We start from the raw sequence: 54,898 nt of genomic DNA on the forward strand, positions 1-54,898 counted from the left end.
GCTCTGGGTAGATTTCTTCTCCGAAGCTTCTGGAAAGAAAGGCGGCCCTTGACCAATTTCTGTGTGTGTGCACGTGGGCACCTGAGTGGGTGTCCATCTCTGCTCTCAACCACTTCACAGCTAATAGCTGAGAAACCCAGAACTAATCACAATACAAAAATTGCTAAGGTTAACTTTTTAAAACAAGAGGGGGCTAGTGCTGTGGCACAGCAGGTTAACGCCCTGGCCTGAAGTGCCAGCATCCCATATGGACACCGGTTTGAGTCCTGGCTGCTCCACTTCTGATCCAGCTTTCAGCTATGGCCCAGGAAAGCAGTAGAGGGTGGCCCAAGTCCTTGGGCCCCTGCACCTGTGTGGGAGACCTGGAGGAAGCTCCTGGCTCCTGGCTTCGGATCGGCGCAGCTCCAGATGTTGCAGGCAATTGGGAGTGAAGCATCTGATGGAAGATCTCTCTCTCTCTCTCTCTCTCTCTCTCTCTCTCTCCCTCTCTCTCTGCCTCTCCTCTCTCTGTGTAACTCTGACTTTCAAATAAATAATTTTTTTTTTTGACAGGCAGAGTGGACAGTGAGAGAGAGAGACAGAGAGAAAGGTCTTCCTTTGCCGTTGGTTCACCCTCCAATGGCCGCCGTGGCCGGTGTGCTGCGGCCGGCGCACCATGCTGATCCGAAGGCAGGAGCCAGGTGCTTCTCCTGGTCTCCCATGGGGTGCAGGGCCCAAGCACTTGGGCCATCCTCCACTGCACTCCCGGGCCACAGCAGAGAGCTGGCCTGGAATAGGGGCAACTGGGACAGAATCCGGCGCCCCGACTGGGACTAGAACCAGGTGTGCTGGCGCCACAAGGTGGAGGATTAGCCTACTGAGCCGCGGCGCCGGCCATAAATAAATATTTTTTTTAAATTTAAAGAATAAAACAATTTGAGGGGCCAGCGCTGTGGTGTAGTGGGTAAAGCCACTGCCTGCAGTGCCAGCATCCCATATGGGCACCAGTTCGAGTCCCGGCTGCTCCACTTCTGGTCTGGCTCCTTGCTTATGTGTCTGGGAAAGCAGTGGAAGATGGCGCAAGTGCTTGGGCCCCTGCACCCACATGGGAGACTTGGAGGAGGCTCCTGGCTCTTGTCTTCAACCTGGCTCAGCCCTGACCATTGCAGTCTTTTGGGGAGTGAACCAGCAGATGGAAGACTTCTCTCTCTCTCTCTCTCTCTGTAACTTTGCTTTTCAAATGAATAAAAAAAAAAAAAAACTTAAAAAGAGAGAGAGAGAAAAACACACACACACGGATCGAGATTGATCTTTTATCCCCTAGTCCACTCCCCAAACCTGACTGGGCCTGGCTGAAGCCAGGAGCCTGGAACTCAATCCAGGTCTCCCGGGTGGGTGGCAGGGGCCAAGTACGTGGGCCATCACCTGCGGCATTCTGGGATGCACAGCAACAGAAAGCCAGCTTGGAAGTGGAGCCTGGGCTCAGACCAGGGACCCGGGCGTAACTTGAGACCCCTGCTGCTTCTCAGGGTGCACACTTCAGGGAGCAGGAATGGAGAGCAGAGCTGGGAGCTGAACCCCGCCCTCCAGTGTGGGGTGAAGGCACCCCAAGTGGCCGCTTCACTACACTAAATATCTGCCTTGTGTGCCGATCCTCGAAGGCCGGGAGGAGTCCCGAAGCCCCTGCTGCGTGACTGCCTGTGGCACGTGGCTATGGCACCTGGTTCCTGGGCTCCTCTCGCTGCAGGGACAGGGGACCCAGCCCCGCCCTCTATTTTGTCCCCATTTGCCTGAAAGTCTCGATTTTCGCACCCTGCCCTGCCCTCCTGTTCCATCTTTTGTAATTTCTTTGTTTTAGGTGCTCATGTTGCACACAGCATAAAATCAAGTTCAGCATTAAAATCCAATCTGAAAATTCACCTTTAACGGCTAACTCTGAACATTGATCCTGAGTTCTGTGACAACAGGTTTGGTCTTTAAGCTGTCGTTTGGGGTGTGTACGGGGAGGATTAAAGTTCCTTCACAACAATGAAGTCTGCTTCTTCCCCTTTGCTTGGGGGTAGTTCCTTTGCTATTTAGGAAGGGTTCAGGTGTTGTCCTGATGGCTCCCTCCATACTCAGTGTGATCCAACACCCTGGTCCACTGTGTCTTCAGACAGCGACAATGAGTTTCCCCTTGCAAAATTAACATCTTCCCCTTCTTCCACTTCTCAATTTTAGTCAATAGTTCATGTTTACTTTAAAGACAAATTGATCTATTTTTTGAAGATTTATTTATCTGAAAAGCAGAGTGACAGAGAGCCAGAGACAGACAGACACAGAGAGACAGAGAGACAGAGAGAGAGAGAGAAAGAGAGAGAGAGGGAGAGAGAGGGAGGGAGAGGAAGAGAGAGAGAGGGAGGGAGAGGAAGAGAGAGAGAGGGAGGGAGAGGGAGGGAGAGAAAGGGAGGGAGAGGGAGGGAGAGATCTTCAGTCCACTGCTCCATTCCCTAGATGTGCTCAGCGGCTGGGCTGGGCTGGACTGGGCTGAAGCCGGAACCAGGAACGCCATCCTGGTCTCCCACACGGGTGGCAGGGACCCAAGCACGTGGGCCATCTTTCTCTGCCTTCCCAAGCACGTTGGCAGGGAGCCAAATTGGAAGCAGAGCACCTGGGACTCGAACCAGTGCTCCTATGAGATGCCGGCACCGCAGGCAGTGGCCTAACCCCTGCGCCACAACGCCAGCCCCTGTAGTGACCGTGCGGCTCCTAGGGCTGCACGGGGGCGGGAAGGCGAGCTCTGGGAGTCTCCAGGGGCACAGACCTCCTCTCTCCTTGCCCCAGGCCGGGCTGGCCCTCAGGTGCGACAGCCAGCAGGTGAGGAGACCGAGGTTCAGCTGCACCGCTTTTTCCACTCCCCGGTGCCAAAGCAGCTGGCTGGGAGCCATGGGGCCAGGGTACCCCAGTTCGGGAAACCAAAGGATGGGAGACTTGACAGAGCCCCTCTCCTCTAAGCCCAGGCCCCTCCCCGGCAGACGGTCTGAAAAGAGGAGAAAGACCACTCCCAGACACCACCTGCCAGGCTGCCATGAGGGCGGGGTGGAATCAGCCTGGGGAAGCTGAGCTTCAGCCTGTCTGCATCCGGGCAGTCGCCCCAGCCTCCAGGGCCCCAGTCAAGCGTGTTCCCGGCACAATCGCGGCTCTCCTGGGAGGAGGAGGTGGCAGAAACCCTCACTCTGGGCAGCCCTTGGCGTCCGCAGCGTACAACTCTGTCCCCGTCCAGAGACCAGCGGCAGCAAGGCCTGGTGTCAGCCCAGAGCCCACTTCTGTCACCCCTCTGTCTCTGATCCAAACAAGCTTCGTCCCCTCCCGGGTGAAAGCCACCAAGTGAGGAGGCCTCTTCTTCTCTGCTGTAAAAACTTCAACCAAGAGGCCAGCTCGGCGCCGCTACGGGCATAGTTGGCAAGCGTGTGCTGAAAGGGTTGTACTTCATCTCTTATTGAGCACCAACTGCATGCTGTAGGTGCCCGACTTGAATCCTCCGCCTGGCCGAGGGAGGGGGCCCCGTGGTTCTTCCCTCACACGTGAGATGAGAAAAGCAGCAGGGAAAGCAGCCTGTGCCCTCCCTGACCGGTGCGGAGCATCCAACCAAAAGGACTCCCAGCCGGCCGATCCGGCTGCACAGCCAGGCTCCCCACGCCCAGGGCTCCTAACAACGAAGCCCACATTCTCCCTCTTCAGAGGTTGCAGGCCAGCTGGGGGTCATCTGCTTGGGGCCGCAGGCTGAGTTTGGGTTCTGCTGGGTGTCAGGTCACAGCCTGAAGGTCAAGTGGAAGGATGGGTTCCCGATCCATTTGTGCTTAGACCCTCAGGGGCTAACAAATCACAATTGCAAAGTAGGACAGCTTTATGATCCAGGACATTATAACTTAAAGACGGTTTCAGGAGGCACACAGCTATTATATCTTAGGCATGAGGTTAGGCCCCAGATATGCCACTCACTATGGCGGCTGGGGGCTGGTTTCTAAGTCAGTGCTGGTTTGCTTGGACCCCGCTGGCCCTTTGATAGAAAGCGGGAGGGGTTCTGTTACATTCCCTCCTTCTGCAGGGCACTGTTAGAATCCTCTAAAAGCTTCATCCATCTGTGAGGGGCTGCTCCCTAGCGGCCGGTACCCAGCCAGGAGTCGCTGGAGCTCGACTTTGGCAATGTGCGAGTTAATAAAATCGATAATGGCATTGTGTGTGCGGGGGTCAGCCGCAGCTATCAAGAACAGAACCAGTGCCCCCCCGCCCCCCACTGAAACCCGCCAGAGGCCTTCACAACCCAGAACTCAGAAGCCCACCCAGATGTGCAGTATTGGGGGCACTTCTTGGGCTGAGAGCGGGTGGGCGTGCCACAGAGGTGGATGTCGGTGCGGCGGCCCCAGGGGGAGCAGAAGCAGCTATCTTTGGCAAACTTTAGGAGCGCACGCCCATCCAAAGTGAAGTCCACAGGCTGCTGGCCCTGCTCGGACCTGGTGGCTGAGGCGACAGGGTTTTGTCAGATTGTGGGGGAGTAGCTCAGAATCCCATGTGGCCCAGACAGTAACCTGACCGTGCACCCAGGAACTTGGCAAAAACACAGGTTACTGCAAGAAGCAGAACACTCCTCCTCATAGACTTACTCCTCCTCCGTAGAACAGGGTTAGAGCCACTGGCTCTGGCCAGTTCCAGGCCTTTGGGGCAAACTCAGCTAAACCTAAAAACAGCAAAGTCAACACCATCATCAGCTCCAACAGAATAGGGTGACACCGAGGACCCAGCTCCCAGATGTCCTTTGTTCAGTTTTCTAGGCTTTCGCTGTGCACTGACCATTTGGCCTCCAGGTCCACGGCTGGGGCTAACGCTGTAGATTCCTCAAGCTTCCACCGGGTGGGCGTGGGCATAGACTGACTAGCCTCCCGTGTGCTCAGGGCAGGGTATTGGTGCCCGAGTCACGGGAGCTTTCCCGAGTGCGTGGCTCTTGTGGTTGAATGGGCGGGGCTTCAGCAGCTCCCCAGGAAGCAGGCTGGGTGACCAGGTGGCGTGCGGGTGTGATGAATCCAAGCGGTCAAACCTGTAACTCCGAGGGCAGCGGGGTACCGAGCACAGCAGAATGTGGTCCCTGCCGAGGTTCTGGAAGAACCATCGTGAGGGAGGTGTGGGCCTCCTTAGGGAAGGCACCCTGTTGACTTCCGTTACCCAGCTGGCCTGGGAGGAGGGCTGGCCCGCATGGAAGGTAGGTGGCGTCGCTGAGAGGAAACGTGTAGTTCCGTCTGCAACCTGGCCCCAGGCCGCCCCTCAACAGCAGCTGTTCCTTTGGAAGCTGGACACAGGAAAGGGCTTTTCGGCCAGGACCGACAAGGTCTGGGGCTCTGACCTGGGAGTCCTTTGACCCCAGCTCCTGGCTGGCAGAGCTGACAGGGCTCTCCAGGGGCCAAAGCACTCCTGGTTTTCCACATCGAACACCAAGGCCATTTGGGGTGGGCTGGTCTGTTGGGGCTCCTCGATGGCAGATCGCTGTGTAACGCTCATCTGGCCAGCTGCGCATGCTCACTGCAGCTGCCGCCTGGCTGGCTGCCCTTCCTCTCGCTCTAAGGCTGCAAGCCAAGGGGGTCTCCATCCTGTCCGCAACCTCTGGGGGCCTGAGCTAGAAATCTGTAGCTACAGACGTGTTCTGATATGGTTTTTTCTGGAGGTGGACAATGCCCATGAGGAAGGCTATGTCCTCACTTTAACATCAAACATGATGGGCACCGCATCTATGCAATTTGAAGTCTTCAGTAAAGCTTTCTCTCCCTTTGGTTTGAAAAAGGGGGATTTGCTGGTTTACTGTGCCCATGGCAAAGTAAATCTAGCTGTGGAATCATACCTTAAGCTCTTCGCTAGGCTATGCTATTTGGTCTTCTGTATGTGGCCAGGCTATTATAACAGGAAAATGTTAGCCATCCCTTCTATAAGGTATAAAGATCAAACTGGACATTCCTATGGACATGTCTTTCAAATCGAATCCGTTTCCCATCTTGAAGAAACTAGAGGAGAAATGAGGGAACAAGTCCGGCTTCCCAGGTCCCCTACTCTCAATAACTTAATAGCAAGTGAAAAACTTTAGCAAACAATTTTACTTGTTAAATAACAACTTTAAAAACATTTACCAAAAGGTCCAATGCATCCTGTAACTTTTAAGACAAGAGTACATGCATTTGAAAGCATTACTTAAATATCTAACACAGGTCTAATTTGTTTGGAAAACCCATGTCAAACACGTCAATGAAACATTTTAGTTTCTTTCTAGCAACAAATTTTAAGCATCTAATACAGATTTATCTAGGTCCCATGAACCAGAAATATATTTTGGGTTAATTTAGCAGTTTAAATGTATATGATCAATCTTTTATCTATAAACCAATTAAAACAGAGTTCTTGAGGCTGGCACTGTAGTGCAATGAGTTAAAGCCCTGGTCTGCAGCGCCGGCATCCCATATGGGTGCTGGTTCTAGTCCCGGCTGCTCCGCTTCTGATCCAGCTCTCTGCTGTGGCCTGGGAAAGCAGTAGAAGATGGCCCAAGTCCTTGGGCCCCTGCACCCATGTGGGAGACCCGGAAGAAGCTCCTGGCTCCTGGCTTCGGATCGGTGCAGCTCTGGCTGTTGTAGTCATTTGGGGAGTGAACCACTGGATTGGATTGAAGACCTCTCTCTCTCTCTCCCTTTGGTTCTACCTCTCTCGGTAACTCTATCTTTCAAACAAATAAAATAAATCTTTAAAATAAAGAAAAAAAGCCTGCTGTGCAAACAGAAAAGCAGCAAGAAGAGACGGAGCAGTGCTGTTGAGTTCCTGCCCAGAGCCAGCACTGGGAGAGACGCTTCCGACCTGCACTAGCGCCTGCAGGGACTGGAGGGGCATCGTTCTTAGGAATGTGCTTGGCTGCAAGTAAGAGGAACGCTGACTCACGGGGTCTCCAGACAGATGTGGGATTATCTCGCGGGCAAGAAGCCCGGAGGTAGAGGGTTCCAAGGAACAGCCACTGTCCAGCCCTCTCTGATGTCCCTGGCCTTCCTTCACTCCACTAACCCTCACGTCACCCCTCATTGGCCCCCAAAGCAGAAGAGGCGGTAGATGGGGAGGAAAGACATTTTCCAGAAGCCCCAGTGGACATCTGGAGGCGCTCACCTCTGGACAAACCTCCAGCAAAGCGGGCTTCCCTGGCCAGCCCAGACCAGGGCAGGTCATTGGCAGAGCAGGGGGTGGGGCCTCCATCAGACTCCACCCCCACCCCTAGGTTCTGAGCGCATCAGGCCCCGGGAGCCAGGCAGAAGCCCGCATCAGCACACTCTCCGCCTCTGGGTCTGAGCCGCTGCGTCTCCACTCAGTGGAGGCGGGAAGAGGGATGTGAAGTGATCTGGACTCAGGTGACACCAGGCTGCACCGAAGCCAGGGATAAGGACAGAAGAGCTAACGTGTATTGAGCACCTACTGTATGCCCAGGCTCAGTGCAGGGTGATGTCATTCTCCCACTTAGCTCAGTCTCTATAGCAACCCAGGGAGGAAGGAAGGGGTGGGGATAGAAGAGTTAACATTTATTGAGCACCTACTGTGTGCCAGGCCCAGGACAGGGTGATGTCATTCTCCCACTTGGCTCAGTCTCTATAGCAACCCAGGGAGGAAGGAATCACTCTTCCCAATTCTCAGATGAGAACACTGAGACCAGCTGCCTCCCCCCGGCCTGGTGAGCAGCGGAACTGGAGCAGATCAGCAGCTCCCGGCGCGTTTCAGGCACTGGGGTCTGCCAGCCGCCGAGGTGCGGTCTTGTGCCCCCACCTCAGCCCCACGAGGCTCTTCTCCCCGCCACCAGCTGGAGCCCCAGGTTGCCGAGTGCACGGCTGTGCGCTGGCCGGGCTGGACCATGGACCCCACTGCCAGAAGCCAGCTCCGTGGAGCTCCCCAAATTTGGAGAAAACCCTCCGGGCCCGTTCTGCGGCCTTTTTGGGATTGTTGGCGCGGCGGATAAGCTGGATAAATAAACAAGGACTTCAGGAAACCCCTTTGCCTCTTGTTCTGAATCCGCGGAGGCCACGCAAGGGTCACTGGGCTGCCTTGACAGCCGAGATTAAGCAGGCAAATAAATGGTCTCTAACGTGATAGCGGGACGTGTGAAGTGCTGCCAAACCAAAACCCCAGACAACCGAGGGAAGGCAACAAAGCCATTGGCCAGACGGCCAGGGAGGCAGGGATGTGGAAGCTAGGGACAGAGCAGGCTGTGCACATCTCCCAGTGGAGGCACAGCCAGTGCAAAGGCCCTGAGGCGGGGGGGGGGGGCAGGCGGGCACGTCTGGGGCGACGTGGGGAGCCCAGTGTGTCTGCAGTAGAGTGGGCAAGGCGGGGAGGTGAGGTCAGCAAAACAAAGGGTGGGGGGCTCCGTGGGTCCCTGTGAGGAATCTGGTGCTGCTCAGAGTGAGATGCAGCCGGGGCTCAACCAGAGCATCTTTCCTTCAGTCTCTGGTGGAGGCTGGGGTGGACGGGGGGGGGGGGGGGGCACCAGCAGGAAGCTGGGCTCCGCCAGGATGGCTCAGGCCTCGACGTCCCAGCTCCAAGTCCAGCGCTGTTTCACACCCCGCCCCCGCCCCCCAGCACTCAGCAGTTTGCAGCAGCCACCCGGCCGCTCCCAGGGAAGGCAGTGGTCCAGAGGCTGCACCTGCCCAGGGCTAGCCGGGTGGAAAGGCGGCGCCACCCCGGAGCCTGGCCCGGGCCTCCCAGCTGCCAGCCCGGCCGGCCGTCGGCAGCGCCTGGGGGTGCCCCTTTGCGGAGTCTCGGGCACCGGCCCCGGCCCTCCGGGCGCAAGGGTGGCGAAGCTGTGGAGCTGAGGATGCGGGGCCGCGACGCGTCCCGAGCGGCCAAGGCAGCCCAGAAACGGTGCCCTCCCAACCAGGCCACCCCGCCCAGCCCAGCCCGACGTCTCCAACGAGCCTGGGGTGGGGGCTGGGAGCGGGAGCGTGGAGTCCGTCCAGGTGGACGTGGGGGGAAAAGCCCCTCCCTCCTTGCTCCTCCCCCTCCCCTCCCCGCCCCCGCATTTCCTCTCTGCCCCGCCAGCTGCCCCCTCCGTCTCCCCTCCGCCCCAGCGCCCCCTGCCCTGCCACATCCCTCGCTTTCCCCTCCGACTCCCCGCCCGCCCTCCGGCCCACATTTTCCGTTTCGGCAGGAGCTGCGGGGCCCGGGGTCTGCAGGGGTGCGGCCGGCCGAGCCCTGGGAACCTCGGAGGGGCGGGGCGGAGGGGCGGGCGGGGGCGGGGCGCGGGCGGGGCGCAGGGGGTTACCTGGGGGCGCGCAGCCCCGCCGCGCAGCCCCGCGCCGCCGCCGGGGCCGAAGCTGCCATGACCTGGGCGGTGTTCCTCGGCCTGCTGGCCGCGCTGTCGCTGCTGCTGCTGCTGCTTCTGGGCCGCCGGCGCGCGCGGTGAGTGCCCCTGCCCGGGCCCCCCATCCAGCGGAGGGGGCTGTGCCGGGCTGCCCTGCCTGCGAGGCCCAGGAGGGGAAGGGGCGGCGCGGGGAGGTGTGGGTCGGTGCCCTTGGATGGGGAGCTGGTGCAGGGACGGCGCGCGCGACCGTCAGTCTTCAGGTGGGGCGGCCCCTACCCAGTCGGGGTCGAGCCCTCTGCGGAGGCCTTGCCGCCCACCCCATTTCACAGGCTGGAGAGTTGAGGCCGGAGTCGGTGGAGGCCCTGGGTGCGCTTCTGCGGGATTTCTGCGCGAGGCAGAGCCACGTGGCTCAGCCTCCGGCCGGGAGGCAGGGAGCAGCAGGTCTTTGGTAAACAGGTTTTTAAAAATAACTTGGAATTGTGCGAGGAGTAACTGACTTCCTTCGAATTCAAACAAATACGAGTCCTGTTGGGGTTAAGAGGAAGGCTCTCCAGATGGGTCCTAGCCCTCCCCTCTTCCCTGGATGGAACTTTCCATATTACGTATATATATGTGTAAGTATGTATATGTATACTTTATTTTAGATTACTTTGGGACTTACGGAAAAGTTGCAGAGTTGGTATAAAGAGTTCCTGAATTCCTCTCGCCCCTTTCCTGGGTTGTTAACGTCCTGGAGCGCTGTGCCGTGTTTGTCACGCTTGGGAACAGCCTGTCCGTTATGGTAGTGGGACCTCAAACTTTTTTGGGATTTCATCAGTTTCCCATCGATATCTTCTTTCTGCTCCAGGAGCCGATCCAGGCTTCCCACACTCTGTTCTGTCCCCCCAGCTGTTTTTAAAATTACTCTTCGATCCTAGACATGGGCCTGTGGATAACGGAGGGAGGGAGGGAGGGAGGGAGAAAGGGAGAGGGAGAGAGAGAGAGAGAGAGAGGGAAAGGGAGAGGGAGAGAACATTCGAGTGTCTGAAATTTCTGGACACATTGGGAACTTTTCATTTCTAAACACCGTGTCAGTTGAGTTTTGACAGTAAGCTCGCTGTGCGTTTCTGCAACCGACACACGGCTTTTCGGTGAAATTTAAAGCCGTGCGTTCCATCACTGACTCCAAGAGAAGGCAGGCGGCCAGGAGTGTGTCCCGCGAGGGAGCGAGGGAGCGGGCGATCTCTCTGAGGTTGTCAGCCGTCCTGGATGCTCCGCAGGGGGCCGCGTGCCAGGTCTCGGTTCTGAGGGCCGTGCCCGGGTCTGCATGGGGCACTCCGGGGTGACAGCCCGCAATCCGGGGAAATCGCAGGCTCCTCTGTCCTCCTTTTGCTGTTGTCCCTGTGGATGCCTTTCCGGTTGTCTCCAGTGTTCCTGCTGTTTCCCGCCGGGTGTGGTGGGCTGCACCTTTGTTGGGTGAGTGGGGGCAGCCGAGAGCTGGGTACACGTAGTCCAGGAGGCAGGGTCCTGGGACCCGGAATTGGTGGCATGTGGAGACCCCAGCCTGCAGAAACACGGACAGGTTGAGAAACCACTTCTGCCTCCGTCTCCTCGTGTTTAAATGGGGTCATGTTGACAGTGGTACTGCGGACAGACTTCGGGCTTAGCAGGAGGGCTGGGTTAATGTCATTTTGGCTACTTGGCGCTGTCGGTCTGGGGACTCAAGTGAGTGCCTTGGGAGGGTCAGCAGGTGGCTGTTGGGGACAACTGTGGCCTGGGAGGGGCTTCTGCCGGCTCGGGGGACTCCATGGGGACCCCACTGTAGGCCCCTAACCTCAGCTTCTTTTCCCAGCTCAGCTGGGGCCTCTGTTGCTGCGTTTCACGGAGGAGGAAGCGAAGGCTTAGGAAAGCCAAGCGGCTCGCTCAGCGTCTGCTGGACTAAAACTCTGAGCTTCAAGAGTTGTTTGTTTGTTTGTTTGTTTGTTTTAAGATTTATTTATTCAAAAGATGGATGGGGGCGTAGGAGGAGAGAGAGAGAAATCTTTCATCTGCTGGTTCACGCCCCCAAATGGCCACAACAGCCAGAGCTAGGCCAAAGCTAAGGAGCCTGGAGCTCCATCCGGGTCTCCCACGTGGATGGCAGGGACCCAAGCACGTGGGCCATCCTCCGTTGCTTTCCCAGCTGCATTAGTAGGGAGCTGGATCGAAGTGGAGTAGCCGGGACTTGAACCTGCGCTCCTGTATGGGACGCCGGCATCACAGGTGGTGGCCTAACTCATTTCACCACCTCTACGGCCCCAGTAAGAATTTTTAATTCACAGACAAAGTGAATCCTCACTCTTCACACGCGTTGCACTGATGATTGAACACTCAAAAGTCATAGAAGCATTTGGTGTTAGACAGGAAGAGATTCCGGGGCAAGCTGAAGATTGTCAGGGAAAGAGGAACAATCGTGTTGGAGAGAGGCGGGTGGCGCCTGTGCCGTGTGCACTCGGATCCAGGGTTTGGGTGGAGGCAAGCAAGGATTCCCACTCCGGGACTCAGTCCTTTTCCCTGACCACGCCTGCGGTGAGGTCGTGGCTTCCAGCGCGTGGCCGGGGCTTGAAAAGGTTAAGTGACTTTCCCAAGGTCACGCAGGAATTATCCCACACATAGCCAGCTCCGCAGCTCCGGCTGTCCCAGCAGAACACACTGTTTCCCTCTGGGCAGTTCTGTTGCTACCTCCAACATTAAAAACGTAAATGTTGTTAAGCTAAGAAAAATGTCGCCTGTACAGGAAAGGAGAGGGGACACTCGTCTGAGAACCTCCGTGTTCCCAAATGCTGACCTGACAGTCGTTACCACTGCGTTCAAAGTCAAGAGGTCTTCTTTCACTTCTGGGTATGACAGAGTGCTTGTCGAAGAACCCCTGGTTCTTCCTGTATCCGTTCCTAGTCCAAACTCAAGATTCTACAGTTACGGCAACTTTCCCAGGCCAGTTCTGCAACCGAGTGTTTTCCCTGGGGCGAGGGTGGTGGGCTGACCTCGGCGCCGTGGAAGTAATATTGGCTGAATGTGAGCTAGAAGCATGCTTCTCTCTTCCTGGGCCTCCGTTTCCCTATCTGTGCTCAGACGTGGCCCGCGGAGCTGGTCACCTGGCTGAGTGCCTCTCTCTTCCTCACTGGGCGTGAGTGGCAGGTGCAGGGGCACTGACAGAGGTATCCTGGGTGGAGACCCCTTTCCTGGGGGCCAGAGTCCAAAGTGGCAGTGAGTAAGCGTTCCTGGGGCTCCAGGACTGGGGTGGACCCCTGCCTGGCACTGCGAATCCGTCTCACTGGGACAGGCCCTAAGCAGAGGTTGCTGACAGCTGGCCACAGCAGGCTTCAGCCCCGGCTGGGCTTGGTCTGTGCCACACAGGACAAGGGCAGAAAGCTGGGGGATCCCGCATCAGGAATTTCCGGCTTCTTCTAGCCCTCTCTAAACCTTGCCACAGCCCCCTCTGTCACAGGAAGGGAGAGACCCAGGCTGGCGCCGCGGGCGGTGAAGGCATTCGCCAGCAGTCAGAAACAGGGAGCGGAGTGAGAGTCATTAAAATCCCCTGCCAGGGAGCAGCAGGTGGGCAGGCCGGCGGGACGCTGATGATGCTGCTGTGAGGAGTCTAATCCAGGAGGCAGATGTCGGAGGCGTGGGAAAGCCTGCAGCCCCTAGTCCATGGAGGGCGGAGCCCCGGAGGCCCTGGGGAAGGATGGGGAGAGTGGGCTGGGCTGGGCTCAGGAGGCCCCAGCACAGACCCCGTGCGCCGGCAGCGCTGATGATGCCCGCCTCTGCTCCTCGCCGGGCTGCAGGTGCTTAGCCTGCGTTGGCTCCCTTAGCCCTCTCAGCAACTCTGGGAGGTCCCTACTGCTCACTGAGCACCGGCTGTATACAGGGTTCCTTTATCTACGGGTCAGGCCCTGCATCCCGGCAGGGACATGGGCTGATACCCCGTCTCTGCCTCCCGCCCTGGGTCTGCACAGTGGATGGTGGGAGGGAGACAGGGCAGGTGGCAGGGCTGGCCGTGCTGTCTGTGAGTGAGGAAAGGGTGCTTGTGAGAGGAACCCATGCCCTGGGACTAAACTCCAGGGGAGACGCCGAGCCCTCATGGGCAGGTGACAGCAGGAGCTGGGGATGGGAGGGTCAGGCCCTCGGCTGGCAGAGCCCCAGGTCAGTGAGAGTGTCGGGCTAGAAATAGAGCCTCCCTCTCCCGCTGGCCCCAGCTCAGTCTCCTTGGAATGTGTGTTGGGGGGGAAGCTGTGAGCCACATCAGGGGCAGGCGCCCGGCTCCCAGCTTCCTGCCTTTGTTGGCGCCTCCTCAGGACTCTCGTGGGGAAAGAGGAAAGCTGCCAGAAATAACACCCACTCCTGGGGATAAAGGGCAGGGAAAGGAAGCCCCTCCCTGCCCAGGCCGGTGGCAGGCCCCGCTGAAGCCCCGTCAAAGTCCCCTGGCTCTGTTCCCCCACCTGCCAAGCGCGGATGGAACGCGTCCACTTGGGGAGACTTAGGGCCGGGGCAGCGTCCGGAGCTGCCTGGATTAAAAACCCCGAAAGGCAAAGGACTTCGCCCCCACCCCCCACAAAGCCCCAGTTTCAGCCATTGTGCAGTGGGCCTGGCAGTAACAGCTCCTTCCTCGGAAGGTTCAGGGAGGTCACTGCTTAGTGCGGTGCCTCCGCACAGTCAGGGCTCCCTGGGTGTCAGCCATCACTGCCGACAAGGGGACATTTGGAAAACGCCAGCAGAGTGCCAGATGTGTAGTTGGCACTCGATCAGTGGCACCCAGGAGCTCATGGGTGCAGCCTCCCAGCTGCTCGGGGCCAGGTACTCTGCGAAGTGCTTGGCCACCCCCTCCGTCCCTGCTGCAGCCCGGTGCAGACAGGAAACTGAAGCATGGAGAGACGAGTCACACAGCCATAACCACCAGGCCCTCCTGCCTCTTAGTAAGAAATCGCTGCTCCCTGCCCAGCCTCCGGGGCTCTGGTCGGGGCTGGCCGGAGCCTGGCGCCCCCAGGCACGCAGGCTGTCCCCTCCGCACGCCGCCACCGCCATGCTCTGCCGTTAGGACAGGTGGTGCCTCCAGGAGACGCCGCCTTCACCTGGAGCTCCAGGATATGAAGCCAAGGAGGAGCCCTGGCAGGCAGCTCTCCTCCTCCAGACCTCCTCTTCGAGCCCGGGGCTCCGCGGCAGCCTGGGCACTGGCGGCTGCAGGAGGCTCGCCTTCAGCCTGGCCCTGCAGCCTGGCCATCCTCTCTCAGCCTGGCCTCGCCACCTGCCCTGGCTCATGCTGGGTGGGACCAGACCAAGGGAGCGGGAGGCGGTGAGGGGAGGGGGAGAGAAGGAGGAAGAGAAGTTAGTGCTGGGTGGGGAACGGAAGCCCCTGGTTGTTGTAGAAGCCCGGCCTGGCTCACTGGGGGCGTGGCCTGTGATCCCCCTCCAAGTAACTGCTCTGCTGATGTTCCCAGCGCCCCCCCCCTCCCCGCCCAACTCCCTTCTCCAAACTCGCCCCTCCCTGTCTCACATCACCCTTCTGTTTTCTGCGGTGAGCTAGAGTTCACATACCAAAAAGTTCACCCTTCTGGGGCCGGCGTTAAGCTACTGCCTGCAATGCTGGCATCCCATAGGGACGCTGGTTTGTGTCCCGGCTGCCCCACTGCCAACCCAGCTCCCTGCTAATGCACCTGGGAAGGCAGTGGAAGACGGCCCAAGTGCCTGGGCCCCTGCACCCACGTGGGAGACCCGGATGGAATTCCAGGCTCCTGATTTCAACCTTGCCTAGCCTCAGTCATGGCAGGCATGTGGGGAGTGAACCAGTGGGTGGAAGACCTCTCTCTGTCTCTCCCTCTCTCTCCATAACTTTGCCTTTCAAATCAATTTTTTTTTAATTCACTGTTTTAGAGCGTGCAGTGCAGTAGTTTTTTTAATATATTCACAGGGTTGTGTAACCATCGCCACTCTCATTCCAGAATATTTTCATCATCTAAAAAGGAGTTCTGTACCAGGGGCACTCCCTGTCCATCACCCCCCGCCCCCGCCCTGCATCCGCTCACCCCCTCCCTCCTGGCTGTTCTGTACGAAAGAAACACACGCCCTCTGCGTCTGGCTTCCATCACTTGGCTTCCTGTTCTGAGGGTTCGGGCATGTGGGACTCAGTGTTCATTCATTTTTATGAGCAAGTGGTGCTCCGTGGCGTGGAGGTACCGCACCCTGCGTCCCCCTCCCTCGGGGGCGGGCCCGGGGTTAGTCCTCCTTCCAGCTCCCGCCGCGGCTGCTGGCTGCTGCGTGTTTGCGATTCTTTGGCATGGGTGCCGGCTCGGATCATAACCCCAGGCTGCTCTTAGAGCTGCGGCCACCCTGCTGCCGTGCAAGCCGCCGGCGGTGCCCGGGCTCCCGCTGCTCCACCTCCTTGCCAACACGCTTTGCTTTTCTCTGTTCAGAATTGTCGCCATTGCTGTGGCCACCCTGGTGGGTGCCTCGGCGCCTCATTGTGGTTTTCATTTGCATTTTCCCAGGGACTGATGGCTGGAGCAGCTCCCTGTGGGCTTCCTGGCCATTCTTGTCTCTGCTTTGGAGAATCGGCTGTTCAGATTCTTCCTTTCTTTTCTTTTCTTTTTTTTTTTTTGACAGAGTGGACAGTGAGAGAGAGAGACAGAGAGAAAGGTCTTCCTTTGCGGTTGGTCCACCCTCCAATGGTCACCGCGGCCGGCATGCTGCGACCGGCACACCGTGCTGATCTGAAGGCAGGAGCCAGGTGCTTCTCCTGGTCTCCCATGGGGTGCAGGGCCCAAGCACTTGGGCCATCCTCCACTGCACTCCCGGGCCACAGCAGAGAGCTGGCCTGGAAGAGGGGCAACCGGGACAGAATCCAGCACCCCGACCGGGACTAGAACCCGGTGTGCCGGCGCCACAGGCGGAGGATTAGCCTAGTGAGCCGCGGCGCCAGCAGCTGTTCAGATCCTTTGTGTGTCTTTAACTTGGGATGTTCGCTCAGTGTTGAGCTGGGTCTCCTCTGTGGTTCCTCATCGTGGTTCTCACTCCGACAGGGTTTATGCTTTGTTTGCTCTTTTTGAATTCAAAATTTATTTAATTTATTTGAAAGGCAGAGTTACAGAGAGCTAGGGGGAGAGAGAGAGAGAGCGAGCTTCCATCTGCTGGTTCATCTAGAAGCTGAAGCCAGGAGCCAGGAGCTTCATCCAGGTCTCCCACGGGGGTGCAGGGGCCCAGGCCTGGGGCCATCCTCTGTTGCTTTCCAAGGCGCATCATCAGGGAGCTGAATCAGAAGTGGAGCAGCCGCAACTTAAGCTAGTGCCCGTAAGGGATGCCGGAGCTGCGGGCGGCTTAACCTGCTGTGTCACAGCGCCGGCCCCTTTTTGCTTTTCTGTCTGTCTTCTCTCCCACGTGGGCAGTTGTTCCCTGCTGTGTTTCCAGCACCTGGAGCAGGTCTGCTTCATTGCTCATGTTTAGTGAGTGAGTGAATTCAGAGTGAGAAGACACGTGACGATCCACTCATTCATTCATTCGGCAGACGGATGCCCGTGGCTCTGACAACTCTAAGGCTACAATATGGGTCTCAGGGTGGGTACTTGGGGCTTAAGTCGCTACTTGGAACCCCCAGAATGACTGGTCCGAATCCCATCCTGGCCACCCCACTTCTGATCCAGCTTCCTGCCAGTGTACACACAGGGAAGTAGCCGGTGATGGCTCAGATACTTGGGCCCCGTCACCCACGTGGGAGACCCGGATGGAGTTGCTGGCCCAGCCCTGGCTGTTGGGGGGTATTTGGCAATGAACCAGCAGATGAAAGACTTTGTCTTTCTGCATTCCAAATAAAATGAAAATAAGGTGTTTTTTTTTAAAGATTTATTTATTTATTTGAAAGACAGAGTTACAGAGGGCCAGAGAGAGAGAGAGAGAGAGAGAGAGAGAGGTCTTCCATCCTCTGGTTCACTCCCCAAATGGCCACAACAGCTGGAGCTGGGCTGATCCAAAGTCAGGAGTCAGGAGGTTCTTCTGGGTCTTCCATGTGGGTGCAGAGGCCCAAGCACTTGGGCCACCTTTCACTGCTTTCCCAGGCCATAGCAGAGAGCTGGATCGGAAGTGGAGCAACCAGGACTCAAACCGGTGCCGATATGGGATGCTGGACTGCAGACGGCAGCTTTACCCACTAGGCCACAGCACCAGCCCCCAAAATAAAGTTTTTAAGACCTTGGATTTAGGGACCTCCAGGGGGTCCACCATGGGCACCAGCCCTGCAAAATTATGAGGCCCGTTTATGGTCCCTGCCGCAGCTCTCGTCAGCACACAGCCCCTCCCTCATTGGCACCCTTGTTGGGTGCTTGCTGCTCTGTAACAAGCCAGCACCCAGCAGGACTCTCTCCCTCCCGACCCGCGGCTCTCTGCCCACGGGGGGGCTGCGTCCGTGGCCTCCCCCCCCCGCCGCCGCCCCGCCCAATGGAATGGTGACGGGGCCGTGGCTTCTGCAGGCGACCCGGAGAGCCGCCTCTGGACCTGGGCAGCATTCCCTGGTTGGGCCACGCCCTGGAGTTCGGGAAGGATGCGGCCGGCTTCCTGGCGAGGATGAAGCAGAAACACGGGGACATCTTCACGGTACGTGCGCCTGGGCCCCGGCGGGAGGGGCGGGAGCAGCTGGGTGCGCCCTGGGAAAGCCACGCCTTCCCGGCCGCCCTCCGCCCGCGCGCCAGCCCGCGCCCTCTGCACCCCTCGTCCGCTGGACCTCCCGCGCTTGTCTGGCGTCCCCTCCCTCCCACGTCCACCGTCTCTTCCTGGCTCAAGCGGTGCGTGCAGTGCCTGTCCAGCACTGGGACCTCCGTTCTGTGCCTCCCCATCCCTCCCACCTGCCCAGCACCCATCTACCCCTCCAACAGCCACTCCGCTGCCTCTGTGTGCAGTGTCTACCCAGCATCCTCAGCGTTCCTTCCTGTCTTCCGTGTCTGTCACCCCTGCATCCACCTGACCCAACATCCGCCTGTTCACCCGTGATCCATCTCCTATCCCTCTGTCCACCCAGATCCAATGAGTCTTTCCCCACTCCTGCGCCCTGTGTCCGCCCAACCTTTATCCGTATTTTCACTCTCTACCAACTTCCATTCTTCCTTCTGTACATCTGTCCGTCTGTTCCTCAGATGGACACTCGACTGTTGATACACTCAAAGCTGATGTCTGCCCACCCCACTGACATTTATATCTCTGTGCATCCCTTCAACATCCAAACACCATCACCCACCTGCCCATGAATCTGCCGCCTCCCGTGCACCCAGACGCATCCTGCAGTTGACTTGCCCTGTACCACTCGGTTCTCTGCCATCCACGTGCTCCACGCCCGTTCACACGCCGGTTTCCAGACAACTCCCAGTCCCCCAGTCATCTCTCTTTGCATCCAACGTAGATTCACTGGTCTATCTTTCCACTTCTCCATGCATCTAACCTTCTACCCACAAGCGTTTACCGGTAGCCAATTTTCTCCCTCTCCCCTCCCTCCCCCCTTCCCCTCCCTCTTTCCTTCCCTCCCTCCCCCTTCCTCCCCTTCCCTCTTATCCTCCTCCCCCCTCCCTCCCCCTCCTTCCCCCCTTCGTCCCCTTCTTCTCCCTCCCTCCCTCTTCCTCTCATCCATCCACCCATCAGTCCGTCCACTGACACTCACCTTCCCAACACTGTGCTCCCATCTGTCCGTCCATCCATCTGCTGCCTCCTGCAGCCAGGTTCTGTCCTGGATGCTGGATGACCCTAGTGGGGCCTGTGGTTTTGTAAAGCAGGGAGCTCCAGGCCCGGCTTTGCCACTCCTCAGCGTGGGGTCGCCCTCGAGGCTCCCTGTCTTAGCTCTGATGGGTGAGTGGTGTGGTCCCTGCTTTCCCACGGTGAGCCTGGCCGCCGGCAGCGCTGTCGTCTGTGGTGAAGTTGCTCTCTCCGTCCCGCAGGTGCTGCTGGGGGGCAGGTACGTCACGGTCCTCCTAGACCCGCACTCCTACGACGCCGTGGTGTGGGAGTCGCGCGCCAAGCTGGACTTCCACGCCTACGCCCTCTTCCTCATGGAGCGGATTTTCGATGTGCAGCTGCCTCACTACAGCCCCAGCGATGAGAAGGCCAGGATGAGGCCGTGAGTGCGGGGATGGCCCCGGGGGAGGGGCTCCGGCCCTGGGCGCTCCTGCTCGCCTCCACAGCAAACCACACGGAAGCCCCAACACCCAAGAACACATCCCTGGTTTCAGCACGGGCAGATGGATGAGAGTTTCAGTGTGAGCAGACACAGGTTCAGATCCCGGCTCCGCCACTTCCGCTTTGTGGCTCTGGGCCTGTTTCCCTGCCTGTGGGATGAAGGAGGACGACTGGAGATGGCTCTTCTGAGTCCGTCCTCGGGGCCGGGCGCCACGTGTTCTCTGTCAGCCTTCCCGGCTCTGGCGGTGCCTATCAGCTGGCCCCATCCCGCCGCCAGGGCTGCCCTCGGCCAGCGGCCCCTGAATTGTCAGCCGGGAGCAGTGAGGGCTGGTGCTGGGCGCAGCCGTGAGGCCCTACCTGGGACACCGCCCCTGCATCAGGAGCCTGGGTTCCAGCCTGCACTCGGCTTCCCACCCAGCTTCCTGCTGCTGTGCTGGGGCGGGGGCAGCGGGAGACCACCCACCTGGGAGACCTGGGAGTTCTGGGGCTCAGCCTGGCTCAGCCCCGCTGCTGCAGGCGTTTGGGGAGTGAATGGAGTGAATGGAAGATCTCCCTCCTTCTCTGTCTCTCCCTTTCTCTCTCCGTAACTCCGCCTTTCAAATAAATATTTTTCCTAAAAGTGACTTAAAAAGGCGGAGACGTGTGAGCACATTTGCTGCATTCAGCAGAGGCCGTCCTGGGGGCCGGGACTGCAGCGCTGTCCTGGCCAGGTGTCTGACAGCGCACTTGCTTTGCTTTTCAAAGATTTATTTCCTTATTTGAAAGGCAGAGTGAGAGAGGGAGAGAGAGAGAGAGAGAGATCTTCCGTCAGCTGGCTCATTCCCCAAATGCCCACAATGGCCAGGTCTGGGCCAGGCAGAAGCCAGGAGCCCGGGACTCCATCCTGGTCTCCCACATGGGTGGCAGGGACCAAGCACTCGGGCCATCCTCCCCTGCGTTCCCAGGTGCGTTGCAGGGAGCTGGATTGGAAGTGGAACCTTCCAGTAACTGGAACCTGTGCTCCAATGTGGGCTGCTGGCATCACGAGGCGACAGCTTAACCCACTGTGCCGCCGCGCCGGGCCCGACAGGCACTTTCAGACCCGAGGATGGGCCTCAAGAGATGAGCATTTGTTTCCTTAGACTGCAGAAGCGGAAGCTGAGGCCCACTGCTGTGAATGACAGGGGTGGGAACGGACCCCATGGCCCCTTCCCCTCTGCCTGAGACCCTGGGACCCGGGGCCAGGAGGAACAGCCTCCAGGAGCCAGGATCGAGATGTCCATGCTGGTCCCGTGGCCGGAACCTCTCTTGCAGAATGGTGAAAGCCAAGGCCAGCACTGTGGGGCGGACACCGAAGGGTGCTGATGGCCCGGCTGCCCTGGCCGGTGGGTCAGTGGCCAGCAGTGTTTCTGAGCCTGAATGTCCTGGCGCCCCCACCCCAGGGGAACCCTGGGGTCCCTGTAACAACAGGAGTCCCCGGTTCACTGCCTCCCCCTCCCCCGCCCCCGGGATGATCTGCGTGTCCTCACGAGCCAGTGTGGGGGGTTCTGGACATTTTGAGCTCTGTTGTCTCCAGTGAGGACTGGTGCGTGGGGTGGGGTAAGCAGAGTGGTGGGCCAGGGTCAGTCCCAATGCCTGCCCCTGTTTTTGGAGCGCTTACAATGTGCGAAGCCCGTCACGCGCATGATTTCACGTGGACCATGGCTCTTATTTTTCCAACAACATTTGGCTTGAACATCCCAAAGCCCGTATTACCTGGAAGCTCAAGCACCCGTCTGCGGGATTTCCTCAGGGAGTATCCAAGCCTCCAGGGATTTATGGTCTACAGGGACCCATCCTACTCCCAAACAGCAGGTGGCGACAGAGAGCTGGAGCGCCTGGCTGGTGCACTCCGCTGTTCTTGCTGCCGCCACCAGATGGCGCTGTTGACCACTGGCTGTGCACCACCCTGTGATCTGTTCCCCTGCCCAGGAGGGGGAGGCTTTAGATGCCCCCCTTTCCCCCTTTCTTTCTTTTTTTTAAGAGCTATTTGTTTGAATGGCAGAGTTACAGAGAGGCAGAGGCAGAAAGAGGGAGAGAGGAAGGGGGGAGTCTTTCATCTGCTGGTTCATGCCCCAGATGGCCACAACGGCTGGAGCTGAGCTGATTCGAAGCCAGGAGCCAAGAGCTTCTTCCAGGTCTCCCGCGTGGGTGCAGGGGCCCAAGGACTTGGGCCATCTTCTACTGCTTCCCCAGGCCATAGCAGAGAGCTGGATGGGAAGTGGAGCAGCCAGGACTCAAACCGGCGCCCATATGGGATGCTGGCACTGCACGTGGTGGCTTTACCTGCGACGCCACAGCACCAGCCCATACCCCCTTCCCTGTCTTGTTTTCTCGTCACATCCTCAGTCCTGGCCCGTAGCACGGAGGCTCAGCACAGGCAGGCAGCCAGCTCCCGCCACGTCCTCTCCCAGCCTGGTTCTCTCCCGGCTGCGGTCCATGTGATGATGAGGTCACAGCCGCTTGGTCTCTCTTCCTCCTGTTGCTTCACCCAGGGTCTGTCTGCTTAGCCCCTCCCCACTATGCTCCAGGGGGAGGGCGGGCTCCCTCCTTCCTTGCCTGCCCAGGGAGGCGCGGCCAACCCTGGCGCCAAGTCCCAGTCTGCCTGTGGGCAGCTCCCTCTCGCCCCTGAGCAAGTCCCTTCCCTCTCGGATGCTGGGTTGTCCGTTTGTGAAATGAGCGTCGTAAGGGCAACAGTTGTCCCTTGGGCCTCTCAGAGGAGGGAAGGAGATCATACACGGAGCACAGCCACCAGTACCCGCGCGCCTGGTCGGGCCAGGCCCCCTGGGCCCCGCGGCGCCGCGGTGTGTGTGTGGGGGGTACTTCCCTCTGGAAGCCGAGCTCACACCCCGGTCCCCGCCAGGACGCTCCTGCACAGGGACCTGCAGGCGCTCACCGAGGCCATGGACGCCAACCTCCGCACCGTCCTGCTGGGTGACACTGCGGCCGCGGACGGCAGCTGGCACGAGACGGGCCTGCTCGAGTTCGCCTACGGCACCCTGCTCAGGTGAGCCCCTCGGCCCCACGCACTCCGGACCCCGGCCGGCCACCAGCAGCGGGGCCAAGCTGCGGTGTGAAGGCTGCAGGTAAAATCGTCCCCCTAAATCGTCCCTCTGGGCCTCCCTGGCCGCCGGAGCCTCCGTGAGCTGCTAGGGAGACACCGGCGGACATGGCTCGGGCCATCCAGTAGGGGGAGCAGCGGGGAGCAGCAGGGAGCAGAGACCACCCTGTCGCGCGGCTTCCCCACTCTCAGACCACACAAATGGGGAGACCAACCCAAGACCTCACCCCCCGCAGAGCAGCTTGGACTAGGGATGGACTGTCCCACCTGCAGGGCGGCAGGAAGCAGGAAGCGGGCACTCACAGAGCCGGCCCCGGTGGGGACCCGGAGAGTGACAAGCTGACCACGGAGGGCCAGCCTTAGGGGCTGTTCCAGCCAGACAGATGGGGGAGGCCCAACTGCGCCAGGACCCTCGGCAGAGCAAACGGCAGGTGCAGAGGCCTGCGGTGGAAGGAGGCTTGGCAAGAGGCCAGTGTGGCCAGAGCAGAGTCGGGGTGGCGGTGGGGTGGGGGGAGGCAAGAGGCCAGCGTGGCCGTAGCAGAGTCAAGATTGGGGGGTGGGATGAGGGGAGGCGGACAGAGGAGCCCCCAGAACCAGCCAGGAGCGCAGAGCCTCGAGGCCAGGGAAGGCTTTGCAGTTCATTCTAAGCAAGGTGGGGCGACATTAGGGCTAGCCAGGGGCGGGACACGCCTCCCCCCAAGTTTTCAAGCTCCCTCTGGCCGCGGAGTGGAGAACAGACCCTCAGTGGGGGTGACAGGGGAGGGGAGGTGGGAGGACCCCAGGAGACAGAAAAGGGTGTGGGGGGTGGAGCTGGGACCTGGAAGATTGGGCTGGGGTGCGGTGTGGAAGGGAGGTGCAGCCAAGGGACCACTTCCTGGCCTTGGGCGGTGCCGTGAGCGAGCAGGATTTCAGCAGAGACCACGGGGACAGGACACCTCCCCTCCTGCAGCAGCTTCGGGCCCCGGGAAGCTGAGTGCTGGCGCCTGCAGGTGTGCAGGTACACGTGTGACACGTGTGTGTGCAGACGTGGAGACTGATGTGCGTTCTCACTGAATGCTCACAAGAGCTCCGGGAGCTGGTTCTTTACATACCCATTTGACAGATGAGAAAACAGAGACCCGGAGCAGCGAGTCATTGGCCCAGGGCTCCCTGTTGGGGCCAGGGCAGGGCTGGCTCAAGTCTGCACGTCCAGCTATGAGGATATGATGGCCATGCGCTGGGGCCATGCAGACACGGGCGGGGGCTGTCACCCCACCTTGTCCTCGTAGCATGGGGCAGAGAGGGGCAGCCCGGACCACCCACCCATCATCTCCCGCCCCCGGTTGCGGCGCCTCGTGCGCCTGTGAGGACGCAGTGGGAGTCAGGGGTGGCGCACGTGCAGCACCGGGGGTCAGGCTGAGACCTGCCGGCCCGCACCCGTGTCTGTGGGCCTGGGCCGGCTTGGCAGCCCCCGCATTAGGCGCTGGTGAGCAGGACGCAGGGGCGCAGGTGCACGCAGCCCAGCCCAGGGTGCGGCTTAGCCTTCCAGGCCTTCCCTCGCAGGCCCCGGCTCCCGGGAGCCCCAGGCCCGCTCCGCTGCTGCCCACCGGCCCCTTGCCGCCCAGGGGCGCGGTTCCCGCCTCTCTGCGTTTCCTGCGGGTGCCGGGCGCCGCCTGCGGGCTACGCGCAAGGGGCCCAGGGGCCTTCCCTCCCACGGTGCGGAGCCGCGTGTCCGGAGCTTTATTGTTCGGTTTTTCGTGGGCTGTTTCTCGGCAGAAACCTGTACAGGGAAGGGGGAAGGGGGCCCCGCGCTAGGAAGAACAGCCGTGGGCGGGGCGGCAGGGATGGGGGCGAGGCTGACGACGGGGGCGTGGCTATGTGTAGGGGGCGTGGTTGTGCGTGGGCGTGGCCGAGGGAGTGGCTCTGCGCGGGGGCGTGGCTTCGGGGGCGCGGCCTGTGGGCGTGGTTGTGTGAGTGGGCGTGGCTGGGGCGGGGCGTGGTCGTGTGCGGGGCGGGGCGCGCCTGAGAGGAGGGGGCGTCAGGGTTCTGTGTGGGTCCCCAGGGTCTGGGTGTCGGGTCGCTTCAGCCTCTGTAAGACGCCGTCCGCCGGGGCAACCCCTCGTGCACTGGAGCTGGCTCAGTGGCTGCAGCGGGGGTGGGGGGGAGGAGCCGGGGAGGGGCCCCCTGGGCCGGGCTGGGGTTGGGGGAGACCCCTGAGGAGCCGCGTCTGCCACTTTGTGGGGGCCGGGGCTTCTCTGGGGTGAGCAGGCTGAGCTCCCCGGCGCTGCGGTGCGTGTGAGGCGCTGAGCGAAGGCAGGGTTCAGGGCTGGGGCCTGGAGGGCTCTGAGGGCCCAGCCGTTCTCTCTGAGCTCCGAGTTCTTGGGGTGATGGCTCGACCACCCACGCGCCCCTGGTCCACGCGCCCTTGGTGTCCGGACCCTCGGCCCACCGGCCCCTGGTCCACGCGCCCTTGGTCTCCGGACCCTCGGCCCACCGGCCCCTGGTCCACGCGCCCTTGGTGTCCGGACCCTCGGCCCACCGGCCCCTGGTCCACGCGCCCTTGGTCTCCGGACCCTCGGCCCACCGGCCCCCGCAGCCCACTCGCCCTTGGTCTCCGGACCCTCGGCCCACCGGCCCCTGGTCCACGCGCCCTTGGTCTCCGGACCCTCGGCCCACCGGCCCCTGGTCCACGCGCCCTTGGTCTCCGGACCCTCGGCCCACCGGCCCCCGCAGCCCACTCGCCCTTGGTCTCCGGACCCTCGGCCCACCGGCCCCTGGTCCACGCGCCCTTGGTCTCTGGACCCTCGGTCCACTGGCCCCGCAGCCCACTAACCCTTGGCCTCCGGACCCTTGGTCCACCGGCCCGCAGCCCATGTGCCCTCCATTCCCCTGGCACGACGTCCAGCCCAGTCAGTCCACCTCCCTGGCTGGCACTCGCTCCTGCATGCGGGAAGGTGCACTGAGGGCCAGCATGGGGATTGGACGAGCTTCCTGGAGGGCCCCCCCATTCCTGCCTCTTCCCTCTCCCGACTCCTGGGAGCTCCCTGACTGGGGGGTGGGAGGCAATGGAGTGGGGGTGCAGCTCCTGTGGACTCTCAGGGGAGGCCCTGCCCCTCCCACCACCTGCAGTTCCCCTCCCTGGATCGAGGCCGGTGGGGCTGGCCCCGGGCTGGGCTTCTGGGGCATTGGCAAGTGTTGACCGTGTTTCCTCTGAGCACTCCTGTGCCTGCCCTGCATGGCGGAGCTGGGACCGCTGACCACGCCCAGGCCACCCAGCGCCAGTACCGACGATGACACTGGAGCTCTGACCAGGCCGCGGGTGCTGCCCCAGCCCGGGGCCTTTGCACAGGCTGTGCCCTGTGCCTGAACACCTCCCCCCACCCCTGCTCCTGCTGAGGGGCTCAGCCCAGACCCCGTCTCCTCCAGGAGGCTGACCTGAGTCCCTCTGAGAGACAGGTGTCTCCTCTCCCGGTCAGTGCCCCTTGCACACTCAGCTCCAGCCGCCCCGGCCTTCTCACTGCTCTTCAGAGCCTCGCGCTCCCTAACAAAGGCCTGAACATCGGAAGACGATGGGGCTGGCCTTGTGGCACGGTGGGTTGAGCCGCAGACTGCAACGCTGCATCCCATAGCACAGTGCTGGTTTGCGTCCCGGCTTCCTGCTCATGCCTGGGAAGGCAGCAGTTGATGGCTGCCAGCCATTGTGTTTCCAAGGCTGTGTCTCAGCCACTTGCTGTTGGCTCTGCCTCGACCCCTCCCTCTTCTCCCCCAGCTTCGGCCCCTCCCTTGGCATGCATCTAACGTCATGCCCCCCACCCTGGTCCTGATGTCTGTGCCACTCGGCCCCAGCTGACACCTTGCTCCTACAACTCAGTTCTCTTGTCCATCTCCCTACTGCTGACTCCCCATGCCCAGAACAGTCCTTGGCATCCGCGGGAATAATAGCAAGTGGTCTTCGGGTGAATGAATGAAGCGCTTAGGCACTCGTGAGGGTCTGGCTGTGTCCAAGGGGCACTCTGATCTTCTGATGCTGTCCCCAGGGCCGGCTACCTTACCCTGTACGGAGTTGAGGCGTCACCACGCACCCAGCAGAGCCAGGCGCAGGACCGCGTCCACTCGGCCGACGTCTTCCACTCTTTCCGCCAACTCGACCTGCTGCTTCCTAAACTGGCTCGCGGCACCCTGTCGGCAGGTGAGCACCCAGCAGGGCCCTGGGGCTGGCGGGGCTGACGGAAGGACCCAGGGGGAAGGAGCAGGGGTGACATTGGAGGGAGGACCCGCCTGATGCCCTGGGATGAAGGAAGATCCCCACCCCTAGGGAAATGGGACTTAGAGTGGGGCTGGGTCCTGGATGGTACAGCCCAGTGGAGGGGGACATGAGAACCGTGTGTGTGCGCGCGCACGCGTGCAGACACGTGAGCAGCATATATTTTTTTTTTAACCTCACCACATAGCTGTACGCTCTCCTTGGTTAATAAAAAGCTTTTAGGGATATTAGCCTGTGCAATTAGACAAGAGAAATCAATTACAGAGATAAGAATGGGTAAAGAAATAAAACCATCCCTGTTTGCAGATGATCAGACACTGTACCTGGCAACCTCCAGAAAATCAATAATAAAAGGAACTCAAGCAATTAAAGAGGCCACAAAGTAGGAGGGACTGTAATTAATGTAACAATGTAGCTACCTTCCCAGCCCTTGTGAGGGGTTGCTGGTGTTTAGTAAGCCATCCTGTTCCATTGCTTCTTTGCCCTTTTCTGTTGCTGTTATATTATTGCATTGTACTTGTATCTCTTCTGCCACCTGCTGAGTTTATTTCTCTCTGACAGTTCCCTGGAAGAGAGAGGGTCAAAGGCCTTTGCCCCTGAGTGATCCCTACGCCTCCCCAAACCAGAGCAGCCTGCGTGCCGCACCAGATGGTACCCGTCTTTCCGTTTGCTTGCCCATCTGTTGGGCAGAGGCTGGAGACTTACTGTTAGTGCAACCTCGTCAACACACACTCCCCAGCCTCTAAATCCTTGCCAACCCGGCGGGAAGCAGAGGGCCTCCAGCTTCCCACGGCTCTCGCCGACTGCAGTAATGGAACCGCCCCTGCTTTCAGGAGCTGGTTGCATTTCCTCCTTGTGAGCTGTCTGTCCCTGTCCCTGTCATCCTTCTAGAGACAACGCAGTATCGCAAGGAGTCCTGCCCTCCTTGCTGGAAGGTTGGTTTGTGCCCATTTTGCTGATAAGTAAACCGAGACTCAGAGAAGTGAGGCCATTTGTCATAGACACAACTGGCAGGTGGCAGAGCCGGCCAAACAGGAAACTTTGGAAAGTCCTGTGCATGTAACACACCTGCCGTGTCCCAGCACTGACTGCTTCTCTGGAAGATCGGGTTTCTCTGTTAGCCTCTTCTGGTTCAGATGCCCCAGGGGAGCCTCCATCCTCCTGGAAGCCCCCTCACTTCCCCCACTCCCTCCTCCTCCCGCAGGTATAGGATGCCTGTGTTTCCCAGTATGGGCAGCAGGTGGCGATGTCGAGGGACAGTGTTTTAGTTTCTTGGGGTCGGCAGCCTGGCGACCATGTTGGCCACGTTGAGGGTGTAAGCTGGGCTGCCTCTGTGGAAGTGGAATCCGGCAGAACCTAATGAAATGGAGAACACACGTTCCTCAGATCGCACCCTTGCATTCCCAGGCTGTTAGCCGGCTCGTGTGAGCAGGTACACAGAGGTACTCCGTGTCTCGCTGGTAAAAGCAGAGCGAGAAAAGACTTAAATGGCCACCAGGAGGGATTAGCAGACGCATTGTGCATCCATATAAAGGCAAACTATGTGGCTAGAAACAGAATGGAATGTGCTGGATGGGACGACATCCGCGCTGGGACGAGAGCAAGGTGCAGACTGTGTCTAACCCCGCCGGCCACGTGGTATTACACTGTGGGGGTGGAAGGTTGGGGTGGGGTGGAGAGAAGCCTACTTTTGACGATGTTTTACATTGGAACTCTTACAGCTTCTTTTCCTTATTGACCGTGTACACGCGCTGTTGATTCCTCCTCCGTTTTAGAAACCATAAATATATTTTAAAGAGAATGGGCCCTCTGTGAGCCTTAGACCATTGAGCCTGGCACTTCTCAGAAAGCGGGGAGCAGGGTGGGGGGCAGTTAACCAGAGCCCCGCCCCACGGTAGGCGTGGTGCCGCTTTCTGGGCGTCTCATTTGAATGTTGTTTTGAGGAAGAGGCATTTTTTTTTTTTTTTAAGATTTATTTGAAAGAGTTACAAAGGGGGTGGGGAGAGAGAGGTCTTCCTTCTGCTGGTTCACTCCCTAGATGGCCACAACAGCCAGAGCTGCGCCCATCTGAAGCCAGGAGCCAGAAGCTTCTTCCAGGTCTCCCATGTGGATTCAGGGGCCCAAGGACTTGGGCCATCTTCTACTGCTTTCCCAGGCCATAGCAGAAAGTGGGATCGGAAGTGGAGCAGCCGGGACTAGAACCGGCACCCATATGGGATGCCAACACTGCAGGCCAGGGCTTTAACCCACTGCACCACAGCGCCGGCCCTGAAGAGGCGTTCTTATATTGGGATCTGATGCAAGACTGCTGCATTTTGAAGATGAAACAGAGCAGATGTCGAGTGTGGCAGCTGTCACTTGGGCCACCTGCTTGCTGTATCAGAGTTTGAGTCTCAGCTCCGCTGCTGATTCCAGCTTCCTGCTAACGCGCAGCCGTGGAGGAAGCAAATGATGGCACCGGTCCCTGGGTCCCTGCCACCACTGGGAGACCCAGGTTGAGTTCCAGGCTCCTGGCTTCAGCCTGGCCCAACCCTGGTTGTTTGAGCATTTGAGGAATAACCAGTAGATAGAAGATCTCTCTCCACCTATCTCTGTCTTTCAAACAAAAGCAAAAATAAATAAATACAAATTTTTGGGAAAAGGTCAATCTTATTTAAAAAGGTAAAGCACAAGATTGTATGTCTTTAAATTTTTATTTATTCAAGTTATTTGAAAGGCAAAGGAACAAAGACATACGAGACAGAGAAAGCTTCCCTGGCTCCTGGCTGCTGGTTCACTTCTCAAATGCCCACAACAGTCAGGGCGGGGCCAGGCAAAGCCGGGAGCCTGGAACTCAATCTGGTATCTTACCTGGGAGGCAGGGACTCAGCTACTTGAGCCCTCGCCTGCTGCCTCCCAGGGTGCAGGGCAGGAAGCTGAATGGAGCGCAGAGCCGCCCAGGGTGCAGGACAGGGAGCTGAATGGAGGGCAGAGCCTCCCAGGGTGCAGGGCAGGGAGCTGAATCGAGGGCAGAGCCTCCCAGGGTGCAGGACAGGGAGCTGAATCGAGGGCAGAGCCTCCCAGGGTGCAGGGCAGGGAGCTGAATCGAGAGCAGAGCCTCCCAGGGTGCAGGACAGGGAGCTGAATGGAGCGCAGAGCCGCCCAGGGTGCAGGACAGGGAGCTGAATCGAGGGCAGAGCCTCCCAGGGTGCAGGGCAGGGAGCTGAATCAATCGCAGAGCCTCTCAGAGTGAGGGGCAGGGAGCTGAATCGAGGGCAGAGCCTCCCAGGGTGCAGGACAGGGAGCTGAATGGAGCGCAGAGCCGCCCAGGGTGCAGGACAGGGAGCTGAATCTATCGCAGAGCCTCCCAGGGTGCACGGCAGGGAGCTGAATCGAGAGCAGAGCCGCCCAGGGTGCAGGACAGGGAGCTGAATCCATCGCAGAGCCTCCCAGGGTGCAGGACAGGGAGCTGAATCCATCGCAGAGCCTCCCAGGGTGCAGGACAGGGAGCTGAATCGAGAGCAGAGCCTCCCAGGGTGCAGGACAGGGAGCTGAATCGAGGGCAGAGCCGCCCAGGGTGCAGGGCAGGGAGCTGAATCGAGAGCAGAGCCGCCCAGGGTGAGGGGCAGGGAGCTGAATCGAGCATAGATCTGGGCCTTGAACCCAGGCACTCCAATGTGGGCTGTGTCTTAACTGCTGGACCAGGTGCCGCCCCAGCACATGACTTTAAAGACCCACGTCTACAGGGGGTCTAAAGCGATTTCCAAGGAAGAACTGGGAGTCCTCAAACCTAGACCCTGTCTGACGGAGGGGAGGCTGGGGGCCAGCGATGGGCCGGGCTCAGCCAAGCCCGTGCAGTGTGGTGGGGAGGGGTCTGCTCCCCTCTCCTGGTCGCCTCCTGTACACAGAGCTGAAGTGACAAGTGGTCCTGCGTCGTGTTAGTCGTCCCGAGAAGCTGTGTGTACAGCAGTGCTCACGGTTGCAGTGTGAGGTCAGACCTCCGGGGATGCCTGGGGCTGTGCTCCGCCTCCTCACCTCCTGACACCTGCAGGCGCCCAGAACTGCGCCAGCTGAGGCGGCTTCCACCTTGCTGCACCTGCAGGTGCTCATTGTAAACTGACTCAGAGAGAGAGAGAGCATCCTCTGGTTCAGTCCCCAAGTGTCCGCAATGACGGGCTGCGCCGGGCTGCCCCTGCCCCGTGGGCCGTCACCTGCTGCCTTCCAGGGTGCGTCTCAGCAGGAAGCTGGAATCAAGCACAACACGGCTGGAGCCCAGGCACTCCTGTGTGGATGCCGGCTTCCCAGGGGTCATCTTAACCCCCATGCCAAACGCCTGCCCCCGGTTAGGGCTGCCTGAGGCGTCTCTCAGTCTGATCTGGGGTCACACCTGGAAGGGGGGTGTTGCCTGCGTTCATTGTTTCTTTCTCTGCTACGTTAAGAAACCACAGTCATCAGATGCATATTTGTTGAGCGCCTGTTATGGGCCCAGAACTGGGGACAGAGAGGTCAACAAAACAGACAAGGTGCCTGCCATCAGGGGCCAGGGCCCCAGCTCCTTTCTGCTGGGTGGGACATAGTAAGTAGGTTTGCATCTAAAGGGCTCACTGTTGGAGTTCCCAGCCAGCGGGGCCTGGAACCATGGCCTCTGGGCCACAGAGGCTGGCACTCTCGTGGAGTGACAGCCAAAGCACCCCTGACTTCAAGGTCAGGGTTAGGTGGCTGCAGGCTGGGGTTGGATCTGAAACTTTGTCTCTGCAGGGGATAAGGACCTCGCGTGCAGCGTCAAAAGTCGCCTGTGGAAGCTGCTGTCCCCCACCAGGCTCGCCACCCGAGCCCACCGGAGCAGCTGGCTGGAGAGCTACCTGCTGCACCTGCAGGAGATGGGCGTGTCAGAGGAGATGCAGGCTCGGGCCCTGGTGCTGCAGCTCTGGGCCACGCAGGTGGGCACGGGTGTGCAGTGGGTGTGTGTGGGCATGGTGTGTGCTTGTACATGTGTAGGCATGCGTGTGCCATCAGGCACATGTGTGAGCAGGCATGTGTACACGGGCAGGTGTGCCCGTGGCTGGCACGTATGTGTGTACGTGCTGATGGGGAGGTGAGATGGCTGTGTGCACCCCACCCCAGCGCCATCTATCCCAGGAACACAATCATTTGTTCAATGGGCTTTGTTTTCCATTTGGAATAACGTCAGTGTTGAAGTCCACTCTCGGCTCCCCCGGGGCCTGGGGTCGTAAACGCTTGCTGCCGTTAGCTTCTCCCTGCCTCCTGCGGTCGCTGTTTTGTGGAATCACCAGGGATCCGTAGCAGGCTTCCCGGCTCTTTATGTTCCGTCTCTTCCGTGGGCATCTCCCAGGAGCGAGAACGTCCCCTTACGCGACCACAGGGCAAGAATCAATATCAAGATAATTAACCCACATTCACAGCCTTCACTCCACTTTGCCATTTGTCCCAGTAACGTCCTCTTATGGCCCATCTGGGCTCAGCGAAGTGCCCAGGGTCACGTGTTGCATCTACTCATTCCGCCTCTTCCGCTCGCTTCAAGCTGGCACAGTCTGTGCCTGTCATTGTCTTTTTTTTTTTTTTTTTGAAGGAGTTACACAGACAGAGGAGAGGCAGAGAGAGAGAGAGAGAGAGAGAGAGAGAGGTCTTCCATTCACTGGTTCACTCCCCAGTTGACCGCAATGGCTGGAGCTGCACCAATCCGAAGCCAGGAGCCTGGAGCTTCTTCCAGGTCTCCCACACTGGTGCAGGGGCCCAAGGACTTGGGCCATCCTCTACTGCTTTCCCAGACCACAGCAGAGAGCTGGATCAGAAGTGGAGCAGCTGGGTCTCGAACTGGCGCCCATATGGGTTGCTGGCGCTTCAGGCCAGGGCGTTAACCTGCTGCGCCACGGTGCCGCCCCCTCCCCCCATTATCTTTTCCGACCTGGACGCTTTGAGATGCACAGACTGTGGCTCAGGAATCGCTGCAAAGTTCCGCTGAGGACTTGGCCTTGGCCTCACGCTTCAGCCATGGAATCAGGGCAGCCTGGAGAGGAGCAGACAGGAGGGGTTGGAGGTGCTGATGTGCAGGACAGAAAACGGGGCTGCGAGCAGAGAGACCCTGGGGGTCAGCTCTAGCCAGGCGCCAGGAGGCCTCTCTGAGCTGGACCTGGGGACCTGGGGGAGATGTGGGGACAGAGCCAAGGCCAGGGGGTGGACGGAGCGTGCCAGGTGGGAGTGTGACTGAAGCTGAGCGAGTGTCTAGACAGGGTTCCCATCACGGAGGACCTGCGGTTTCCTCTGGGGGAGGCAGGAGCCCGGGGCAAGTTCTGAGCAGAGGAGGGCCAGGGCAGAAGCAGGGGCACTGGTGAGGACATGGGGTCCAGGATCGGGGGTGGCCATGGAGGGCGTGAGGGAGCAGGAAGATTTTGGAAACTTTGGGGTGGCAAGAATGATGGGTTTGTAGAAGGAGCGGCTACTGGAGTGAGAGGAGGGGGCAGCCTCCCCAGGCCTGGATCCCCCGCCCCCGGGCCCTGAGCCCCTCTTGCTGGCCAGGGCCCTGGGGCTGCACAGGCTGGCCGGGCCCCGGCCATGACGGGCAGCCCACTTCAGTTTCCCTCAGAGCTGGTAGCTGACCCTGCAGGTGGAGGCAGTGAGGGGTGGGGCCATATCTCACTGGCCTTGGGTCCCCCAGCGCCTGATGACGTATGTAGGGGTAGGGGTGGGGATGACTCCAAGCTCCAGAGTGTCCCCAGAGCCCGCTGTGGAAGTGACCTCTGTCGGTAGAGTCAGGTGCCAGCCCGGAAGGTTGAGTGGCAGGAAGAGGCGGGAATGGCCTGTGGCAGGACCAGGAGGTGGACAGGGGTTGGGACTGGATGTCCTCTGTGGTTGTCTCGCTGGCAGCATCCAAAATTCAGGTGGGTAGAAAGCCCCTGAGAGTCAGGTCCGGGGAGCAGGGTGGGTCCCTTGTGCGCAGGGGTCTCGGGCAGACCCTGTGCCCTACCTGTCTGCCTTTGAGTCCTGACTTTGCCCCCTCCTGGCAGGTCACTGCCCTAAGCCAGCAGTGCCTCCATTTACCCCTCTGTAAAATGGACATGGCCCAGCTTCCTGACAGCACGCTGGCAAGGATGAAAGGGAGCGAGGCACGCACAGCCTGGACCTGTGCCCGGCCACGACGCTGCCCAGTAGATGTGGTCCACAAACATTTACGAGGCCCTACTGTGTGCCTGGCTATGTTCTAGAGGCTGGGGACATTGCAGTGAGCAGGACAGAAGCCTCTGGCCCTAGGGAGTTGGCTTTCTGCTGGGAGAAGACACGATACACAAGGACGCATCCGACAGCTCTTGGGGGCAGGGCGGAGGACTAGCAGAGGGCAGGGAGGAGGGGCCGTGGGACATCGTGGAGGCCAGGAAGGCCTCACTGGACAGAGACTCAGAGGAAGAGGGGGTGGGGCACGTAGCAGGTGCAGTGGTCCTGAGGTGGGGGCGAGGGGAATGTAGCAGGTCCAGGCCATGCAGGCCCTTTAGGCCAGCCACGGTGGAGGGGAGGGGGCTCTGGCTTCCACTCTGGGCGAGGCTGGTGGCCTCTGTGGGCTCTGAGCAGAGGAAACACACGGCCTGTCTCACTCTTCCGAGGGCCAGTTCTGGGAACAAGTCAGTGCCGGGCTGTAGGCTGCAGTGCGGGGCGGGGAGTGGGGAGAACGTGGAGGCGGCCCCTGCACACCCAGGCAGGAGGGGAGGGTGCCGGCCAGGGAGCAGGCAGAGTGCAGGGCGCGTATTTGGACTCGGCTTATTTCAGGGTAGAACTGCCAGCGTTTGCCGTTGGCGGGCTCCTAAGAGAGGCTGCCCACGAGGAGGGCTCCAGGCCTCGGCCCGAGCAACAGGAAGGGCGGAGTGGTCAGGGGAGGGGAGGAGGTGGAAGGGGCCGGCCTGGAGGGGTCCTTGGAGAAGGCTGTCAGGGTTGGGGCCAGGCTGGGACGGAGCTTTGGGACTTGCCAGTGGAGAGACCACCACTGGAGCCCCTGGGCCGGAGGATGACAGGGCGGGGCGGAGAAGGAGAGCAAGCCCCAGGGCCCCCCGTGGCGATGTGGGGGAGCTGGCGGGGCAGGCGGGGAGGGGGGGCAGCCAGGAGGCTGGGTGCAGAGAACGTCTCCAGGGGCAGGAGGGCAGCGTGTGCCAGCGGCTGCTCCTAGGGTGGCTGCTGCCGGATCGGAGGTGATGCCAGGGACAATTCCTAAAGCTGCCCCGGGCTGAGCATCCCACAGAGCACCTTGCACACAGTGCCTCTGAGGACGGACGGAGATGATGGGGGGCACAGCCAGTGCAGGAGGACCCTGCGGGCGAGAGCTGAGGTCCGGGAGGGGGCAGAGGCGGGGAGGTGGGCTGAGGGGCAGAGGGGCCGTGGATGAAGGCCCACCGAGGACGGGCTTCCCTGTAGCCCTGGGCTGCCAGGCGGCAGGCGGCCTGCTGAGCCGGCTGTGCCAGCACCAGTGCCATCGGCTGTCATCGACTGGTGGCTCCCTGGGCCCTGCGGTCACCTGTCATCCCCTTCCCTCCCATCTGCTTTGGCCTTCAGTGTGGATCACGTCCTCACGGCCTGGGGAAGTCCTGAGTGGGCCTGGGTGGGGGCCGGGGGAGCTGCAGGAGCCCCTGCGTCTGCCCACAGCTCAGCTGAACCAGGCCCAGCGCCGGGGGCGGGAGCGTCAGGCCAGGGGGATGGGATCCCAGCTCTGCCGCTGCCCGGCGGCCTGGAGCAGTCCCTTCCCTGGGCCTCGGTAGCACTGTCGATAAAGTGGGTGTGAGAAGGATGCGTTGCACTGGCTGAGCCTTTTTTTTTTTTCCTTTCCCGAAACATTTTATTTCAAAATCATCTTCGGTTCTAGAAGAGTGACAAGGACAGTGCAGGCAGCGCAGCCAGCTCTCCCTCATGGGACGTCACCACCGTGCAGTTACCAGAGCTGAGATTAGTGCTGGTGCGTCACCGTTCGCTGAGTCACCACTGCACTCAGTTTCCCCACCAATCCAGCCCGGGATGCCACCTCGCACGTGAGCTGTTTGTTTTAAACAGACTTTGTGTTTTAAAACAGCTTTCGGGCTGGCGCTGTGGCTCACTAGGCTAATCCTCTGCCTTGCGGTGCCGGCACACCGGGTTCTAGTCCCAGTCGGGGCTCCGGATTCTGTCCCGGCTGCTCCTCTTCCAGGCCAGCTCTCTGCTGTGGCCCGGGAGTGCAGTGGAGGATGGCCCAGGTGCTTGGGCCCTGCACCCCATGGGAGACCAGGAGAAGCACCTGGCTCCTGCCATCAGATCAGCGCGGTGCGCCGGCCACAGCGTGCCAGCCGTGGCGGCCATTTGAGGGTGAACCAACGGCAGAGGGAAGACCTTTCTCTCTGTCTCTCTCTCTCTCTCAGTGTCCACTCTGCCTGTCAAAAAACAAAAACAAAAACAAAAAAACAGCTTTCGGCTCACAGCGCCGCTGGAAGGAGAGTAAAAGGCTTGCCCCCGCCCCCCTCATCTGCATTTGCTTTGATTGAGGAGCCTGTATCCATACCCCGTCCTTATAATCAGGGTTTCTTTATTCCCTGAGCAGTTTTTAAACTAACAAAAGCAGAGCGATCTGTGGTCTCCTGTGGTTCCTCCTCGTCCACAGAGGCTGCCCCAGCTGCTCAGGCCCTTAGCCCGCCCGGTGGAGGAGGGCTTGCCCCACAGTGGACCCCGCAGCGCCCTTCCACAGTGCCGTGCGCGCACTCGAAGTCCGGAGGGAAGGTGTGCTCCAGGCCATGCACGTGGACTTAGGAAGGGAGGTGGCTCCTGTGCTTCCCGGCGAGTGGCTGCTGTCACATGCGGGCCAGGGAGTGAGTGCTGGGCAGGGGAGGGCAGCAGCTGCCCCCCACCCCCACTGACTGACCCTGTGGTGGTGCCCCTGGGTCACCAAGCCTGGCATGTGTCAAGCGCCCCCTGGAGGTCAGCGTGGCCACTCATAGAAAAGGCAGAACAGAGGACGGCTGGGGTCATGGATTTAGGCTGCTGTAGGGGGCTGATGTCAGGTGACCGGTGTCTTCCAGGATAGACTGAGCCAAGGCCCACAGCAGGAAGCTCAGCCTCTAGGGCGGCAGAGTCAGGATTGGCGGAGGTCGTGCGTTCACACGGCCGTCAGTGCAGTCAGACGGAAGGCTGTCTCGGCCACAGCCGTAGCCACAGCTTTCTCCTGCAGAGATAACCGAGTGTCTGAGGGTCCCGCTGCTGCTCGGGGGCGCCCTTCTGACCCTCCAGGCAGAGGGGAAACGGCCTTGGTGCAGAGCTGCCCCAAGCTGAAGTATTCCTCACCCTCATTCCCCTGTAGCTTTGAGTGACAGCATGCAACCTTGCTGTCCAGGGGCCTGAGTGCTGGAGGGACCCCCAGAGAGGGCCCAGTGGGGGAGGGGACCGCCTTGGAGCGCCTCCTCTGTGTCCTGTGAGTGTGGGTCACTCGTGTCCAGGCCCGGTGGCCACTGATGCTGTCTTCATTTTCCTGAGGGCTCAGAGACTCGGTGGGGAATGACTGTTCCAGAGCCACAGGAAGTGGGGAACCGGGATTTGAACCCAGCTCTGCTTGGTTTCAGCCTAGGGCTCTCTGGGCCCACGTCCCGGGCTGTTGGGAGGCCTGCCCTTCCCTAAAGGGACACGTGTCAGGGAGCCTCTTCCCCCGTTCCTGGCAGAGGAGTGTGGGGGTCGGCGTCTTGGTGTAGCCAGTAAAGCCACTGCCTGCAGTGAGTGCTGGTTCGTGTCCCGGCTGCTCCGCTTCTGATCCAGCTCCCTGCTGTGGCCTGGGAAAGCAGCAGGAGATGGCCCACGTCCTCGGGCCCCTGCACCCACGTGGGAGCCCTGGATGGAGCTCCTGGCTTTGGTCTGGCCAACTCCAGTCATTGTGGCCATTTGGGTAGTGAACCAGACGACGGACTATCTGTTTCTTGCTCTCTCTCTCTCTGACTCTGACTTTCAAATAAATAAATAAATAAATAATAAATAAATAACTTTTTTTAATGAAAGAACAAAATGTATCTGTGGGCACGAAAGTCAGTTTCCAGATCCTTTTCTCTTTCGTCCTCCCAGCTCCTGGCCCAGAGGCAGCCGCGGTCAGCATCTCCTGGGCCCTGGCCGAGGTGCTCAGTGCATCCTCATACGCACTCCTCTTTAATGCTCGTTCATTTGTTTTCACTTTATTTGAAAGACAGATCTTCCACCTGCTGGTTCACTCCCCGAATGCTCACAACAGCCAGGGCTGAGCCAGGCCGAAGCCAGGAGCCGGGAGCCTAGAACTCGGCCGGGTCCTCCCTCCTGTGTACATGAAGCCCAGCAGCAGCCCGCTGAGCCCCCGTCCTGCCGCTTGCCGGCCGCGTCTGGGCGACAGTCCCCTCCCAGGACACAAGAGCTGCTACTTTAGCTGGCCCTGGGTCATCCTCCCATGAGCTCTGATCTCACTGATCTCCTGTCGATGGCCGTGGACGCTGGCTGTCACCCCAGCCCTGCAGGGACAACACGGGCAGCTGTGCCCTTCCGCCCACGTGCAGTTAGGTCAGCGGCGGAATGGCTGCGTGAACACATTTAGCGACAATGCCAGGCTCCGCTCTCATGCCGGACGGGACACTCGCTTCTGGTAGACAAAAGCCTGCTCCCGCAGCGAGGCTAGTCACCATTCCAAACCACGTGCGCTCTGATGGGTGCCGGGCAGCTGGGCTGCAAGGCGGGTGGGGAGGCTCCGCCAGGACCCAGCCCCAGAGGAAGAAGCCGCAGGGACTTTCTAACCACTCACCTGCCGGGAAGCTTGGAGGAATCCTGTCCAAGAAATGAGCTGCGTTCACGGCATCAGCGACTACTGTTGCTTTGCCTTGCCGTACACAGCAGTCACCCGCACTGCGTTCCTCATGGCGGAGAGCGTTGCATCCTGGGAAGCTGGAAGGAAGTCTTGCATCCCGACCTGCGTTGGGCGTGGTTTTGGAAGCAGAGCTGCAGACGCTGTATCAGTTAGCTACTGTTGCGTGGCAGACGCTCCCCAAAACTCCACAGCACACACCAGTCAGCCCTGGTTTCACCCACAGGGCTGGGGCTGCTCAGCTGTGCTCCCTGAGTCTCTTGCCCCCTTCTTGGGCACCCCTGTACCCCCCAGGGCAGGTGGAAACACGTAAGGTCTCCTAGGGGCTCACTTCCCAACCTCTGTTCTCTCGACCCTGTCTGCCAAAGGCAGCCCACAGTTGAACCCAAATTCAAGGGCCGAGGACAGACACTCTGCCTGTTTAACGGGAAGAACTGAGAAGTCACGTGATAGACGCACCTTGCCCAGAGCTTAGCCCTGTCCTTAATTGACACGGCTGTTCCCATCACTGGCCTAGGCCAGGGGTGCCACAGAGCAGATCTGGGCCATGTCCCGAGGCTGTGTTGGCGGGGTTGGGAGCCAGGCGCGCCGAGCCCTGGGCCTGGGCCAGGGCATGTCCGTGGCTCAGAGCCGTCCGCTGTGCCCTCCCGATGGCGTAACGGCTCCTTCTCGTTGCAGGGGAACATGGGCCCCGCTGCCTTCTGGCTGCTGCTCTTCCTTCTCAAGGGTCCCGAGGCCCTGGCTGCTGTCCGCGGGGAGCTGGAGCGCGGCCTGGAGCAGCCGGTCTCGCGGACGGCTGCCCTGCCGCAGAAGGTTCTAGACGACACACCTGTGCTGGGTGAGACGGCCGACCCCCGACACGGCTCCGGGACCGGGCCTTCAGGGGCTCCCCACAGCCTCCCCACCCTGGGTGCCCGTCCTCCAGGGTCCATCGGTTCCCCGACACCCCGACACAGCTCTGGGACTGGGCCATCAGGGGCTCCCCACAGCCTCCCCACCCTGGGTGCCCGTCCTCCAGGGTCCATCCGTTCCCCGACCCCCCAACACAGCTCCGGGACTGGGCCATCAGGGGCTCCCCACAGCCTCCCCACCCTGGGTGCCCGTCCTCCGGGGTCCATCTGTTCCCCGACCCCCCAACACAGCTCCGGGACTGGGCCATCAGGGGCTCCCCACAGCCTCCCCACCATGGATGCCTGTCCTCCAGGGTTCATCGGTTCCCCTGAGCTTCCCCTCTTCTCAGACCTGGCAACTCCACGCCCATCTCCGCTGCCCGGAGCTCACGGTCTCCCTGGGAGATTTCTGGTCACAAGTGACAGTAAAGCAAACTTGACACACTGGAGAGGAATGGGGCCTGTAATTGAGACGTGTAACCAAAAAGTCCAGAGACACTGGCTTCAGGCACAGGTGGATCCAGGCGCTTGAACAGCGTCACCAGGACTCAGCTGGGTTTGGTTCCCGTCTCCAGCAGGCAACATGGCTCCAGCAGCTGCAGGCCAGCTGCCCTGGCTCTGAGGGTGTGCCTCTCACAGCCTGCCCACCCCGAGTCCCAGGGATGCAGCTCATTGGCCCTCTTTGGGTCACTTGCCCATCCCGAACGAATCATGGGGCTCAGGGGGATGTTCCTATTTTTTTTTTACTTGCTTTACTTATTTTATTGAAATTCTTTTGACAAAATTAGTACTCATAACCTTTCCAGCTGACATGCAGGGGCCTCAAAATTTCTATTATTTTTGCATTTGTTGATGGTCGCTCAGGAAAACGCCAAAGACGCTGAGTTCCTATGGTCTGCCCCATTCAGGGGGATGTTCTGATTGGCCCATCAAAGCCCAACCCCCGGGAGTGGGAGGGTGCAGTCCGCCAAGGAGGATCCAGGGACTCATTCCAGAAGCGGAGTCCGCTGGGCAGGCGAAATAACTGCTGCTGGTGGCGCCTCTCTCCCTGCCTTCCCTCACAGCTTCTCTGGGGGTCAGACGCAGTTCCCCTCATGCTCGAGGGTCTTTGAGGGACCACGGAGATCACGTCCCAGCCTTGCTGTGTGACTGTGGGCAGCCATGCACCTGTCTGATCACGTCCCAGCCTTGCTGTGTGACTGTGGGCAGCCATACACCTGTCTGATCACGCCCCAGCCTTGCTGTGTGACTGTGGGCAAGCCATGCACCTGTCTGATAACGTCCCAGCCTTGCTGTGTGACTGTGGGCAGCCATGCACCTCTCTGATCACGTCCCAACCTTGCTGTGCTACTGTGGGCAAGCCATGCACCTCTCTGATCACGTCCCAGCCTTGCTGTGTGACTGTGGGCAAGCCATGCACCTCTCTGAGCTGCTGCTACTTCCTTTGTGCAGTGAGGGCAAGGGGTGGCATTGGAGCAGGCGAGAGGGCAGCCTGCTGACCCTTCCCTGCCCCCACCCCATGCAGACAGCGTGCTGAACGAGAGCCTCAGGCTCACGGCCGCGCCGTTCATCACCCGAGAGGTCATGTTGGACCTGGCCTTGCCCATGGCCGATGGGCGGGAATTCACCCTGCGACGTGGTGACCGCCTCCTTCTGTTTCCCTTCTTGAGCCCCCAGAAGGACCCAGAAATCTACACGGACCCCGAGGTAAGCGGCGGGGTGCCTGGCCACACTAGGGGCTGTGTAAGGGAAGGGTCATTGCCTTGGGGTCCGCCCGATCTGAGCCGCAGCCTGCCCCCGCCCCCGCCCTACCTCCACCCCTGCCTCTGCCCCTGCCCCTGCCCCCGCCCCACCCCTGCCTCTACCTCTGCCCCTGCCCCACCCTCCCCCCTGCCCCTGCCTCTGCCCCTCTGTGTCTGTTTCCTCACCTGTGATGTGGAGCTGACAAGGCTTCCTGACTTGTCAGGAAGATTAAGTGAGATAATGTTACACGCGAAAAGGCCTTCAGAGTGCCTGGCACACACTGAGGGCTTTGTAAGCTTTAACTGAGTGGTTTTCCCTTACCCAGGATGTCATAATGTTAATTTCCCAACACTTTGCCCTTTTGCGATAGGGCAGACGTCCACAATTGCTGACACGTTGGATATTTATGATCCGCTGTGTCCCAAACCAGATGCTCACCCACCCACCCATCCACCCATCCATCCACCCATCCACCCATCCACCCATCCACCCATCCATCCATCCATCACTGACACGTTCATCTGTCCATCTGTGCCAGCATGCATAAACCCACTCTCCCACCCACCCTCCCATCCCTGCATCCATCCACTCACTTTCCCATCCACCCATCGGTCCATCCGTCCATCCGTCCACCCAGACATTCATCCATCCATCCATTTTTCCACCACCTACCCGCCCACCCGCCCATCATCAGTGGATCCACTGGTCCATTCCGCTGTCCATCCCCCGTCTTTCCCTCCATTCCTACGCTAGACAAGCCCTGTGCTCAAACACAGCCCAGCAAGTTCTTCCCCTTTCTCACCAGTTCCGCGGAGTTCCCGAAGCCTGGTGTAGGGGGGGCCTTTAGATTGTCTCTGTGCCTTTCCAGACACACACACAGCACGCTCCCACGGGAGTTCAGGACCATGCGATACGAACTCTTCCGAGTATGCATCTGTCACTCCCCAGCCGGTCCCAGGAATGCTTTCCTGTGGCACTCGCGACCTGTGGCTGTCTCCGCAGCTCTTGGTTGGCCTCCGCACTGCCTCGGCGCGCCCCTCGTGCAAGCAAGGCCGTGAGCCACGCCCCCATGCAGTTCCCAGGGTGCCCGAAAAACCACCCTTTGCCGTTTCAGGTGTTTAAGTACAACCGGTTCCTGAACGCTGACGGCTCGGAGAAGAAGGACTTCTACAAGGACGGAAAACGACTGAAGAATTACAGCATGCCTTGGGGAGCGGGGCACAACCAGTGCCTGGGCCGGACCTACGCCACCAACAGCATCAAGCAGTGCGTGGGGCCCGGGGCCAGGGGGCCAGGGGGCCGGGCGGGCAGGCGGGCGGGGCTGCTCCTCCTCCTCACGGAGAACCAGAGGCTCAGCCAGGCGGTGGTTTAGGGCCGAGGCTCTCGGAGGACAGTGGGCGAGCCCATCCTGCCCACGGCTGTTTATTTGCGTGTTGCTGAATGTGTGCCGGCTGACCACTGTGAGGAGCCCTGAGAAGCCAGATTTCTGGCTGCGTTCGCGGTGCTTTGCTCGGGCATCAGGTCAGCCCCTCCCACGCGTGCACAGTCCGTGAGCTGAACACGCCGGCCTCGCGCAGCTGCTGTGTGTGCAGAACCGGGGGCCTCACACAGTCTCTTCCTCGGACCCCAGGGCCTTCACCCGTGGGGTCACGGACAGATTGGACCAGAGGCCCAGAGGGTGTCACGATTAGTCTTTCTAAGGACTTAACGCCCTCGCTGCTCAGCTCCCAGTGAGCATTTGATACAGTGAACTTTTATCCTAATTATCATTATTTTTAGATTTTATTTATTTGTTTGAGAGGCAGAGTTACAGACAGAGGGAGAGACAGAAAGGTTTTCCATCCGCTGGGTCACTCCCTGGATGGCTGCAATGGCCGGAGCTGCTCCGATCCGAAGCCAGGAGCCTCCTCCGGGTCTCCCATGCGGGTGCAGGGGCCCAAGCGCTTGGGCCATCCTCTACTGTTTCCTCAGGCGATAAGCAGAAAGCTGGATCAGAATTGGAGCAGCCGAGACTTGAACTGGTGCCCATACAGGATGCTGACACCACAGGCATAGGCTTAGCCTACTACGCTGCAGTGCCATCCCCAGTTATCGTTATTATTCGCGTGCAGGCATTATGTTATGTGCATGGACACCTTACATTATCCTTTAGGCCTCAGTTTTCCCAACAGTAAAATAGACGGTACAGTGCAGTTGGGTCTGGCATCTGCTGTCAGCCTTCATACACGTTCCTGAGATTGACCTTGGCCCGTGACAGCATGCAGTCAGAACCCCGGGGTTATGGCAGAGAGGAGGCCGGGCTTAGCACCCAGAAACCGCAAAAAGAGATAAAGAACGGTCGTGCAGTTTCCCACACGATAAGTGGTTCCGAAGCAGCGACGCCGGCTGCGGAGAGACGTGGCGGCTGGCGGCTGTGCACATGGCGTGGACCGGTTATGGGCTTCCGCGCAGCTGGGTTCACTGCGGAGAGCGGTGCATCACCTCCCGCTTCAGGAGAAATGAAATCGCAAGTGAGCAAACGTGCAACTCCCGTCATGCTCAGGTCCTGCCCCAGAGCCACGTGTAGGGACAAGCGTGGAAGCTCAGGCTGTCTCTCCCACCCCGTCAAGGCTTCGGTCAGATAAGGAGCCAGCGTGGATCCTGAGTGCTCGCCACCAGGGTTTCGATCCATTATTCCCCTGACCTCCGTGCTCGGTGGGTGTCCGCCTAGAACTGAGCCTGGACACGCCGGCTCATCTGCCGTGGCCTGTCCCCTGGGACGTGGAGGTGCAGGATTCAAATCCAGGTGTGGGCCCTAGGCCCCCACACTGTACACACTCGCTCTTCAAATCCTGAAGGGACTCCCCCTCCTCCCCCGCTGTGTGCTGGTGGGGAAACCAAGTCCTAGAGCCTAGAAGGAACTCGGTGAGGTCCGCGTGCCCTGAAGCGGCTCCGCCCAGATCCCTTGTCCAGAGGGAAACTCGCTGTGTGCCCGTCTTCCTCTTCCTCCCTCCTCCAAACGAGTGAAGGATCCCCACCCCCACCCCCACCCCCACCCCTGGTGTGCTCAGTCCTCACTAGGCCTTGGGCCAGGTGGGCAGGCCAGGACACTGCTGGGACACTGTGACAGCCGCACCCCTACCCGTAAGGACACTGGCAGAGGCGGGAACCGGCCAGGACAGAGCGGGCGGCAGCACGGGCCAGGCAGCAGGCGCTGGTGGTGCCTAAAGGTGGCAGTGGAGCGCGCTTGTTCGGGGAGGCTGCTGTGTGCAGGGTCTCACCGAGGTCTGGAGAGAGCGGGCCTGGTTCTCACTTCACAAAGACCCCGTGGGCAAGGGCAGTCAGGCTTCTGGGAGCTGGAGGAAGGGGGACTGAGCACAGGCAGAGGGGCTGGGAGAGTCTACACTGGCCAGCCACACTGCTGTAGCAAGGACGACGGGTCTCCGCGGCAGAGCTGCCGCCCACCCTGCAGTGCCCGTGAGACGGGGGGCTTCTTCGCTCCCTGAAGAGACTCGGGGGCCCCTGAGCCCGAACTTCTGGGTGCTCATGGGTGGGCGGCAGCAGAGCAAGGGCGTCTCGGCTCTCAGGTCAGCCGGGGGGGGGGGGCAGCACGGGCCCGCCCCCTGCGCTCCGGGCAGCTGACGCCACCGTCTCTCTGCAGATTTGTGTTCCTGGTGCTGCTGCACTTCGACCTGGAGCTGCTGGACGCTGGCGCCGAGCTGCCCGAGTTCGACCTCAGCAGGTACGGCTTCGGCCTCATGCAGCCGGAGCGCGACGTGCAGGTGCGCCTCCGCCTCCGGCCCTGAGACCCCCGAGACGTGCCCACCGCCCGCCGGCCGGCCCCACCTCCCACCTGGCCAGGCCAGAAGAGGGGTGCAGGCCTCAGGCCTCCTGCAGGGGGCGCCAGCTGTGGCCACAGCCCGGTCTGCTTTGTGCGAGACACGTTTGCCTTCGTTGTCGTCGTCGAATCATCTTTGGGAGACTTGAATTCCAAACGTCCCTTTTCTTGGGCACTTGAGGATTGGGCCACGCTGGGCCCCCGTGGCCAAGGGTGGCTGCTGGCCGGAGCTTGTGGGGGGCACGTGCTCTCTGCTTCTGCATTCGGTGCTGACTCAGAGGCGCCGTTGTAGGAGGTGGAGGGAGCCAGCCAAACTCATCCCAGCCTGGGTGCACTGCTCGGAACAGATCAGAGATGCACACTTGGCTTTGCCTCGGCTTTAGAAAACAAGCAGCTTAGGGGCTGGCGCTGTGGCGTAGTGGGTAAAGCCGCCACCTGTGGTGCTGGCATCCCATATCAGCGCCGGTTCAAGTGCCAGCTGCTCCACTTCCAATCCAGCTCTCTGCTGTGGCCTGGGAAAGCAGTAGAAGATGGCCCAAGTGCTTGGGCCCCAGCACCGTCGTGGGAGACCTGGAAGAAGCTCCTGGCTTCGGATTGGCCTAGCTCTGGCTATTGGGGTCATTTGGGGAGTGAACCAGCAGATGGAAGGCCTCTCTCTCTCTCTGCCTCTGCCTCTCAAATAATAACTAAATAAATTTTAAAAGAAAACAAGCAACTTAAAGGAGAAAAAATCCTGCAAGCCTTGATTCGGATGGTAGGTCTTGTTAGTAAGACTGGGACCTGCTTTCGGCGTACCCTTTCAGTGCCTGCCACAGGCACAGTTGGCACTGTGTGTGCACCCCTGGCCCCACATCTGTGGGGAGACAATGGCTGTGCCCACTGTGCAGATGAGAAGACCGGCTCAGAGAGGTGAAGTGCCTGGGTCACACAGCTCGTAAGCCAGTGGGACGCAGTCTCTTGTCGCAGGAGCGAATGCTGGGTGGGCAGTTCTGCATCCCTTGGGCCCCAGGGGTGGCAGTGGGGGCAGGGGGTGGCTGTTCTACAGCACAGGACAGCTGACAGAGCCGTGTGCTTCCAAGGGTGGCTGCAGCCCACAAGATGCAGATACACGCATAGCTGCTCTCCAGGGCCACGTCTGGCCGTGGGGGCTTTCCAGGCACCTCCCGTGTTCCCAGGCAGACACCGTGATTGGCAGGAGGCCGGATATCCCCAGGGAAACCCATCTCCACGCCTGGGTGACCCTGCTGCCGCCTGCCTCTTCACTCTGCAGGCAATCAGAGCTGGCAGTCTCCTGTGGGAGGCTGGCGCTGGTTTCCATGGCAACCCGCAGCTACCGCCCCGTGGCTTCAAAGCGCAGGAAGAAAGTGGGCAGGCGTCGCTGCGGGGCTGCGACCCCGGTGCGGTGCGGAAGGCCCCGGTCAGACTGGGGCTCTCGCCCGCTGAGACTGGAGTCGCACCTGCGCTCCCACAGGGCCGACTCCCTTTACAGGTGGCACCTGCTCGGAGAGCCACGATCGGAAGGGAGTTAGCCACAGGGAGGTGGCCTGGACGTTACCGTGTCCCCTTGTCACCGCTGTGAGGATCCCGAGACGGCGGGACGCTTGTTAGGAGGATTTCACGCAGTGTCCCCGTACCACGGTCATTGTTACAGTGTCAAGGCTACATTTTGTATTGTTTTTACTTAATAGTCTCCTATAGACAGATTCACCTTTGAAAATTAAGAATTTGTTTAAAAGGGGAGCTTTTTGCATCGCTTGGAGGTGGACAGCGTGTCTCACTGGCTGTGAACAGAATCTGCTGGGGCCGAGGCCCAGAGCCTGCCGGCCGTCTTGGCTACACAGCGAGCAGGTGCCATGCCAGCATCTCCCTGAGTCTTTGTCTTTGACTGTCCCCAGGGGGCGGAAAGGACAGGAAGAGGGGCAAGCTGCTCCCTGGAGGGGCCACCAGGGCCGTCTCCTCCCCCAGGGGGCCACCCCAGGAGCTGGTGACATCCTACCCGCCCCTTTCCTGAGGGTCATTGCTTCTGATGGATTTTCTTGTGTAAACACCACGCCCCCTGAGCAGCAGCCATTGTTAAGCTTTGCTACTGTAATAAAGAGTTCTATTTTCATATAACACTGACAAATGGAAACGTGCTGAAATCGATTAAACCAGCCTTGTTTGTGGACCTGCCTCTGCGTGTGATTTCTATCCCGGGGTCAGCTCCTGGGAACCGGGGCACAGAGCACCTACTGTGTGCCCAGCTCTGTCCAGGGCCTCTCAGACGCACCTCTCACAGTCCGACCTGCAGCCACCTGCCGAGGCATACGCTGGTATCCCGGTTATGCAGAGGAAGAAGCTGAGGGTCCGAGGGGGGACGTGGCCGGCCCACGACCACGTGGCTAGGAAGCAGCAGGTGGACGTGCACGTGCAGGCGTCTCTGCCCAGGATCCTCCTGGGTGCCCACGGGGCCTCGGGCTGCAGGGACACCAGACGAGAGCTCTTCCAGCTGCCTGGGACAGGCTCCGTCCGCCCTCAGGTTGCGTGTACTTGTGGTCATAGAAAAAACAAACGGCGTCGTGGATGAAATTAGCTTTGGGAAAAATACCACGGGGGGGGGGGGTTTGTTTTGTTTGTTTTCCCTCCAAGTCTTTGAGTTAAAATACTGCCCCGGCATCTGCCTCTCACGGTTTTCTCCGGAAGGAGGTCGCGGAGCCCACGTGCTGGGGCTGGATTTGGCCATGAGTGACAGACGTCTCGCAGTAACGCAGCGACAGTTTGTCCTGCTAAGTGTCTCCGCTAAGAGCAGCAGACGTTTCTTTATTTCTTTTGCTTTCGTGTGGGGGAGCAGAAGTGGTGTCGCAACTGCGTCGTTTCCAGCTCTCCTCTCCTTTTTCTTTCTCTCTCTCTCTTTTTTTTTTTTTTTTTTTTTTTTTTTTTTTGTCCCTCCTGTGTGGGTGACCTGTGGTTTCTCCCTCAGGGACGGCTATGCCTCCTCTGCTGCAGTCATTTTGTCCACATTCCCGCCAGCAGTCAGCAGAAAGGAGAGGGCAAAGGAAAAAAAAAGCCTGCTTCTATTCCATTGGTCAGAACTTAATCACATGACCCCCTTGCTGCACAGGAGGCTGGGAAATGTAGTCTTCGCCAGCTTGGGCAGTGCTGCGTTCTGTTGTCCTATTCACCAGCCGTGGTCTGGGCCACATGGCACAGCCAGACACTCAGTGCTTGGCTCCCCTGTCGACTTTAGATCCTGGGTCCCGAGAGTCTGCAGCTCTAAGACTTCGGCCTCGTAACCCTGGACCATTAAAGTCAACAGGAAAATCCCAGGGTGAATCTATGGAAATTAAGAAATGCATCATTGGCTGCTCCTGCTGTCTAAGAATGAACACAACTGCTCCCTCTGGAGCCCGTGTGGAGGGGCTGGCGCTGTGGCACAGCGGGTGAAGCTTGCAGCGCCAGCATCCCATACTGGAGCCTGAGTTCAAGTCCTGGCTGCTCCACTTCCCATTCAGCTCCCTGCTGATGCACCTGGGGAAGCAGTGAAAGGTGGCCCAAGTGCTTGGGCCCCTGCAGCCACGTGGGAGACCCGGCTGGAGTTCCAGGCTCCTGGTTTTGGCTTAGCTCAGCCCCAGCCATTGTGGCCATTTGGGGAGCAAATCTCACTCTCTGTCTCTCTGTCACTCTGCCTATCAAATAAATTAACACATTTAAAAAAAAAAAAAAGTGAATATTGAATAGCCCCCAATGAGTATAACCCAGACGTTATTCTGGGCACTTTGCCTGTGCCAGGCATTGTTGTAGGCGATGGGGAGCCAGCAAAGAGTAAAACAGACCCCTGCCCAAATCCATCTTCATGGCGCTGACGTCACGGGCAGGCGAGACAGCGTGAAGCAGGTAACTGCCGGACACAGAAAGCTCTGCGGTCGGTGCTGATGCCTTGGAGAAGAAATGAGGAGGATGGGGTGTGTGGGGTTACATGGAGCGGGCGGGGCAGGCCTCCCTGGGGGGACCTTTGATGGGAGACTGGAGGGAGGTGACAGGAGCAAGCCGTCCCTGCGTCCCTGCACCCGGGGGGGGGGGGAGCGTCAGAGTCAGGGCGGCACGCGGAGGTGCGGTGCTCCCAGGGGTTCCAAGATCAGGAAGGAGCCAGAGTGGCCGGGAGCCATGGCGGGGAGAGGAGGGACAGGGTCTCCCTGTACTCCAGCAAGATCCCGCTGGCGTGTGTGAGTGTGGGTGAGTGAGTGAGTGAGACAGGCTGCAGGGGCGAGGCAGAGGAGACAGGAATCGTCCAGGCAAACGCTCTGCCCTCGTGGATTTCACATTGGGGGCGGAAGACGCAGACACACATGACACATGACACACCCATGAGGCACATACCACACATCACACACACACACACACACACACACACACACACACACACGGACGTGGAGCCAGGCCTGCAGCCGGGCAGGGCGAGTCTGCAGGCAGGTGGCGCTGTGGGTTGAGGTCTGAACGAGAGGTACCGCCTTGCAAAGACCTGGGGAGAGGATGGGGGAAGTGCGCACTGTCCCGTGGCCGTGGAAGCCCCGCCCAGGAGGCCGGCTGTGCGGCAGGGGCAGCGGGGCAGGGGGAGGCAGGCATCAGTCCCCAGAGGTAGGAGAGCTGGCTCTGTGAGCGTCGTCTTAGGAGACGCAGTTCATCAGCCCCCGTCTTGGCGGTCGTCATTTCTTCCTCCTGCTGGCTCGCTCCTTTCTGTCCCCTCTTGGAGTCCCCAGTCCCCTCTGGGGGGAGAGAAATTAGTTCACCTCAACTGCTGTGCCTCGGCTCATCCCTGCCCTGCATTTCATCATTGTTTGGCCACAGACCCTGGGCGTGAACGGCTTTGAAAGCCCTGCCCTCCACGAAGCTCCTTGGACTGCACGCTGGTTTCTCTGTCTCCCTCGGTGGGGACCCTCTGGGGGCACTTGTGCTTCCTCTCGGGCAGGGCGTTGGAGAGGCCAGGCCAGGGCTCAGCATGGAGCATTTCTCTAAATGTGGGGTGGTGGGCGGTGGGGATGCCTGGGTGGCTGGCAGATTTGTGGATGGATGAGTGGGCTTGCGCGTAATAGATGCATGCATGTTTGGGGTGGATAAGTGGGTGGGTGGGTAGATGCCTGGGTAGATGGAGATGGAGAGGTGCATGAGGGAGTAGGTGGGCGGGTGGGCGGGCATAGATGGACGGGTGATGGGTGATGTACTGACAGGCAGGCGGTTGGCGCTGTGCTGTGGTTGTGGATGCCCCTAGGCCTCCTGTGCTGGAAGCTTGGACCCCGGTGTGGCGATGTCGAGAAAGGGCGGGGCCTTTAAAGGTGGAGCCTAGTGGGTGGGTCCCAGATGAGATGAGATCCGTGTGAACCACTTAGCAGAGTGCCTAGGACATAGTAAGCGCTATGTCGCATCGTGGTTGTCACCATTGCCACTACTCTCGCATTAGCGTGTAGTTAGGCAAAGCACGGAGCCCTCCGTGCGTGGTCTCAGCATCGCTGTGAGGTCGATTCTATCATTATCTGCATTTTCACTTGCAGCTATGATTGCTATTATTGGTTGTGACAAAAGCAGGAGTGGGCGAGAAGACTGGAGTCCAAGCTGATGGGCAAATCCCTGGGGCTGCCGGAGGCCTGTCTGAGCGAGGCCACAGCAAAGGGTATTGATTTGTCCCGAGTGACAGCCATTGAGTGGTGACATGATTTCCCTTGAGCCTTTGGGTGCCCCCTGTAGCCCCTCAAAAGCAATTACTCCTACCTGGGCACTCGCGGGGGAGGGGGATTAATTAGCCTTGCTCGGTGCCCAGATGTGCCAGGAAATCTGAGAAGGACACTCCGTGGGGTTATAAATAAGTCACGGCTTCAAGCGGACACATCTCTTGCCAGCGTTGCCTAGAGGGGCCCTCACTGGGATTTATGCGGATGGGTTGAGCCAGCTCGACCTCACTCAGCCTGGAAGAAAAATCTCAACGCTTCCCAACAGGACATCTGCCCAGGAGGCGTGGGCAGAGAACTTGAGAGTACGGCTGACCACTGGGTCCCACTGGGTCCCCGTTGCCCTCAGGGAGGTTTTCAGCTTCCCCCGTTCCGTGAGACGGGCGTGCCCAGCCCGGAGTGGGAGCCAGCGGCCCTTCTCTGCCCAGCACTCTGAGCTGTGACCGTCCTTTGGCCCTGGTTCTGTGCTTCTCAAGGAGGCGCATCTGTGAGTTGAGCCCTTTGGGGCATGGTTAACAGAACGAGGACTAGGTTAAAAGGGGCATTTATTTCCTAGTTCTCCTAAGCTGGAACATCCAGTGGTGCCGCCTTCAGGCACGGCTGCATTCAGGAGCTCCAGGGAGTTTTTGAGGAGCTGGCATCTCCACCTCTGGGCTCCGCCTTCTCCTGTGATGGCTTCATTCCCAGGTAGCTTCTCCTCTCGTGATGCAGAAAATGGTGGTAAAGGCCACGTGCCTTCAAATAACTTACCATTTTTTTCAGCCAGGAAATAAAAATTCTAAATCAGGTATTGAGGCAGAGCCGGGGGATTGTGCCTCCGTGTGCCCGGTGCTCCGGCTCAAATCTACGCCAGGACCAGGCAGGAAATGTGACCACGGGACAGAGACTTGAGAGAGAGGAGAGCACACGCTGGCAGCTAACCGGATCCACTCAGCGCTCAAGAGGAGCCCCAGATCCGTATTTTTACATAAACTCCTCTGATGCTTCAATATTGACTCAAAATTTCAACAACACAGTCTGCCGACCACTGGCTCATGACCTCTGCTACGCGGCCCTGACTGTTACCCAGGCAGCTGGACTCTGCCCGCACACCAGCCATTCCCTGTACAACATGAGCTGGCCCTTAATAACCAACCAGACACTCTGTAGAGGCATAAAGGCCCACGAGTGGCTATGTCTGCCCTAAAATAGACAGCAAAGAAGGGAGGCCTGGCCATGCAGGTGCACAGCCCCCTGCAAAGCCATCCCCAAAGAAACAGGATCTTGTCAGCACCAGCGCGAGGGCCTCAGCAAGTTCATGGTAAATGGAAGTAGAAGACCAGCTTATTTTGGTGAAAAGTTGTTTGTTGAAATCCATGCAGCTTTTCACCACATGCATTTCCAACGCACTTTTTTGTATATTTAGCTATTTATTTGTTTGAAAGACAGAGTGGCGGCCGGCGCTGCGGCTCACTAGGCTAATCCTCCGCCTGCAGCGCTGGTACTCCAGGTTCTAGTCCTGGGCAAGGCGCCGGATTCTGTCCCAGTTGCTCCTCTTCCAGTCCAGCTCTCTGCTGTGGCCCGGGAAGGCAGTGGAGGATGGCCCAAGTACTTGGGCCCTGCACCCACATGGGAGACCAGGAGAAAGCACCTGGCTCCTGGCTTTGGATCAGCACGGTGCGCCAGCTACAGCACACTGGCTGCAGTGGCCATTGGGGGTGAACCAATGGAAAAGGAAGACCTTTCTCTCTGGCTCTCTCTCTCACTGTCCACTCTGCCTGTAAAAAAAAAAAATGGCAGAGAGAGAGAGTGGGAGGGAGAGAGGGAGAGATCTTCAGCTTCTGCTTCAGTCCTTAAAGACTCACAATAGCTGGGGCTGAGCCAGGCTGAAGCCTGGTGTCCAGAACTCAATTCAGGTCTCTCACATGGGTGTTGGGAACCCAAGAACCCGAGCCATCACCTGCTGTCTCCCAGGCGCATTAGCTGGAATGTTGGATTGAAAGCAGAATGGCTGGGGCTGGAACCCAGACCCTCTGATGTGGGAGGTGGGCTTCCCAAACAGCAGCTTACCCAGCTGCACCACAGGTGCACCCCTCCCATGAACCATGACTTCCTGAAGTGCCCACACACAAACAGATCAACGGAGCAGAGTGATGGCCTTGGGGAACTTCATGTGACCAAGGAGGCCCCACAGACCACTGGGGGAAACGACAGATTAGTCAGAGATTTTTAGAAAACTCACTAACGTGGAAAAAGCGATCTAAATTCTCATATAATTCATAAGTCATATAATTAATATGTCATATAATATATGTCATATAATTAATGAAGTTTGCAACCAAGGGGAAGGGGATGACTCAGGCAAAACTTTAAAAGCACACACTGTACAGCCAAAAGCAAATTACCTGGATCTCATTCAAAGAAAGGGTTTCTGTTTTACAAGGGTCACCATAGATAGGTGACAGAAAGGAGGAAGATATTTTCAAAGTCTAAAATCAGCAAGGGACTCAAAGTGTAGAATATGCAAAGCAGTGCAGAAAGCCATGAAGAAAAAAACAAACAGGGCCCAGTAGAAAAATGGGCGATTATGTGCACAGGCGACTTACAGAAGAGAACAGCACGCTGATGAACAGCATCTCGGTCTATCAGTATCAGAGGCATGCAAATCCAAACACCCTGAGTGTCACTCTGTACAAGCTGGACTGCCAAGCTCACACAACTGGCTAATACCAGTTGGCAGGGTGTGCAGCTGTGGAACTCCCAGGCACTGCTGATAGCTGCACCAGGATCAGGGTTGTGTAGCAGACCTGGCTGGACTTAGCTGAATGAAGCACACACACATCCTAGGATGCATCCATTCAAGAGCTGCAGAAATCCTTTCCTTAAAATTCTATTAACTTATTTGCATTTTATTTGAAAGGGAGACAGACACACACAGAGAGTATGGGAGGGTGTTGGAGGGGTAGAGAGAGAGAGATCTTCCATGTGCTTGTTCACTCCCCAAATGCCCACAACAGCCAGGTCTGGGTCAAGCTGAAACCAGGAACTCAATTCCTGGAGCCATCACTGCTGCCTCCCAGGGTCAGCATCAGCAGGAAGCTGGAATTGGAAATGGAGCCAGGGCTTCACCCAGGAACTCCAGTATGGGTGTGTGACTCCCAGGTGGGTGTCTTAAATGCTGTACCAAGTGCTCACCTCTCCAGAAGTGCCTTTTTAAAAAAATCTGTTTTATTTATTTGAAAGGCAGAGTTACAGAGAGGCAGAGGCAGAGGGAGAAAGGTCTTCCATCCGCTGATTTACTCCCCAAATGGCCACAAAGGCTGGAGCTGGGCCGATCTGAAGCCAGGAGCCAGGAGATTCTTCCAGGTCTCCCACATGGGTGCAGGCGCCCAAACATTTGGGCCATCTTGTTGCTTTCCCGGGCCGTAGCAGAGAGCTGGATGGGAAGTGGAGCAGCTGGGACTCGAACCGGTGCCCATATGGGATGCCGGCACTGCCACTACGCCGCAGTGCTGGCACCCGTAAGTGCCTTTACAAAGTCGTCACACTGGCCAGAAGCAGACACGCAGGAGGAGGCTGTGGGTGCCTTCGTTGTGGTGGCAGAAGTTTGGCAGTCACCCAGTTACCTTGCCGGGGGTGGACAGTGAAGAGGGGACACACATCATCAAGGACAACCCTGCAGCTATTAGGAGCAGCAAACTGGTGTATCCATAGCAACAAGATGGACCTCAGAGAAGAATAAACAGAAGGAGCTCTGTAACACAAGGCGCGGATGTAAGTTTAACAATGCATGCGGGGTGGGCGTCTGGCATAGCAGGCAAGACACCACTTGGGAGGTCCGCATGCCATGTCCGAACGCCGGGTTCAAGGCCTGCTTCTGCGCTGGATTCCAGCATTCTGTTCACACGCATCCTGGGAAGCGGCAGGCGACGGCTCCAGCGTTAGTGTCTCTGCCACCCACATAGGAAACCCGGATTGAGTTCCGGCCTCCTGGCTTCAGCCTGGCCCAGCCAGCCCTGGCTGTTGTGGGTATTTAGGGGAGTGAACCAGTGGATGGAAAATTCTCTCTCTCTCTCGCTCTTGCTGTCTCTCTCTCTCTCCCCCTCCACTGTGTGTGCCTTTGCTTTTCAAATACATAAAAATAAATAACACT

The 54,898-nt window shown here is 59.3% G+C and overlaps 1 protein-coding gene and 1 long non-coding RNA gene across 4 annotated transcripts; one reads left to right on the forward strand and one right to left on the reverse strand.

Annotated features, from left to right (window-relative positions):
- Window positions 1–9,086: 9,086 nt before the first annotated feature.
- On the forward strand, window positions 9,087–47,234 carry PTGIS (prostaglandin I2 synthase). Of its 3 annotated transcripts, none has more exons than XM_051844936.3 (10): window positions 9,087–9,423; window positions 17,797–17,920; window positions 19,249–19,427; window positions 22,368–22,511; window positions 26,582–26,733; window positions 31,546–31,727; window positions 39,296–39,455; window positions 41,033–41,214; window positions 42,365–42,516; window positions 44,891–47,234. In XM_051844936.3, the coding sequence occupies exons 1-10, from the start codon at window positions 9,344–9,346 to the stop codon at window positions 45,033–45,035; spliced, it is 1,500 nt and encodes a 499-aa protein (XP_051700896.2). In that variant the 5' UTR covers window positions 9,087–9,343; the 3' UTR covers window positions 45,036–47,234. The 3 variants fall into 3 exon arrangements, with proteins under 3 accessions (XP_051700896.2, XP_069907812.1, XP_051700897.2); XM_070051711.2 differs by lacking the exon at window positions 9,087–9,423 and adding an exon at window positions 9,919–9,939; XM_051844937.3 differs by lacking the exon at window positions 9,087–9,423 and adding an exon at window positions 10,579–10,780.
- Window positions 35,596–39,065, reverse strand: LOC149123330 (uncharacterized). The gene is made up of 2 exons (XR_016215777.1): window positions 38,558–39,065; window positions 35,596–36,973 (listed from the first exon to the last, which is right to left on the reverse strand). It is a non-coding gene; the product is annotated as an uncharacterized LOC149123330 (long non-coding RNA).
- Window positions 47,235–54,898: the final 7,664 nt, after the last annotated feature.

Source organism: Oryctolagus cuniculus, chromosome 11 (genome assembly GCF_051225735.1).
Source record: "Oryctolagus cuniculus isolate XC-2025 breed Fujian yellow rabbit chromosome 11, ASM5122573v1, whole genome shotgun sequence".
Classification (NCBI taxonomy): Eukaryota; Metazoa; Chordata; class Mammalia; order Lagomorpha; family Leporidae; genus Oryctolagus; species Oryctolagus cuniculus.

Excerpts from the sequence above, each read along its gene's own strand:
- PTGIS (XM_051844937.3), top strand. The coding sequence starts at position 10,632 with ATGGGGCACTCCGGGGTGACAGCCCGCAATCCGGGGAAATCGCAGGCT. Across the intron at positions 31,728-39,295 it reads TGCAGCTCTGGGCCACGCAG|GGGAACATGGGCCCCGCTGC; the intron begins GTGGGCACGGGT and ends TTCTCGTTGCAG. Across the intron at positions 42,517-44,890 it reads GCCACCAACAGCATCAAGCA|ATTTGTGTTCCTGGTGCTGC; the intron begins GTGCGTGGGGCC and ends GTCTCTCTGCAG.